The sequence below is a fragment of the Halichoerus grypus genome, chromosome 12 (assembly GCF_964656455.1).
Source record: "Halichoerus grypus chromosome 12, mHalGry1.hap1.1, whole genome shotgun sequence".
NCBI classification, from domain to species: Eukaryota; Metazoa; Chordata; class Mammalia; order Carnivora; family Phocidae; genus Halichoerus; species Halichoerus grypus.
The window spans coordinates 84,662,017-84,733,804 of NC_135723.1; the positions used below are offsets into that span (position 1 = coordinate 84,662,017).

The 71,788-nt window shown below is 39.7% G+C and overlaps 3 protein-coding genes and 1 non-coding gene across 6 annotated transcripts in view; 3 read left to right on the plus strand and 1 right to left on the minus strand.

Annotated features, from left to right (window-relative positions):
* Positions 1-7,713: 7,713 nt before the first annotated feature.
* TMEM209 (transmembrane protein 209) lies at positions 7,714-38,135 on the minus strand. Of its 3 annotated transcripts, none has more exons than XM_078059563.1 (15): positions 38,032-38,135; positions 36,939-37,075; positions 36,737-36,795; positions 35,632-35,763; positions 34,877-35,118; positions 29,228-29,429; positions 23,736-23,911; positions 22,596-22,667; positions 19,783-19,879; positions 17,170-17,295; positions 14,588-14,685; positions 12,851-12,965; positions 12,660-12,757; positions 11,353-11,426; positions 7,714-7,828 (listed from the first exon to the last, which is right to left on the minus strand). In XM_078059563.1, exons 1-15 carry the CDS (start codon positions 38,032-38,034, stop codon positions 7,774-7,776), a joined length of 1,686 nt encoding a protein of 561 aa, XP_077915689.1. In that variant the 5' UTR covers positions 38,035-38,135; the 3' UTR covers positions 7,714-7,773. The 3 variants fall into 3 exon arrangements, with proteins under 3 accessions (XP_077915689.1, XP_077915690.1, XP_077915691.1); XM_078059564.1 differs by lacking the exon at positions 38,032-38,135 and adding an exon at positions 37,869-37,953; XM_078059565.1 differs by lacking the exon at positions 17,170-17,295.
* A 2,185-nt stretch (positions 38,136-40,320) lies between these two features.
* Positions 40,321-46,402, plus strand: SSMEM1 (serine rich single-pass membrane protein 1). The gene is made up of 3 exons (XM_036078497.2): positions 40,321-40,503; positions 44,266-44,320; positions 45,909-46,402. The coding sequence occupies exons 1-3, from the start codon at positions 40,321-40,323 to the stop codon at positions 46,400-46,402; spliced, it is 732 nt and encodes a 243-aa protein (XP_035934390.1).
* Positions 46,403-47,508: 1,106 nt separating this feature from the next.
* Positions 47,509-47,610, plus strand: LOC118526985 (U6 spliceosomal RNA). The gene has a single exon (XR_004912917.1). It is a non-coding gene; the product is annotated as a U6 spliceosomal RNA (small nuclear RNA).
* A 19,371-nt stretch (positions 47,611-66,981) lies between these two features.
* CPA2 (carboxypeptidase A2) overlaps positions 66,982-71,788 on the plus strand; it is a 21,324-nt gene continuing 16,517 nt past the window's right edge. The window contains exons 1-5 of the mRNA XM_036078475.2: positions 66,982-67,014; positions 67,133-67,242; positions 69,097-69,178; positions 70,049-70,183; positions 70,772-70,867. Of these exons, the coding sequence (XP_035934368.2) occupies positions 66,982-67,014; positions 67,133-67,242; positions 69,097-69,178; positions 70,049-70,183; positions 70,772-70,867 (456 nt within the window). The remainder of the gene's footprint in view (positions 67,015-67,132; positions 67,243-69,096; positions 69,179-70,048; positions 70,184-70,771; positions 70,868-71,788) is intronic.

Consider the following 71,788-nt stretch of genomic DNA (forward strand, 5'->3'; position numbering starts at 1 on the left):
TTGGAGTTGTGTGTGCCCGGTGACCAAGTCGTGACCATTCTTCTTCCACAAACACTTTCCGATCTTTCCCGCCGCATCTGGAGCGCAGGCCTCCCCACAGGCCTCCCCACAGGCCTCCCGGCCTGCGGCAGCTCCAGCTTCTATCATCCTCAGCACTGTGCTCAGAGTCACTTTCCTTAAGCACACCTTTGACTTCATTCTCTGCTCAAAAAGTTTCAGAGTCTCTGCTATAAAGTCTGCACTCCTCAGCCCCGTAGCTCAGGTGCACCTTTCCTCCGAGCCATCTGCCCATGCTCCTCTAAACACATCTTGGTTTGGACTCTTTGCACTTTTCCAAAGGGAGCTCTTCCTCTCCTGTCCTCATGGTTTGATTCCTGCTGCTTTCCTCCTCCTACAGAAATTCAGTAGCCACCTCTCCCCGCTCAGCTTCTCACTCAGCAGAGCCTTCTCTTCCTTTGACCTGTAAAATTCTATTTGCACTGCTTCCCCCCTTCCCCCCGGCCCCCCGGACTTTTTCAGTTGTAAAAGCAACTGAAAATGGAAAAACAATCATCCACATTCCCATTTCAACAAGTGAGTTCACATTTGGATAATCTGTTCTAGTTGGCGATCTGCATGCATATTTTTACATAATTGTAATCACAGTAGACATACAACTTTGATTTGTTTTCACTTCTACCCAACATTTCCCCCATCTTTTTACATAGTCTTTTAAAAGTTGTAGGAATTTTTAAAGGGGGTCAAAAATAAGTCTATAGGTATCTCATTCAAGAATATATCTCAGAGAGTTGAGGTACTACAATGTATTAAACCGTTCTATCTTAAACATTTGGATGGGTTTTGTTTTTAGCTATTACAGACTAGAAACTATGTGAGGGGGAAAAAGGGTATGCTGAGTCTTCTCTGTATTCCTAGCACCTAGCAAATTACCTCAAACAGTATTTACTGGGTGGATGGATAAATCAATAAACAAATGCACACAATGAACATCTTAGGCATAACTTATTTTTTCCTGTTGAATATTTTCCTAGGATATATTTTCCGGGGACTGATGAGCCAGAGTATTAATATCATGGCGTGGGCATTGCACATTGTGGCAGATTATATTTTTCAAAACTGGCCACATCAATATGTGACCCATCCTACATGATGTGATGTAGGACATCTTTCCATTGAGAGGTGGGGTCTAGGCTCCCTCCCTTCGAAAATAGTTTTCCGCAGCTGCCTTGATCAACAGGATGCAGTGGAAGAAATGCAGAATTTTCAAGTCTAGGTTATAAAAAGTAATATGCTTCTGTCCCTATCTCCCCTTCCTTCTCAAGAGACTTGCACTTGGAATTCAGCCACCATATTATGAGGCAGCCCAGGCCACATGTGGAAGCCCTGTGTGGGCATTCTGCTCATATTCCCAGTTAGGCCCCAGTCAATAGCCAGCATTAACCACTAGACATGTGAATGAACACACCTTAAGATGATTCAGTCTTCCAGTTCCCCATGGAGAGAGATCCTAAGTGATTATTTTCGTTTGGGGATACTTTGTTATGCAGCAGGAGTGACTGAGACACACACACAGCCCCATGTTGTGTTCTCAAAGGGTTGTACCAATTTGTACCTGCACCGGAGGAGTGTGGCAGATGCCGGTGTGGCCAGGAGGCACAGACTCTCACCGTGGGATAGACTGAGGCTAGCTTGGTTTCCTCATCAGAGAAGCACATCCTCTAGTCTAATTAGACGCATACTTGGAGGAAACTCCGCAACGTGTCAGGAAACAGGATGATGGCATCCTGTGACCGATCATAGTGTTCCCAGCCCTCACACCTCGCATCTACCACAGTGCAGCTCCAGCCATGTGAGTTTGTAAGATGCCACCCATTTTGCATCCATCTAAGAAACTACGGGCAGATGTGCATCTAGACACCCCCCACCCCGGCCATATACGTACTCTTTACTATTGAATCAATTTGCATAGAGCCCAACAAAGAGGAATGCATGGCAATGTAGAGTGGGCCCTCTGGCCTTCCTTTCTACAAGTTTAGATCCAACTGCCAACTGCCAACTCCTTACTGCTTTTCTTCTCTGCCACCTTCTACTTACTAGCCAGAGAGGTCTCTATGGTCTTCAGCATGGAAAGCACGTTGAAAATTCCAGTCCAAAACAAGAAAAGGAGTGCTTTTCAAGTAAATTCTGTCTACTTAATCCAATTGTTAATCCAAAAATATTTCCTGAGCATGTCACATGCACCTGCCCTCAAGCACCTCAAGGAAGCCACAGTCTAACCGAAGCTCCATCATTTACCGGAGTTCCATCTGTCTGAGAGATCTGGTTTTCCTCGGGTATTTGTTCCAGCACTGCCCCACTGTCGTACCTACCAGGACAGGGTCAGGAGGGCAAGCCCGTGAGAGCTGCAGACCCCTCACCAACAGAAACTACTGGGGGTGAGTGAGTGAGGGGGGAGGGGGTATATGTGGGGAAATAGAGTTTTGAGGTAGGAAATAGTAGTATACAGTAGAAAGACAGTAGTTTCAATGAAAAATACTTTCTCTGGCTATGTAGAAAATACGTAGTGTCTCACTTAAGAGAATCCATAGTTCCAGGATGTAGACTTTACCTTCAAGTTTTATCCAAGGCACTTGATCTAAGTGCAGTCTATCCACAACATTAAGGTAGTTAGCTCCAGGAATTTTCAAGATGGCTTACAGAAAGACCTTAAAGAACTCATGTAGAACATTTAACTGGAAACAGAGCACTGTACTGAATTTACTTTTAGGAGTAGTTAACTTAAACTTGAGATGGAAGCCACATAACACCTTTTCCAACTCCCAGGTTTGGGGGCTGATGGCTTTAGTTCAGACTTCCTTCTGCCAAGTCCCGCATTCACGAGTTAGCTGGATGATGGCTCTGCCCCTCAGGCTGGCCAGGGGATGATAACCCTCCTCATTAGGAACACAAGGGGCCTTTCTGTGGAGCTGGAGCTCAGTAAGCTCCTGCCTGTAGTCTGGGCCAAAACTATCACAGAGCTGCCTGATTCCAGTCTACACACCATGTGTTTGAGGAAGAATCACGCCTGGCCGCTCCTCCTGAAAAAACAAGATTTGCCCCCAACAGAGCAGATCACCACCTTCTGACTTTCCTCCTGTGGGATGCAGGTCATGAAAGCAGAGTCTGATTCAGGGTTGTTATTTTTTCCTTCTGGTTTAGAAATGGAAAAGGAAGGAGAGGGTTTTGTGGGTAGACCAGAAAGCCCAGCTTTCAAGGGTACAAGGGCAGCACTGTCTATGCTGGGGAGTGGCCAAATCTGGGGTGGGGGCAGGAAAGTGGGAGCAGGGGGCAGCTCCAGCTGGGCAGGGGCTGGTTGGGGTGGGACGAGGGTGTGTCAAGGCCAGGAAGGTCTCATGGTCCGATGAATGAGATCTTTGCTCGACAATGCCAAAGGGGCCATTTCCTACTTTTACACCAGCGTGCTATTTTGAGACTTTTTTTTTTAAGATTTATTTATTTTAAAGAGAGAGCACGCATGCGTGCGAGTGAACACAAGCAGGAGGGGCAGAGGGAGAGGGAGAGAATCTCAAGTGGACTCTTCATTGAGCGTGGGGCTCAATCTTACCACCCAGAGATCACCACCTGAGCCGAGACCAGGAGTGGGACACCCAACGGACTGTACCACCCGGGTGCCTGTTTTGAGAGTTTTTAAAGCCGTTTTTTTTTCCTTACCCCAAACCAGTCATCCATTATTCTCAATTTAGCTTCTTCATGATCTCTGAATCAGAATCCATGGAAAAAGGAATTGCCCTGCCCGTCAGGGACAGAGCTCAGGCTTCCCAAGCCTCAGCCCATTCAGGTTAGTGGCTCCTCCCGCCAGACTGATTTTGGGAATATTCCTTCTGCTTTGGGAGCATGAAAGGATTTAACTATAGCTTTCAATGGAAATGCCAGCAGCCACAGCAGCGCCTGGGACTGTCTGCACGTGGCTGTGCTGTGAACTGTCCCGGGGTGGACAGGTTCCCCAGGTGCACGCCAGCCTGCTCCCCATACCAGGCCTGCTGGACTGGATTCTTCTTCCCGACCCTGACTGAGAACCCATCACCTGTTCCCCAGGTCAGGACAGCTGGGTCAGTGTGGAAATGGAATGCTGATGACCTTCCAGGGGTCAAATTAGAGATGTGGCTCCCAACTAATACCTAACAATCCTCTCGACTCAGCAGAAAACCACTGGCGTACCCAGGGACATGTGGCAATGTCACCAGGGCCCAGGAAGCACAGGGGCTGGTTGTGCAAACCCTCTCATTATAAGGGGGCAGACAAGGCCTCCACAGGCCCTTGTCCAAAGCCTTCTGGCCAGAGAGCCCAGCCCTCTGCTGCTACCCACAGTCCGGGGCAGCTGAGGTGGGAGCCGCCCCAGCCCGAGGGATGGTGGACCCTGTGGCGTTTGGAACAACGTGCTGCCCAGTGCAGCAGCCTCAGCCCAGCTCAGAAGGAAGACACCCCCAGGGGACAGGGAATTGGCCATGTCATTTCCCTCACACCCTCCTCAGGCAGTCCCCCTGCTGCTTCCTCCTCCTCAGGTCTCAGCACAGGATGAAAGCCAGTGCGCTTAGCTACTTGAAAGGCGTCCTTCGAAGAGAATGCAAGCCTTTTCCAGAAGGTAGCCGTAGCCAGTGTCACGTCCTCCCGAACGGCGGGACGGCTCGGACTGGTAAAAAACCCCGTTCTTTAGGAGGATGAGAGAAGATACGAGGACGCACCGTTAGACTAAAAGTCACTTCTGAATCTATTCACATGGCTGCTGAGTGCCAGCGAAGGGGCACAGATCCAATCACCCTGGGGGAGAAATGACTGCCAGCTGGAGTGGCCAGGACTAGCTCCAAAAAACAGCAGGTTTAATCAGAGTGGAGCCTCCAGGCAGGGCAGGCTGTGGAGGGGAGGAGAGCCCGGCAGGTGCCAAGGGTCTGGGTGGGTAAGGCCAGCCTGGGGCCAGACTGCGGAGGGCTTTACATGTCAGGCGAAGGAACTGATCAGGGGACTGAAATGATCAAACAGGTGTTTTAGGAAGATGAATTTGAAGAGAATGTGCGGGATGAATTGGAAAGTCTGGAAGCACGGCAACAATTAGGAAGCTGGGAGATTAATTCAGCTGTTGGAGTAGTCCTGTGTGAGTTGATAAGGGTGTAAATGAGCACAGTGGCAGCAGAAATGGAAGGGGACAGCTGCAAGAGACATTGTTAAGAAAGAATGGATGAGGTTTGCTGCCTGATTGGATTGGGGACCCGGGGAGCTCCAGGAATCAAAGATGACACCAGAGGTTTGAGCGTGGGCAACCGGTAGTACAATGAACAGAAAAAGGCAGGTTAGAAGAGCGAGCTGGATGCAGCAGATGTGAATTCAGTTCCAGCCACAGAGAGTCTGCAGGACATCCAAGTGGAAATGTCTGACAGGTCAAAGGAGACACACCACCGGAGCTCAGGAGAGACGTTACGGCTGCTGCTGAATTTGGGAATCAAATGGAGTGAATGAGATCTCTGAGGAAAAGCAGAGACGGTGAAACAGAGGACCAAGACTGACCTTTGAGGAATGTCCACATTTAAAGGATTTCTATTCCAAAGCCGAGTTTAGAAGTGCCCCCCATATGCCACTTGTCTTCACCCTTGAAATATCAGTGTAAAGTGTTCCATATATCAGTTTGAGAAAGCCGAGCAACCCAGCATTGTTATGTCTCAGTGGGGACTAAATTATAAACACCTAGGTATGCTCCTACAACCAATTTGGCTGAAGAAAAGGCTGATATTCACAGAGGAAAAAAAAAAAAGGATAAATGATACAGTGAACATAATCTAAAAGATTGGTGGATTTGATCCCACAAGGATGAGTTAAGCAATGAAAAAAAAAAAAAAAAACCTTGTGAAAAATATCCTATAAATAACATTTAATTAGAAAAAAGTAGATATTTACTCATTTTAACACAGAGACCAAAAAAAAATTTACCATATTTGCAATGCACTGTCTTCCTGAAGTGTGAATTCCAACTAATTCATCAAAGTATTTTTAATAAAGGCTACATTAAAATATAAGCTGGCTCAAACACATGTGAAGACTGGTCAATATAGGAAAGCCACCTAGACTATAGTAACCCACACTAGACTCACAGTAGGCAAACAAAACAGCTTTTCTTTTTTAGTCTGGATCTCTAGTCTTTTCACATGTATATTTCCCATACAGTCACTTGTAAAATAAAATATTATAGCTTTGAATTTTTGGACTAAAAGCTGTCTTAAGTCCCACAAAGAAAAAAATTTTGTCTTTTTTTTTTTTTTTAAAGATTTTTTATTTATTTGAGAGAGAGAATGAGAGAGAGCAAGCACATGAGAGGGGGGAGGGTCAGAGGGAGAAGCAGACTCCCTGCTGAGCAGGGAGCCCGATGCGGGACTCGATCCAGGGACTCCAGGATCATGACCTGAGCCGAAGGCAGTCGCTTAACCAACTGAGCCACCCAGGCGCCCGAAAAAAATTTTGTCTTATGTGTTATTAAAATTTTTCTCCTTATTCCCTTTAATAAAGAATATGCAACTGAGTAGTGTAACAGCATAACAAGTGTTCTTCCATGACACCTTCGGTAACTTCTGAAATAGTACTTAGATTTTGATAGGTTCTTATATTTAACATGTTTAATTTTTTCTTCTAAAATATCATAGCAAACATGTTTAACATACGTCAAAAACAGTTAAAAGAAACTTCCTTTCCTTTGGATATAAGACCTTTATAAAACAGGAACAACTTTTTGAAAAACAGAATTTACAAATTATTAAAAATGGGCTGCATATACAGGCCCAACAGGCAGTTACTCGGAAGATACTGGTTTTCGTTGTTTTCGGGTTTACATAATGTGACAGAACAGTCTCTAATAATATGTCAAACCAGAAAACAAAATGCAACTGCTAGCTAGCTTTAGAGATACTATATACAGATATATAAGAAAACAGAGTCCAGCAAAACTTACAAACTTCGTCACTTCTTACTCTCCAGATATTCGGAACATATCTAAAAATTTTCAACAGATATTGTATGGTCTTAGAGAACTCTTAAAATAATACAATATTATGGAATAGTCAAGTTATTAAAACCAAAGCAGCTGTTTCTTGATGTCTTCAGCCTTTTAACCTAAGACCCAAATAGTTTAACTCTATCAGTTAACATTTGATCCAAGAGTTGACTTTTTTAAATGCCAATAACTCTTAAACCTCTTTCAAAAATACTTAAAAATGCACGTAGACTAATATATTACTGAGAAGTTTATCTCATTTCTTTAAATATGGGCCATGGGCTGACTTGTAGAACAGTGGGTAAGCATAGAGATGAATTAGCAATTTCCTTGTTTCTTTTCAAGTATTTACACCAAACAATGCAACTGAAAGAACAATTTCTGCAGGGAAAAATTAGGTGCATGATTCTCATTTGTAGGTTACAATGAAAAAGGACTCAAATTGCTTAACGAAGGGGAAATTGCACTGTTTTGGGTCAACAAATATCTGAAGGGTTGCAGTTTTATAGGCAACTGAAAAATCTGAAAGGTAATAAAGTAAAAGTAATGTCTCTTGGTGTAGAAGATTTAGGACATACTTTTACAAGTAAGTTTCATAATAGCTGATTTTTCATTAAATCTAAAGAGTCTGTAATACACATATGTATCTTATTTCAAAAGAGGCAGTGACTCAGAGATGCTTAGATTCAACTTCCGGTTTAATCAAAGAAAAGTCCAAATGTTTGGAATTAAATGACCCACTACTCGCCAAAAATCCACAAAATATTCACACCGGACAGACCAAGATTAACTCTCCTATAAAAAGAAAAAAAAAAGGTTTTAGTGGAATTGACTGCCAAAGCATTTAGGGTCTTTTTTCAAATAATGAAAACAAGAGTCTTGACAAGGAATACATATTTCATCAATGACATTTAATGCTATTCTGTAATGAGTTAGGTTACATATGGTTTATCAGGTGAACCCTAGTAATAGTAACTGCTTTCTTAACTGTGCTTAAAACCCAAATTTAGAACAAATGGATTTATGGGGTGTGGAAAATTAATTTTTTAGTAGATCTCAGTAACTATTACACCAGATAGAGTTAACCAAATAATTTTAGCAAGTAAAAGTATCAATTAAAATTTTAAAATAGAGGATATAGGGATGCTAGGCCTCTTAGAGAATGTTACCTATTCAACTTGAATTAGGGATTTACCAATTATTACTGATGCTTTAGTGAATTTGTATATGGGGATTATTGATATAGCCTAAACTAAACCCTACTGTATATATAAGAAGAAGAAAAATCTACTTCTACTCCATAGAGTACTACACCATATTCAAAGTACAAAGGGAAGAGAGGGCTATAAGCTAAATTACTCATCTAACAAAATAAGAAATCAACCTCCAATGTCTCAAACTGAAGAATCAAGAGAGAGCTACATGCCTCTATTATGTGGAACCATGAGAGTAGTGTTAGAAGAAAAGACTACATCAGTTTCAAGTGGGCTTGGGAACACAGGGAACTGCTCATTTCTGTCATGAACTTATAGCACTACAGAACTTTAAAAATTATGAGTAGTTGTTAATTTTGATGAAAAAATTAAAAAATATATATATATTACAAAAATGCCCTTCAAAAAAGGTAATTTCTATATTAACTGGTTTTTCCCTTTCTTTAAGGAACTTCTTCACCAAAACTGCAAATGATAGGGGCACCTGGCTGGCTCAGTCAGTGGAGCGTGTGACTCTTGGATCTCGGGGTTGTGAGTGTGAGCCCCATGCTGGGTGCAGAGATTGCTTAAAAAAATAAAATAAAATCTTAAAAAAAAACCCTACAAATGATAAATCTCAATTTGATAGAAAGAAATGTTTTAATTTTGGCTTTTTCGTATATAAGGCTAAGTATCTTTTCATGTTTATTAGCCATTTACACAACACTTTTCTGTGAAAGTCTTTCAGTCTATGACCATTTTCTGTTTTTATTTTCTAATGAATTTTTTAATTTATTATTTTAAAAAATATTTTATGTATTCATTTGAGACAGAGAGAGAGAGCACAAGCAGGGGGAGCGGCAGAGGGAAGGGAGAAGCAGGCTCCCCATTGAGCAGGGAGCCCGATGTGGGGCTCAATCCCAGGACCCAGAGAGCACGACCTGAGCCGAAGGCAGACACTCAACCATCTGAGCCACCCAGGCACCCCTCTAATGAATTTATATATGCTCTTTATATATGATGGATATTAGCTTGGATTTGCTATATGTGTTCCAACCATAATATTTTGTCTCAGTTTGTCATTTAGCTTTAAGCTTTACTTATGGTTTATTTGCTGAACAGAGCCCTTAAATTACTGTGCAGTCAATTCTGTCTAGATTTTTTTTTTCCCTTTTGGAAGTAAAACATTCATCTCATTCCAGTAACTGTACAAATATCTGGCATTGAATTGATAATGTATTTGGATCAATCTGCTGCTTTATGGGCATGATTCCAAATGGACTATATTTGAGCTACTTGCTTATTTCCTTTAAGTTAGATGATAGTAGTTTTTAACCATTTGATTGTTTTAGAATGTATTAAAAAGATTAATCAATCATATTTAAAAAGGTAATTTCAAAGCTTCTTTTCCCTTGGTTAAGAAAAAAATCTCAAATAAATAAAACATGTATTAGTTTTAGTTTAAAATGTTTCTTTCCCAGTGTAAGTTGCTTATTAAGAGAAGATAAGCACTTCAAAAATTTTATCAGTTCTTTTTGGCTTCTGAGTAAGTTATTAACCCCACTAAGTACTTTTTTTTTTTTTTTTTTTTTAAGATTTACTGATTTATTTGAGAGAGAGAGGGAGAAAGAGAGCAGGGGGAGGGGCAGAGGGAATCTTCAAGCAGACTCCCCGCTGAGCATGGAGCCTGATGCAACATGCGGCTTGATACCACATCCATGAGATCATGAACTGAGCAGAAACCAAGAGTCGGATGCTTAACCGACTGAGCCACCCAGGCGCCCTCCCTAATAAGTACTTTTAGTTTATTTTAAGTAAGCTCTACGCCCAACGTGGGGCTTGAACTCACGACCCTGAGATCAAGAGTCAGATACTTGGGACGCCTGGGTGGCTCAGTCGGTTAAGTGCCTGCCTTCAGCTCAGGTCATGATCCCAGGGTCCTGGGACTGAGTCCTGCATTGGGCTCCTTGCTCAGTGGGGAGCCTGCTTCTCCCTCTGCCTCTGCCTGCCGCTTCCCCCTGCTTGTGCTCTCTGACAAGTAAATAAATGAAATCTATTAAAAAAAAAAGAGAAAGTCGCATGCTAACGACTGAGCCAGCCTGGCGCCCCCATAATTTTAAATTTTCTAACAGACACCTTAAAAATTTTATAAAAAGTAAAAAGAAACAGGTGAAATTAATTTTAGTAATATATTTCATTTAACCCAATACATCCAATGTATTAATTCAACATGTAGTCAATGTACCAAGTTATTAAAGAGATCTTTTACTTTTTTTTTGGTCTTAAAATTCTAGTCTATATATTTTACACTTACAACACATCTCATTTCAGGTGAGTCATGTTTCAAATGCTCAATGCCACATGTGGCTGGTGGCTGCTCTATCAGACAATGCAGTTCTAGAACATGTATAAAACAGGACGCCTAAACAAAAGTGAAAAGAGGCATGCATATCAAAACTGGAGTGGACCCTAGATGTTTTCCACTCCATGCCCTTCCCTTCACATTTTCTTAACCTCAGGTTTTTAGACTCTCAGACCTTGCATTATCAGATTTCCCCAGCTTTACCTGCAGTCCTGTTCCTTCAAAACATTATTTGATAACACTAAAATTTTGAATCACCAAAAGGACCATACAACAATTCTGAATTTATTGTTAATAGCATGTGAGCTTCATTACTACATATTTAGAATAACAAAGTAAACAATTTCAACTGACCATTTTTCCACCCCAGTTAACAATAATATGGAATGGCTGCTGACTCAGTCTTTCTGGAAATATAAAACATTTTGCAGAAGGCTTTGTGTCTGATATGGGATGGCTTTTGTTTTGTTTTTAAATTTTAAAGTGGCAAGAGCCTGATACGGATCTCAGAGTTGCTCCTCTGAGGGACACAACTGTAAAGCCAATGATGTGGTCCAATGTAATGGAGGTTGGTGAGGAATGAAGGGACTTGCCCAAGAGAGCAGAACTGGTTAGTGACAGGGCTGGGCTTACACTAGAAGCCCAATCTCTTGTTCAGTCCACAATCCTTTTAGTATATGATGCTGCCTTCTGCAGAATCTTTACAAAGGAAGAAAAACAGTAAATAAATTAAGTACTTGTGTTTTTAAAGCATCAATACTTACCCAAGCATTCCTGACTCTTTAGTCTTTATGATGTAGAGGAACATTAACAATGTATGAAACATATTATTTCGGCCCTGGAACAAAAAGACAGCAAGATTTAAACCAAGCCAAACAAAAAATTATGCGAACCAAACAAAAAGATAAACGCAGATCCTACCAGTTCACATTCTACTAACTCAGAATTCCGTGTAATTCAGACTTTCATTTGCATGGATTTGGACAGAAACTTCAATGGTCCAAAATATTAACACTTACAAAGCTGAAATGTTAAACTTGAAAAAAGGAAATTAGTATTTTTTAAAATTTTTTTATTGTTATGTTAATCCCCATACATTACATCATTAGTTTTAGATATAGTGTTCCATGATTCATTGTTTGTGCATAACACCCAGTGCTCCATGCAGAACGTCCCCTCTTTAATACCCATCACCAGGCTAACCCATCCTCCCACCCCCCTCCCCAGGAAATTAGTATTAATTAATAATAGGAATAGGAATTTGATGGAGAACACAATTTATGATTATAGTCAATGTAAAATTTCTTAGTAAAGAAGCTGGTAACAACACCAAGTGCAAAGATCATCAGCAGAAGTGATGTTTGCAGTCAAGAGTAAAATACCTGAATAGAAATGTAAACTGGTACAAGAATCTTTTGTAGAAAGTAGTTTTATAATGTATTTTAAAAGCCTTGAAAATATTCTGTAACCTAGAATTCCACTTTTGGACTTTAAGCTAACAAAATTACCCAAAATGCAGATAGCTATATCCATAAAAATGAATACTCAGCAGTGTTTATGATAATGAAGAATTAGAACATCCAAAATGTCCAACGATAGGGGAATGATTGAATAAATTATGTTATAATCTTATGATAAACTTTTTTACAGCCATTAAAAAGTGTTTCTATGGAAGCTTTTTAATGGGATGGAAAATTATGGTTTTTTAAGGTAATTAAATTAAGAAGTTAATTTTTTAAAAGGAAATAAAACTACATAAATATGATTTCAACCCATAAAATAGCACAGAGAAAGACCAAAATGAAATTTACCAAAGGCAACACACCAAAAATGTTAACAATAGCTGCCTTTAAGTAATGGAATAATGAATGATCTTTCTTCTTTTTCTTTATACTTCCCAAATTAAGCATATATTACTTTTATAGTTAAAAAAAAGGGGATATTCAATAAATGCATTTTTCCTAATTTAAAAAGTTTACCCATTCCCTACACAAGAGACTCTAATAAAAAATATTATCAAAGCAAGTCATCCGTGACACTCTGTAATAGCAATTTTTACATTTAGAAGTACCTTTGGAAGATTGTAGACATGACGCTGGTAGATTAGCTCATAATGGGGAGGGTTGATAGCACTCTGATAAATGCAAAAAACATTCTCATTTGTCACATCTGTAAAGAAAATATGCTACATTAACAAAACAAGCCAACCTCTCTATGTATCTCATGTGCAAACCTCAACCCATTCTTTTAGGAAGTTTATACCTGGTTTATTTGGTGTCTGAACAAAGTGCTGAGAAGTAAATGTTTTTCCGTCAGGGTACTTAGGATGTGGAGGTAATCTGGAATCGAGGTAGGTGCAAAATACATGCATGATGATCTGAAGATGAGGAAACAATTTTTCAAAATCAGCATGAAAATCTATCATGGCTTTAAGCCTTTGTTTATAATGACTCCAATTTTTAAATTTTTCCCTAAAGAGAGAACTAGCAAAAATGCTTTCAAGTGGTTACATTTATAAGATGAAATCTATAAAATGAAAAGAGAAAAGCAAGACATTCCCAGTTTTCTGTTAAGTGGATTGTTCATACCCATATAGTTAACAACAAAAAAAACAATGGGGCGCCTGGGTGGCTCAGTCGGTTAAGCGGCTGCCTTCGGCTCAGGTCATGATCCCAGGGTCCTGGGATTGAGTCCCGCATCGGGCTCCCTCCTCAGTGGAGAGTCTGCTTCTCCCTCTCCCTCTGCCTGCCTCTCTGCCTACTTGTGCTCTCTCTCTCTCTGTCAAATAAATAAATAAAATCTTAAAAAAAAAAAAAAAGATAAAAATACACATACATTCTCAATTTGAGTATCAGCATTTGAAACTTCATTTTTACATATAACGGTCATTATTAAAACAATAAAGAACATGATCTTGAAAAACTCTTAAATGCTCAAAAACATTATTTCATCAATCTTAATTCTAGGATTTTTTTTTTTTTAAGAGAGCGTTAGTGTGTGTGGGTGGGGAACAGAGGGAAAGGGAGAGAGAATTTTAAGCAGGCCCCACTCCCAGAATCTTATGGCTGATCTCACAACCCTGAGGAGATCATCACCTGAGCCAAAATCAGGAGTCAGAGACTTAACCAACTGAGCCACCCAGGCTCCTCTAGGAATCATTTTTTTTTTTAAAAAGATTTTATTTATTTATTTGACAGAGAGAGACACAGCGAGAGAGGGAACACAAGCAGGGGGAGTGGGAGAGGGAGAAGCAGGCTTCCCGCCGAGCAGGGAGCCCGATGCGGGGCTCGATCCCAGGACCCTGGGGATCATGACCTGAGCCGAAGGCAGACGCTTAACGACTGAGCCACCCAGGCGCTCCTAGGAATCATTCTTAAAGCCATAATCCCAAATAAGAAAAAAATATGCATCACGATATTCCTTGCAATCTTATTTAAAACAGAAACTAAATAATTCTCAAACTTTTAGCTCCAATATAAGAAAACAGTTAATTGAGAGTGTGTAGTAATGAAAAAATACTTAAACATTGCAAAAGTGAAAAAAGAATATAATATTTTACATGTGGGATGATTACAACTATGATAAAAACATTAAAAAATAGTGCAATCTAAGTAAAGGAAAAAAAGAAAATACACCAAAATATATATTTTTTTAATGTTTTATTTATTTATTCATGAGAGTCAGAGAGAGAGAGGCAGAGGCAGAGGGAGAAGCAGGCTCCCCACCTAGCAGGGAGCCCGATGCGGGACTTGATCCCGGAACCCTGGGATCATGACCTGAGCCGAAGGCAGACACTTAACCATCTGAGCCACCCAGGCGCCCCCATATACCAAGATATTAACAGTGGTTAAGATGCTGGTAAAATTTTAAATTTTTATTTCTACCTTAGTTTCTAAATTCTTTTTAATACTTACTTTTATAATGGAAAAATAAAAGTATATAAATATAATAACATGGAAAAATGTTAAACCAAAAAAAAAAAAAAAAGTAGGGACTTACAGCAGAATCAGTGGGCAGGTCTGTATCCCACTTGCGTCCTTTGAAGTCTCCACCTCTGTTCCATCGAAATGAACTCATACAGCCTCCCTGAGAAAGTTCTGGAGAAACAAAGATGAAATTTAAAAAGCCAAAAAAAAAAAAAAAAAAAAAAAAAAAAGGCCAAAGGGCTACAATAAGGGAAGCATATCTAAAAACCTGATGAAAACACCCAAATATAAAGAAATACAAGATATAAAAGATTAACTTACATATTACCATTCGGGGTTCTTAAAAAAGTCAGTGTCATGTGGAAAAAAAAGGTAGGGCAGAACTGTTCCTGAGAAAGTGACTAAAAAAAGATAAAACAACATGCGGTAATGTGTGAACCTACACTCTATTCTGGTTAGAAAAAAAGAGTATGTTTTGAACAATTGGAAAATTTGAATATGAACTGTGTATTAGATGATATTATAGAAATATCGCTAATTTTAAAGGTCTGTTAAGTGTATTGGGGTTATGTAGGAGAATGTTCTTATTTTTAGGAAATCGCGTGCTGAAAAGTAATGATGTCCGCAATGAATTTCAAATGGTAGAGCAAAAAAATAAAAGTGCATGTGCATATATGTAGAGAGAATCAATGACAGCGAAATGTCCAACCTAGAAGGCCTATATGTTCGTTGTACTTTTTAAGCTTTTTTGTATATTTGATTATTTTGCATACATGTGTACATACACATATTTTTTGGATACACAAATATCCTGCTATCAGGCAATCTTGCCAAAAATTGCAACCTGAATTTACAGGAAATACAGAGGACAGAGGATCACGTAAAATTACACCCCATGGGGACGTATTCAGTAAAATCCATACCATGGGCAACTCTATAGGACAAACAATCCAGTTTTTTCAACAAGTAAGTTGCAGAGGAAAAAAAAAAAGGATGGACAGGAAACCTATAACTTAAAAGGAACTTATAAGATTTTATTTATTTATTTGACAGAGAGAGAAAGAGAGAGAGAGAGTACAAGCAGGGGGAGTGGCAGGCAGAGGGAGAGGGAGAAGCAGGCTCTCCGCTGAGCAGTGAGCCCGATGCGGGGCTCGATCCCAGGACCCTGGGATCATGACCTGAGCCGAAGGCAGACGCTTAACCGACTGAGCCACCCAGGTGCCCAGGAACTTAAATGCTTGCTTTATCAACCAGTCATACCATGTGATTATATTTGAATCCCAATTCAAATAATACCAGAAAAAGTAATTACACATTTTATGAGTTGGTTGGAAATTCATACATAAGGTATATATTTCATGATATAAAGAAACTGTTAAAAAATATTAGGTGTGATAATTGTATTGAGGTAAAGGCCTTATCTTTGAGACACATACCGAGCTATATATAATACAGAAAGGGAGGAGATAGATGGGGCTATGGATAGGGCTTGGGATGCCCAGGGACTGAAGGCTGCAGGGACCAGGGGCTATGTACAAGAGGCTTCAGCATTCTGTTGTGTCTAGTTTTATGAAAATCTGAATTCTCCTTATAATAAAAAGTTTCTTAAAAGTCACGATAAATGATTATTCCTGAACCCAAGTCCAAACCCAGGGGAGAGAGGGGGCACCATAACGCTTTCAAATTAAAATTTATGAGAAATCTGAAGAGTGAAATACTATTTCTAAAACTTGTTTTAGTGATGAGAACATTTTACAGTTTATCCAAATAAAAGCAGGGAGGCATAAAGAGAGTGTGGAATATCAGGGAGGTTAAGTTTCCTGATTCTCACGCCAGTCTCCTCAGAAGATCACATTTCCCTCCCATAATCTGGACATAACAGAAATACAAAGAAGCAACATATTAAATATGAATTACAAGAATTGAGAGAAAGAAGGATCAGCATGTTGAAACTATGAAGAATGTCACAGTGGTATCCATTCTTGGTAGTTAAAAGAGTAGCAAATGAGTGAAATATTTACTTGAGCCCATGTAGCTCATACTTAAGTTTCCCTATATAGAATAAAATTAGTACTTTCAAGGCTAACGATATCATTTTGACAATTCCTTTATTTATTTGAGAGAGAGAGCACAAGCAGGGGGCGCGGCAGGCAGGGGCAGAGGGAGAAGCAGGCTCCCCACGGAGCAGGGAGCCTAACATTGGGACTCGATCCCAGGATACTGAGGATTATGACCTGAGCCAAAGGCAGATGCTTAACCAACTGAGCCACCCAGGTGTCCCGTTTTGACAATTCTTAAGCATATGAAATATAAAAACCAAAAGTTGTTCAAGACTTAATTAAGCCATAATTAAATATATATTTATAAAATATAAGATACTTAGTAATACTTAAATTTTTTTTCCTTGTTACTTTTTTTGAGAGAGTGTGTGTGAGTTGGAGTGGGGGGGGCAACGGAAGAGGGAGAGAGAGAATCTAAGCAGGCTCCAAACTCAGTGCAGAGCCCAATGAGGAACTTGATCTCAACGACCGTGAGATCTTGACCTGAACCGAAACTGAGCCGTCACCACTGAGCCCCCCAGGCAACCCTCCTTGTTACTTTTATTTACAAAATCTCAAAGCAGTGAAATTTTTTCCTCTTCAAATTACTAGTTACCTTTGATCCTTTCAAACAAGTATTCCTGATTTGGTGTAAGGTCTAGATACTGCACAATTGTATTCAAAGTTGGAATGAGAGGAGCTTTGACCAGCGCAGCTTGTTTCAAGCTAGTAATACTAGCCTCTGTTAAAAATAAAACACACCGGACAGATTATTCTTCATGTGGGTTCTAAAAGAACTTAAAATGCTCTTTCCTCCACAGATGTTGAAGGAATAAATGAAAGCAATAACAGTTTAACAATTTGCATTATCTACACTTTACTTACAATTTCTTTTTATCATTTCTGGCACGGTGGCCAGATTTATAAACACAGATACCACATGAACACACACTCCAAAAGCAGCAGCCAAATCCAGCCTGACAAATCTATAAACAGCTAATACACAAAATATTTTTGTGGGGTATGCATAAGAAGATACACGAGAGCTTTCAAAATCAGGTTGAGAAGAAGTTGCCTGTTACACCACTGATAAGCACAAACTTTTTATGACAGTGATTTCTCTTATCATGAAAGACAACTGTACAAAGCAATTAATAAACCAACAGAAATTTTCAGAATGTCTAACCTTACTAGTAATACTCAATGTTGGGAAAAAGGCATTCTTCTGTGTGACATGGTTGCTAGAGGATAAACTGGTATAAGCTTTTCAAAGGGTTATGTACGTCAAAAGCCTTAATGTATTTATTCCTACTGAACTAACTCCACTTCTAAGAAATTATCCCTAAGAAATAATTACAAATGTACACAAAGATTTAGATAAAAGGATATTTACTCAGAGCATTACTAATAACAGTAAAGGGCAAAAACCCTACATTTTAGATAATAAAGATCAGTTAAATACAACATATTACACATACAAAAAAGAAATACAATCTAGCCACCAAAAACAGTACTGGAGAATATTTAACAAAATAGAAAAAATGGGGGGTAAAAGTAGGCAACAAAACAGTATGACCCCAATTTAATTAGAAGTATGTACATATATGTACCATATTCCCTCAACTCCTAAATACATACTTTTAAATTTTAATGTTCTTAAATTATGGTATAACATACAATTGAGAGATATACATACACTAACATATATATTATATACATACTAAAATATATATTGTATATACCAATATTATATATAAGTATATGACTACATATATATTAGCATATATACTATATATATATATATATATGCACACACATACATACACTTATATAGTTACATATATATAGTTAGTATCATAACCAAAAATAATAACTGGTTGTGACTTAAAATTGATAGTGATTTATCTCTGGAAGCAGAATTTTGGGTAATATTTTTCTTTGTGTACTTCTGTCTCTACTTTCCAGCCTCTCTACAATGAACATAGTATATACTGCATTTGTAGTCACAAAGTAATGTCATTCTTTTTAAAAAGCACATCACACTGATATTCCTTACTTATTTTGAAATCTAATTACTTAACACTAAATAAGTTATGGTATTTTAGGCAAATTGTAATGGAACCTTAACAGTTTTATTTTTTTGCAGGTAAGAGAGTTGAAAACAGGTGATTTTAAATTAGCATTATTACACATTCTTTATGCTTTGTACAACTTGGAATTAGTATTTGATAAGGAACTTGTATCTAGAATATATAAAGAACACCTCAATGATAAAAAAGACAAATGATCCAATTTAAAAATGGTAAAGGATCTGAAAAGATATTTCTCCTAAGAAGATATATGAACGGCCAATAAGCACATGAAAAGATGCCCAACATCAGTAGTCATCAGGAAAATGCAAATCAAAACCACAATGAGAAACTATTTCACACCCATTAGGACAACTATAATAAAAAGGACAGATCAGTATTGGTGAAGATGTGAGAAACTGAAACCCTCATACATTCTTTGTGGGAATGTAAAATGGTACAGCTGCTTTAGAAAAGAGTCTGCTGTTCCTCAAAAAGTTAAACATGGAGTTACCATATGGCTCAGCCACTGTACTCCTAGAGAAAGTTAAAACATATGTCCACACAAACACCTGTATACAACTGTTCATAGCAGCATTATTCATAATAGCCAAAAAGTGAAAACAACCCAAATGTCAATCAACTGCTAAATGGGTAAACAAAATGCAATTGATCAATACAACAGGATATTATTTGGCAATAAAAAGAAACAAAGTACTGATAAATGTTGTAACACAGATGAACCTTGAAAACATGTGAAGTGAAAGAAGCCAGTCACAAATGACAACAGATTGTAAGATTCCATTTATGTGAAATATCCAGAACGCGTCTGTCTAAATTGGTAGTTGCCTTGGGCTGGGGAATGAGTGATGGGGGAAATGGGGTATATGGGGTTACTTTTCTGGGCGATGAGATACTCTAAAATTGATTGTGGTTGCACAACCCAAACCTCTGAACTGTAGACTTTAAATGGGTGAACTGTACGGTAAGTAAATTCTATTTCAATAAAACTTGTATTAGAAAATATATATATTAGAGACATTTAGTTTTGTCTTCACCTCAAGATAACAAAGTTGTTAAATAGCCCAGTACAAAAAGAAAATTTCTGCTTGGCAGATTCACTGATGGTAAATCAAATGTTGGGCTCTATTTTCACATACCTCCTATCTGAAGCTCAGGACAGCCCATTCGTCTCATCTGTGTGCTCACAGACTCGATCTCTTGTACCAATGGCACTAATATTGTCTCATTGATCCACTAGGAAGAAACAAGGCAAAGATTTTACATACATAATTCCAAAGCATTTCTCAAATAATTCTTTTCTTTTTTTTTTTTAAGATTTTATTTATTTATTTGACAGAGAGACACAGCGAGAGAGGGAACACAAGCAGGGGGAGTGGCAGAGGGAGAAGCAGGCTTCCCGCTGAGCAGGGAGCCCGATGCGGAACTCGATCCCAGGATGCTGGGATCATGACCTGAGCTGAAGGCAGACGCTTAATGACTGAGCCACCCAGGTGCCCCTCAAATAATTATTTTCATGAAATGCTAAGAATATTTACTGTCTTCTACTTGTATAGTGTGTATACATATAGTATAGTGAAAGAGAATGAAGTAGCAGCTGCTGAAGTCCAGAGAGTTAAGTAAGCAAGCTAGTAGAGTGTAAGTCAACTAAGTCATAGTCTTAAAGCACGTAGGCCTGCTTATTGCTGAAGAAAATATAAAAATTTCAGTTATATGTTAAGTTTATTTCTTTCTGTCCTTTTTTTTCCTTCCTTCTTCCTTCCTTCCTTCCCTTCTTTTCTTCTCTTTCTCTCTCTCTTCCTTTCTTTTCTTTCTCTCTTTTCTTTTTCTTTCTTTCTTTCTAGATTTATTTATTCATTTGACAGAGAGCACAAGCGGAGGGGCAGTGGGAGAGAGAGAGAGAATCCCAAGCTGAGCATGGAGCCCCATGTGCGGCTTGATCTCATGACCCTGAGATCACGACCTGAGCTGAAACCAAGAGTCAGACGCTCAACAGACTGCACCATAAGACGCCCCATGCTAAGTTTTTCTCAAGTTTTTATGATTATTATATTTAACTAAAAGGATAATTTCTGATTTACATTTCTACAGTAATTATCACACATTTTTTCATGTCATGTTTATATTTTGTAATTAATAAGACAGTTTTTCAAACGAACATAATTGATTAACTCAGAAGGCTTACCCAATTCCCGAGCTGTGTGGAAACAGATCTATTATACATATCAGATCTACTGGCTTATGAATATTACAATATTACTTTAGGACTAGAAACCTCAAATGCCACTTTGGATGGCTAATATCAAACTAATCCTGAGATGTGAAAAGATTGTCCAAGGAAATACCCCATTTGAATTGTCTGTGTGTTATGTGTTTTGTGTGTATGTTCATGGCAACTTCAACCACTACTTCTGTTTAACCATAAAATGGAACGACGAAAAAGTTTCAGATGAAATACAAGTCTACAATTTCTTATACAAATTTGTGAATTAAGAAACCTTTTATAAAAACACAAAGTTTTTTGGTAATCAATTTAGCAAGCAAACCAAATACATTGGCAAGATCTGAACTGAATTCCCATGAGGCTACAGTGTGACTATTCATATGCTTTGTTGCAAATATTAATGTGGCTGATTACTGAGTGCTAACCAGACTCTGCTAGTAGTTATTACAAAATATATGGTATATGCATACTGCTTTTTAAAAAAAAAATCCAAAAAAACTTGAAATTTCAAGCCCCTATATAAGTAGAAATAACAGAGTATAGTTCTAGGGCATCATTTCACTTATTCATTTTTCCAACATGTACTCAATGCATTCCACTTGCCAGCCACTCTTGGGCTGCAACAAAATTGCCTAAGGGGTTCAGGACTATATTCCCTACGCTGTACCTTTTATCCCCATGAGGGAATTTTTATGTTTAAAAAGCCATCCAGGCTTCTGGTTCAAGAAAATAGGCTGCTATTTTCATCACTCCCTCTCAATACCCTATTAAAATTATAGTAAAAAAATAAAAAGAGGAGCACAAGTGACTTCAACAGATTTCTAGAAGATGTAGAGTGGATGCATGAGAGCTGAAGGATGGGAGTGAAGTAGTGGCAGCCTCCACAGAATCTACACGGAGCCCGGAGTGGAGGAGGGCCCGTGTGCCCCTCAGAACTTGGGACCTTCGAGTACTTCCCAGAGCGGGAAAGAGGCAGGGTTGAAACAAGGGAACTCACTCGCTCTGGATGAGTCGGTCTTCCCAACCTCCAGGTCAAGGATGAGAGGGTTCTTCTCCAAAACAATCGAAGAAACTGAAATATTCTGAAGTAGCTTCTAGTATATATTATCTTCTCTAACTTAAAAGTTCTCTGAAGGTGAGGACCTCATTCATTTCCCTCGAACTTCTGGACATAGAATAGGTTCTCACAGAAAAGCTCTTTGGGGGGAAAAAAAATGAAAAAAAACCTGAAATAAAATAAAATAAAATAAAATAAAATAGGGGTGCCTGAATGGCTCAGATGGTTAAGCGTCTGCCTTTGGCTCAAGTCAATGGAGCCCCACATCAGGCTTCCTGCTCAGCGGGGAGCCTGCTTCTCTCTCTCCCCCTTGCTCGTGGCTCTCTCTCAAATAAATAAATAAATAAAATCTTTTTTAAAAAATGAAAAAAAAATAAAATAAAATTGAGCTGCTGGGAAAGGGAAGAAGATCTTAATAACTAAATATATTATCCCTTAATCCACTCAAAATAAACTGATTTACTAAATACGGAGAGAAAAAAATCTGATGAAAACAGACACCATAAGGTAAATGTCGTATTTATCCTTACATATGTGCCATCCATATTGTACTTTTAAATATTAATTCTGGTATTCTAATGAGTAATTAATAACTCTAAATTATATTCTAATAACATATTTTGCATATTAAGAGGCACTAGTATTGTCCAAAGAGTAATGTCAGAACTTACATTTCTGAACTTAGCTGTCCATGAATCCATATGATCAAGAAGTTGTCTATTCATAGTCACTCTTGCCCAAACCTATTAAAAAATGTTTAAAATGAACAATCAGTGAGGAAAAATCCTGCCAGAAATTAGTCATTTTCCTCCACTCTCAAAAATATGTGGAAAAAGATATCTGGAAAACATCACAAACAATGACATTGATCTAATTAATATATGATAATTTTCTTACTTCCCACTTGGTTGCTATTCATGCACAGATACATCTTTAGAATTCCTTACATCGGTATGTTTAAAGAACATTCTTGCTTTTATGAACAAAATAAAAATCTTTTTTTTTTTTTGAACAAAATAAAAATCTTATATTTGGTATTAAACTGATGAAGTTACAGTTGAATGTTCTAATACAAGTGTATTTTATATTTTTTTAAAGATTTATTTATTTGAAAGAGACAGTCAGCAGGGGGAGGGGCAAAGGGAGAGGGGACAGAGAGAGAGAAGCAGACTCCCCACTGAGTGCGGAGCCCGATGCAGGGCTCGATCGCAGGACCCTGAGATCATGACCTGAGCCAAAATCATCGGCTGGAGACTTAACTGACTGAGCCACCCAGGCACCCCAAATCCAGTGTATTTTAAAAGCAAGAGTCTTATATATTAAGTACAAATAGATACTTGAGATACCTTTTTATAAATGAATGCAGAAAAATGTTTTAGGCAGGATGGTAATGTCAACTATGTGTTATAAAGAATAAAACATACAATATAATTCACCTTTAGGTACACTAAGTTACATAGGAGCTTCTCCACTATTTAATGTGCGCCAGATTTATGTTTCTAGCCAGTAAAAGTGAAGATTACAGGGGTGCCTGGGTGTCTCAGTGGGTTAAGCATCTGCCTTTGGCTCAGGTCATGATCCCAGGGTCCTGCAATTGAGCCCCACGTTGGGCTCCCTGCTCAGTGGAGAGTCTGCCTCTCTCTCTCCCTCTGCCCTTCCCCCCTGCTTGTGCTTTCTCTCTTTCTCAAATAAATAAAATCTTAAAAAAAAAAAAAAAAAGTGAAGATTACAGAAAAAAAATGTTCCAGAAGTATTGGACTTTCTAACAATCTGCAATCAAAAATATTAAGGCATTTCTGTTTTCCACTTACCTCCTCTGCAGCTTGTTTAGAACTGAGATCAGCTTCATCTTTGTTAGCACAGGGGGCCTGAGACCTACAGGCAAGTTGATACTGAAACTTCTTTAAAGTTTGTGCATAATCTCCCATAGAACGATTGTAGTTCCAGAAAGTAGGACTGGTGGAAGGCGAGGTAGAGTCTGGACTCCCTACAATGATGAATTTAAAGAGCATCAGTGTGCGCTGTAATAATTTTGACATCCAGGTTTAGCTCACGAACGCTGGGTATCAGGGCACCTAGGTAAGGGCAATCAAGGAAGACAAAGCCCCAAGGGACTCTTCTCCTCCCTCCTCCCTGACATTGTCCTTTCTTTAGAGAACATATTTTAGCCTGTGCTAAAAATTAAAAAGAACATTTTCTGAGCAATATCATGTTAAGAATTCTAAATGGCTGAAAGTGTTTATTTTTGTTGTAAAATTAAGTTTGTTTCGTTCTCTAAGATTTTCGAATGATTCAGCAAGAAACAAAGACAAGACACATTTCTTCAGGAAAGAAATAGCCTAAGGAAGTTCCCTGCTTGAATTTTTAGTAGCTTTCTGAATGGGACAACTACAGTCTTCTATTAATAAACTACTCTTTGGGTCAGCAGCTACGCTCGCCATTCCCTGTACTACACTGCGTTCTCTTTACAGCCTGTAATAACTCCTGTGTTGTATTAAAAGAGATTGCCGATTACACCTCTAAATTTATACATTTACTCCCAGGAAATGTTAATAAATACATATGGGGACTTAATTCTCCAGAGGCTTCTACCAGACTACTTATCACACTTTAAGTTTATAGTTTGTCTTTTTACCCAAACAGAATTTGAGCTCCTTGAGGGCAGGAAGTATTATTTTCCCCTAGCATCCCTATGAAGGGCTGCTGTGGCTGCTCTGGAGAATTCTGTAGGCTTTGGGAAACCTATCAGCTTGGATTTCACTGCCCGAGTGGGAACTGGTAATGAGGATATAGGCCCAGGAGAGGTAGAGTTGGATTGAGACCCTTCTCCTACCTCTATCTCCTGTACCCAGCAGAGGGCCAGGAACTTCAAGGGCCACATTTTTGGTAGATAAGAAAAAAATCTGTCCACTGGCACCAGGATATAACAAGGAAATTTGTCTGTTTTAGGTGGTACAGGGATTTAAAAATTATCCATTTTTGTATGGGTTTAGAATACCCATTTATACTACCTGTGAAGTCCAGGAACCTCCTAGCCCAGAAATTACCTAAGTTAGTTCAAGGTCAGTGATACTCCTTAGACACTTGGCAGAGGCAAATATAAAACTGCTAGGAGGAGACAAGGCTTCTCTCCAGCTTTCACAGGATAGAAAAGCACAGATAAATAAAACCCTACTGCAGATGAGCTTACCAAAAACAAACAAAAAAACACATAAATCACAAGAGGAAACAGGGTTCCAAGCAAAGGAATCAACAAGACGAAAATGTCAGTATTTAATCTACAAGAACTTCAGATAACTGAACTACTGGACAGAAGCTTTTATTTTTATTTTTATTTTTTAAAGATTTTATTTATTTATTTGAGAGAGAGAGAATGAGAAACAGAGACCATGAGAGAGCGGAGGGTCAGAGGGAGAAGCAGACTCCCCGCCGAGCAGGGAGCCCGATGCGGGACTCGATCCCGGGACTCCAGGATCATGACCTGAGCCAAAGGCAGTTGCTTAACCAACTGAGCCACCCAGGCGCCCTGGACAGAAGCTTTTAAAAAGTTATGTTTAAAGTGATTGAGAGGGGAGCCTGGGTGGCTCAGTCGTTAAGCGTCTGCCTTCGGCTCAGGTCATGATCCTGGGATCGAGCCCCGCATCGGGCTCCCTGCATCGGGCTCCCTGCTTGGCAGGAAGCCTGCTTCTCCCTCTCCCACTCCCCCTGCTTGTGCTCCCTCTCTCGCTGTGTCTCTCTCTGTCAAATAAATAAATAAAATCTAAAAAAAAAAAAAAGTGATTGAGACAGGAAAAAGAACTGAAAACATAAGAACAAAACAGGATACTCCCAAAACAAATCATGCATATTTGAAAGAGAACCAAGTAAAACCTTGAAAACTAGAAGAAAAAAAAAACCACCCACAACAAAAACTCAGTGAGTTAAACAGCAAGTTAGACACTGCTTACTGAAGGAAGAACCAACCATCAGTGCAAACTGGCTAAAACAAACAAACTGTGGGGTGAGGGGTAAAACAGAAGAATGCCAAACTACTAAATGTGGAAGAAATGAAAGTATTAGAAAATCTCCACTTTGAGGGGCGCCTGGGTGGCTCAGTTGTTAGGCGTCTGCCTTTGGCCCAGGTCATGATCCCAGGGTCCTGGGATCAAGCCCCACATCGAGCCCCACATCGAGCCCCGCATCGAGCCCCGCATCGGGCTCCCTGCTCCGTGGGAAGCCTGCTTCTCCCTCTCCCACTCCCCCTGCTTGTGTTCCGTCTCTCGCTCTTGCTGTTTTTCAAATAAATTAATTAAAAAAAAAAATAGAAAGTCTCCACTTTGCAACCACCACTGCATTAACTCATTTGGGAGAGGACCATCAATGGATGCTAAAACCACTCGGTGAAAGGCGACTAGGGAAACAGGATTCACAAGTTGCAAAGTATCACACTACAGATTATTTATTAATTACAAAAGGGAAAGCCAAGGTTGCCATCATTTTGACCAAGTGATCCAATTTAATGTTACCAATAAAGGGACAAAATGGTACAGGGATGGGATGTGTTTCCTGATATATGGTGAAAGGAGCACACCACCACCTAAGTTGTATTCTTGCCAAAAAATTGTATTTAAACCAATTCTAATCTAATAATGAAAAATGACCACACAAATCCAAATTTGCAAAACAACTAGGCTGACCTCTTCCAAATGTAAATGTCATGATCCTGCATCAGTTAAAAAAAAAAAAAAGGCTACAAAGGCCATTATTGGGTCAACGGGAAGAAATGTGAATATGAATAATATTAGTATCTTAAATATGATAATTATGTTGTAGTTAGAAAGGAAAATGTTCACGTTCTTAGAAGATGTGTGCAAACTAATGAAGGATGAAGTGGCCAGTCAGCAAAAAGATGTGTGAGAAAAAGTAAATGTGAGTGCCTGGTTTCTTATTATTGGAGAAAGGAGTTACAAATATGAAAAGGAGGAGGCTGGAATAAACCCTGTATAGTTGGATTGGAATTGGAGGTATTAGTATGAACTCATGGTTTTTAATATATATAGATGGACAGATACAGAAATATATATAGGTGTGTGTGTGTGTGTGTGTGTGTGTGCATATACTCCTAGCTGTCCTTTGAGAGGACCCAGAGTAATGATGTCCCATCATCACTGACATATCCAGTGCCCGGACATTAATTTCTAAATATCATTCTCCACTAAAAGCAATCATGGCCCCTTGGAGAAACAGACTGACTCCAGAGTTAGTTAACCAGAGAAAGTACAAGAGGAGCCTGAAATATCTTTTGGTGCTAGAAAGTAAAACAAAACAACAACAAACAAACAAAACAGAAGCCAGAGGATCCCACTAGCCAAATCTGAGACCATCTAACCAACAAAATAAATGACATGACCGGGAAGAAAAAGTTCTATCTCACAACAGAATGCCAACAAATAAATGTAAAAGGTGGTTGCATGACAATGTGAATGTACTTAACACCACCGAATTATATACATTTAAGAATGGTTAAAATGGTAAATATTATGCATATTTTATCACAAAAGACATTTGAAAATGTTAAAGGGAATAATAAAGAAGGAATGCTGGAATTAGAAAGCCCCTATGAGAACCAACATAGTAACAATCAATTTTGAAAAGAAACTTAAAAGGATGTTAAAGCTACTAAGTCAAATATGATGAGGAAAAGGATATTTATACAGCCTCAAAGTAGCTCCTTACAAAAATAATTATTATTTACAAATTAATTTATACAAAATACTAAATTACCTAAAACCTACAGGTAATGAGTTAGAAGTATAGGGATGGACATAAATATACCAGGCAAACACTAACCAAAAGAAAATTAGTTCAGCTGTGTTAATATCAGAGAAAATAGACTCGAAGGCAAAAAGCTTAAGAGATAAAGATAAAAGGAATAATTGACCATAATGATATGAACAATCCTGAATTTATATGCACTTAGCATAATTTCCTACATATTTAGCAAATTTGACAGAATTACAAGAAGACATTTAATGGAAGACAATCAGTGGGAGCTTTTAATGGACTTTCTTACTAATAGATCAAGTGGATGAAGATTAGTAAGATAAAGACTAAGAACACCTTCAAGAAGTTTGGTTCAATGAACAAATATGGAGCCCAGGACTTAGAGACTATGCATTATTTTCAATATACTGAGAACCATTTATAAAAAGTGATCACACAGCAGCCCTAAATCCAAGTCTTAAGAAATACCAAAGAATTGACAGGGTACAGTTCACAATCTCTAGCTATAGCACAATTCACTTAGGGGAAAAATAAAAGCTAACCAAGCCTTCATTTCATATGTTGGAAATGAAAAGCAACACCAATCACTAATACTTCTTCTAAGCAATAATAACAACACTTCTAAATAACTCCAAAGGATCAAAGAAGAAAAAAAACTGAACCCAGAAAATATCTCAATAAGACAAAGATTTGTAGAGGGAACAACCTAGGTTGTTTTTTGCATTATACTCTATAATTTTCAGTAAACTTGAAATATTTCAAAATTTAACAAGAAGAAAAAGCATGCATCAACAAATAACAAGATAATATTGATTTGTTTCTTTGACGTTTCTGGCACTTTCAGGCAAAATTAAATTAAAAATCAATGGAGAGATTTCAAGTGACACAAAGAGCCATGGTCCAATAACTGACTTCCTCACTGTGGCCATGCTTTAGCACCTAATGTGCTTTCTGTGAAAGTTCCCGAGGGGAAAAAATCATTACTTGGCTCAATAACCTAATTTGGTTTCAAATAATTGACTTTGTTATAATCAAATCCACTCCAAATAGATTAAGATTTGCTAACACTGTTTCCCAAAGTAAACCAAAGACAAGTTCAAAAATGTTCTGAAAAACAGCAGCACTTCTAGAGTAAATCCGTTCTCTCTCCGCCACACCAATCTTTCCAAGGACCAAAAGGAGACAACTATCGCTTCAATAAGCTTTGCTATGCACTACTGTAAAAACATTTGATAGCCTCAACTTTTAAACAGAAAGTATAACTTACATTATATGAAAAAGCTTTCAATCTTAATGTGGATGAAAAGTTCAAGATCTCTCGGTTCAGCTATATTTTACTTCTTAAATTTGGTGAGCTTAATTCTAACTATACAAAATATAAAAACAAAATGTATTTCTCTCCTAGACTATACAAGGTATATTAGTAAAAAAGAAACATTTATGGACAGGTATCAAAATACTGAACATAGTGAGTTAGGGATAATGTAAAGTAACACCAAAAATATGTACATTAGATCTAACTAAAAATATATATACGTACCCAGCTTAACTCTATGCTGTTTCTCTTCTTCACTTCTAAGAAAAGTATCCAAAGTTCGTAGGTCTGTCATGTAGTCTTCTTTGTCAGTAGGGGAATTATAGACGGTGGGTGAAGAGCGGTAGCGAGACCTCAATCCACTGCTCTCGGCTGGTCCAACAGTAGCAGGGTACGGAGAAGCAGCAGAGGGACTACAGCTTGCCAACTATACAAAATAAAAGAACTTCTTCTTTATTGAAATTTATTTCTGTTTTGGTTTTTGACTTTCAAAAAGTAACACACAATTAGAATGGCCAAAATCCAGAACCATGACAATACTGAATGTTGGTGAGGATGTGGACCAACAGGAACCCTCATTCACGGCTGGCGGGAATGCAAAATGTATACGTAGCCACTTTGGAAGACAGTTGGCAGTTTCTTACAAAACTAAACTACACGTAACATATGATCTAGCAATTGTGCTCCTTGGTATTTACCCAAAGGAGTTGAAAACTTATGTCTACACAAAAACCCGCATACAGATGTTTACAGCAGCTTTACTTGTAATTGCCAAAACCTGGAACCAATGAAGACATCCTTCAGTAGGTGAATGGGTAAATAAACTGTGGTACAGCTGGACAAGGGAGTATTAATCAGCATAAAACGAAATGAAATATGGGGCATCTTGGTGGTTCAGTTGGTTAAGCATCCAACTCTTGATTTCGGCCCAGATCATGATCTCCGGGCCATGAGATCAAGTCCCACAGAGCCAAGTCAGCTCCAGCCTGGGCATGGAGTCTGCTTAAGAGTCTCTCTGTCCCTCACCCTCATCCCTTCGCTGCCCACTCCACCTCCCCACTCGTGCACGAGCGTTCTCTTTCAAAAAAGAAAAAAAAAAGAAAAAAAGAAGTGACCTATCAAAGCCATGAAAAGACATGGAGGAAACTTAAATGCACATAACTAACTGAAAGAAGCCGATCTGAAAATGCTACACATTGTATGATTCCAATTATATGATTTTCTGGAAAAGGCAAAACTATGGAGAAAGTAAAAAGATCAGTAGTTGCCAGGGCCTGGGGAGGATGAATAGGTAGGGCACAAAAGATTTTTAGGGCAATGTAATTACCCTGTTATGATACCATACAATAATGGTGGATATGCGTTACTATATATTTGTCCAAACCCACAGAATGCACACCACTGAGAGTGAGCCCTAAAGTAAACTATGGCCTCTGGGTGATAATGATGTTCCAATGTAGGTTCATCAATTGTAACAAATGTACCACTCTGGTGGGGGATTTTGATAGCTGGGGGGAGGCTATGCCTGTGTGGGGGCAAAAGGTATACAACATGTCTCTGTACCTTCCTCTCAGTTTTGCTACAAACCTGAAACTATTCTAAAAAAAAGTCTGTTTTTTAAAAAAGCAATATATGCATGTTTTAAAAAATGTAAAGTTTGAAGAAAGTAAGTCATACTCTTAACTCACAACCTAGAGATAATACAATCCCCTTTCATATTTTATGTTCAAATCTTTAAATGTACACAGCTATATCAGTATATTTTTCCTTTTACATAATTGAGATAATACTGTTTAGCTTTATAACCTCATTTTTTTTAATTTTAATTTTTTAAAGATTTATTTATTTTAGAGATGGAGAGAGAGAGAGCGTGTGAGCATGTGCATGCGGGAGCAGGGGTGGGTGGCAAAGGGCAGAGGAAGAGGGACAGGGAGAGAATCTCAAGCAGACTCCCAAGCAGAAACCAACTGAGCCCCCCAAGTGTCCCCTCGCTGTTTTTTTTAAAATTAAAATTTTCCTATAAAAATCCTTTATAAATATTCTTACTGGCTGTGTAATATTTCATTGTACAAATATACCATAATTTATTTTTATATTCTCTTATTCTAGACATTTGAGCTGTCTACATAATTTTTTTTTTTTTTAAGATTTTATTTATTTAGGGACGCCTGGGTGGCTCAGTTGGTTAAGCGACTGCCTTCGGCTCAGGTCATGATCCTGGAGTCCTGGGATCGAGTCCCGCATCAGGCTCCCTGCTCGGCAGGGAGTCTGCTTCTCCCTCTGACCCTCCTCCCTCTCATGCTCTCTGTCTCTCATTCTCTCTCTCTCAAATAAATAAATAAAATCTTTAAAAAAAAAAAAAAGATTTTATTTATTTATTTGCTAGAGAGAGAGAGCATAGGCGAGAGAGAGTGAGTGAGAGTACAAGCAGGGAGAGCTGCAGGCAGAGGGAGAAGCAGGCTCCCTGCTGAGCAAGGAGCCCAATGCGGGACTCGATCCCAGGACCCTGGGATCATGACCTGAGCTGAAGGCAGTCGCTTAACCGACTGAGCCACCCAGGCGTCCCTGAACTGTCTACATAATTTTTGGCCACTGTAAATAATGTTATGATTAACATCTTTGTACATAAATCTTAATTTCTGAGGATGCCCTTCAGGAGATTCCTAGAACATAAATGACTGGGTCAAAGCATATGAACATTTAAATACATATTCCCATTCTATTAAATGAAAATGTTATACTAAGTACAATTCAGAAGAAAGTTGACAGAAGGACCTATTTTGGTATATATCCATCAGCATTACTACTTTAAAATGTTTATTTGATATAGAAGAATTTTTAAAAATTTACATTTAGCTTGTGTTTCCTTATACTTACGAAGTTAAAACACTTTAAAAATACAACTACTGGTCACTGTATTACCTATTTTATTAAATATCTACTCCAGTACATCGATAATTATTTTTACTGGGGTTTCATTATCAATTTATATTAGCTTGCCTTAAATCAAGGATTAAAAAATCTTTTAGTTTAATGCTGATTTAAAATAAAAATGTTAATCCTCTTCCACATTGATTTCTCTTATGGGGGTGGAGCCTATTTAAAAAAAAATCCTTACATATGCTATGATGATATTTGGGCTAAATAAACCATATTGGGCTAATAAACCATTGACTGGTTTATTCTTACTCAAGGGGCATATTTTATGCACAATATATATTACCTTATTTGATTTTATTATTTTTATTTTTTTTATATTACCTTATTTTATCCTCTCAATAATAGGTAAATATTACTACTGTACTAATTGTGGACATGAGAGGTTAGGTTAACTCACTCAAGATCCTACCAGGATTTCAATCCAGTTTTCTGACTATAGAATTTAGGCTTTTAATATGTTTTACTGGATCAGAATTAGCTGTCCATACACTTGAAGAATGTGGGTAACTACTGAAGATGGGTAACAGGTATGTTTGAAAACTTCAATAATCAAAAGTTTAAAAGTAACTGGTTTCTTGAAAATTTAAAAGAACTCAAAAGCAAAATTTCAGGGCTCTAATATATTCTGCAGATATATTTGATTAAAATTTTTCTTCCGTATTTATTTAGGTTTTCTACTTAGTCAATCTTGGCATTTTTTCCCTAGAAAAATAATTATTCTATTTCATTAACTTTTCCAAGGTAGTAATTTGGTTCAACAAATACTTATATAGCATCTATATTCCATACACTGGGCTAAGAAAACAAAGATGAATAAAAAACACAATCCTGTACTTGAGGTTACAATCTAGTAGAAAAAGATAATTAAACAATGTTACCAACTTTATGTAAAGAGTTATTTAGTACAGATTAGTAATAATTTCTAAGAAATAAAAATAACTTACTTATTCAAGAGTAAACTATGGTATTTCCACGAGATGAGTATTAAGTAGCCATTAAACAGAAATTATGTTTGGGTGGTAAGACTATGAGTGATTTTTCTTTTCTCATGAAAATAAAAGCTATTTTTACAAGTCATATTTACCTATGGGTTATGAATTATCACTATATACACATTTCCTCATAATATTTAACTTGAACAAAATGTTCTAAATTCTATTACTTGCCAAAATTATTATCAGGTAACCAGTAGTATGGAATTTCATTACAAAGAAATACGATGTAAAGAGTAAGGGGCAGTGTGTTGATTTCATTTCCAGACATCCCTCATTTAACTAGCAGCTATAGAGATGTTAGTCTAACTAGAGAGAGCATCTGAAAATGTGACCATCCCCCCCCCGCCTTTTAAATGATTTTTTTTTTTTAAAGATTTTTATTTATTTATTTGACAGAGAGAGACACAGCAAGAGAGGGAACACAAGCAGGGGGAGTGGGAGAGGGAGAAGCAGGCTTCCTGCTGAGCAGAGAGCCCGATGCGGGGCTCGATCCCAGGGCCCTGGGATCATGACCTGAGCCGAAGGCAGACGCTTAACGACTGAGCCACCCAGGCGCCCTTAAATGATTTTTTAAAAAGATTTTATTTATTTGACACAGAGAGAGAGAGAGAGAGCACAAGCAGGCGGAGTGGCAGGCAGAGGGAGAGGGAGAAGCAGACTCCCCGCTGAACAGGGAGCCCTATGTGGGGCTTGATCCCAGGATCCCGGGATCATGACCTGAGCCAAAGGCAGACACTTAACCAACTGAGCCACTCAGGCACCCCTGATTTTTTTTAAGTAACTCTACACACAACATGGGGCTCGCACACACAACTGCAAGATGAAGAGCTGCACGCTCTACTGACTGAGTCAGCCAGGCGCCCCTGACCATCTCTTTAATGCTCCTTTTATGTTCTTATGCTTCAGGCAGGAGTCATACTTTCAAATTTGTCAATGTTGCTTCTATCAAGTCCAAAAATGAGAACTATATCCCACTTTACTGTGGGAGTTGGAATGAAGGTTTCTCATCATCCGTTTTGAAAGGGGTGTCCATCCTCAAGAGTCCAACTACACAACTCTTTTTAGCTTAGGAGGTAATCCAACATGATGAAAGCATTAAAATTTTATTTATTTATTTAATTTAGTTTTTTTTTAAAGATTTTATTTATTTGTAAGAGAGAGCGAGTGAGCACACGCACAAGCAGGGGGACCGGAAGGCAGAGGGAGAAGCAGGATCCCCGCCAAGCAAGGAGCCCAATGCTGGACTCGATCCCAGAGCCCTGGGATCACGACCTGAACGAAGGCAGACACTTAACCGACTGAGCCACCCACGTGTCCCAGAAAGCATTAAAACTGTATAAGGATATACAAAAGTTTCACATAAACAAGCAAAGAAAGAGGGCAAACATGAATTTAAAAACTAAAGGAAAAAATTATCATAGTCTCAACTGGTCTGAAAAACCCTGCAGAAAGATCCTAGATGGTGGGGCCCCTGGGTGGCTCAGTTGTTAAGCGTCTGCCTTCGGCTCAGGTCATGATCCCAGGGCCCTGGGATCGAGCCCCGCATCGGGCTCCCTGCTCGGCGGGAAGCCTGCTTCTCCCTCTCCCACTCCCCCTGCTTGTGTTCCCTCTCTCGCTGTGTCTCTCTCTGTCAAATAAATAAATAAAATCTTAAAAAAAAAAAAAGAAAGATCCTAGATGGTGACCCTCAGAGTCCATTATCTTTGCGAAAGCTCATTTTTTTTCTTTCATTTTAGGATGTAGTATAAAGAACTTCTGACTAGGTATCAGGATCTGGGTTCTGTTCTTGGCTCTTAAACGGGCAATTTGGGCAAGTCAATGATCCACTGTTCCTCAGTTCTCTCAGGGAGAAGATGAGGAGTTTTGACTCATTAGCTGATTTTCAAGGTAGCTCTCCATACTAAAATAATGTGACTGGCCAAGAGAAAGGATTCGTTACCTTATTATAACCAGTGACGGGAGAGTAAGTCACTCCAGGGCTATAGGAACCGCTGCCCCCTGACGACAGACCCTGCAGCTGAGGGCTGTATCCAGTGATACAGCCGGTGGTGAACTTGGGGCTCGTACTGGGTGAACGAGATGGGCTGTAACTCAACACACTCTGACCCTGAATTGAAGGAGAAGGTGGAGAGGGAGGGATCTGGGTTGCTGCCAGATCATGTGGAGGAGTAGTCTGTACAACTAGAAGGAAGGGGGGAAAAAAAAAAAAAAAATAAATAAATAAGTGAGTGAGTGAATAAAAGATGTGTGTGCATGTATAAATAAAATTTCTACAAAAACAGACTTAATGAACTGAATCTTTTTCAAGAAAAGAGAAAGAAATAGGGTGACTGGGTTGTTAAATTACATAACGTATTATAACCTAAGGACACAAAATAGTTGTTTACCATTTCCACAGATTTTAAAGTAAGAGATTAGCTTCAATGCCGTAAGAGTTAGTCATTTAATTTTAATTGTAATTAAGCAAAGGAACAAACTTTCATGAGGCTGTTGAATATTATTTCCATTCAGTTTATACAAATAGGAATGATAATCATTGGTCTTAAGACAATTTATTATACACTTGCTTAATATAGTTGAACCAGATGGCCTTAGAAGTCCCTTCCAGCTCAGTCTATAAAAAGGGCAAATTAAATTGAGAAAGATTTATTGCCAACCTTTCCCCCACCTTTGCAAAAGATATAAAACACTTACCAGCTGTTTTCAACCCTAAAAGTGTTTGCTGTCCAGGGCTAACAACCAGACTTGTTGGTGCCACAGTGTATTTGAAATATCTCCAAAAATCAAATAAGGCGTTTAGGCTGAAGAGGGATGCAAGGGCAAGCTCTGGAAGAGAACAATATTTTTATTTTTTTAAAAGGGGGTTAGACCATCTAAAGGGGGGAACAAAAGCTCTTCATATTTCAGCAAGTTAACAACAAAATTGAAAACTATCTTCTTATTCCTCATAACAGTTACCATTTAATGAATGTCTACTATATACAATGTTTATTACATAAATGTTTATTATAGGACATTTACTAGTGAATTTCAAAGTATTATCGGGGCACCTGGCTGGCCCAGTTGGTAGGTAGAGAATGTGACTCAATCTCAGGGTTGTGAGTTCGAGTCCCACGTTGGGTATAGAGATTACTTAAAAACAAAAAATCTTAAAAAAAAAATATCATCACTAATCCTTACAACCTTGTACAATAAACATTTTCACCTTCACTTGACTAGAGAAGTCAAGTGACTTTTGCAAGAACACACAGCTAGTTATTGAACCCATGATTACACCTCAGGTATGCAGATTCCAAAACTCCTCGCCACACCACCTCCCTATCACAGACTCCAGGTTAATGTGTATATTAGACTATGGAATTCACTCCAATGGCCATAAAGACTCTTCATACCCCAGGACTACTGAAGAGCAGAGTGAAGCAGACAGAGGAAGTAACAAGGAAACTGAGGAAGGCATCAATGGAATAGAAATCTGGTTGTTCTTGAAAGGAGCAATGGTAGGGAAGTAGGGAAGGCATTTCAGAGAGAATAACAAATACAAATCACCACCACCAAACATTGTTTTACATCACAGAACTCCAATGATTACCTGGAATTGTACTGTTTGTTTCCTCTACTAGAAAGTTCCTTCCACAAGGGCAGGGACCTTGTTCCCTTCCTGCTGTATTCCCAGTTTTTGGAACATAGTACAACACTCGAATATTTATGGAATGCAGGAATGAACACTAAATTGAATTAAATATGAATGCAGTTTTTCATTGGTAGTAAATCTAAATCAGAATAAAAATTAATTACTTACCAATATACCAGAGGGGCCAGTATGTCACATTATAATATGAACTAATCAATTTTCCAGTCCTGAAAAAATTAGACAGGCTTTTCAAAATCTTAAAAAAACACGAAAAAGAAACAACAACAACAAACACCCCAAATCCAAATACCAAAACCTGTGGAACCGACCATTGGCTTAAGTTTCACTTTTTTTTGGCTAATTAACTTACATTTCAGTATATATCATTCCAGCCATAGATACATTTAGGAGTCCCCAGGCTAAAACTACTTTCTTAGCTTCTGTTTCTTTTCTCATCTTGATGGTTCTGTCAATGAGGGAAGCACTAGGATTTGTGTCCCCTTGCATCTATTAAAAAATAAAAAGCACGGGAATTAATGAAAGCAAAAACAAAAACAAAAACACTTCTCCATTTAAGAAACTTGTGTCCTTTATAACAGTAACTAAAAACTGCACATTTCCCCTTATCTTTAAAATGTCTTTCCCAAACTCTTTACATTTTACTATTATTATATGAAAAGGGAACGCTAAATTATAAGTTTATTGGCACCATACTGTAATCAACGGAGAACTGGCTCAGCACTTCAGAGAACAATACTTCCAATGAATAAAAATGTCTTATTTTGTATTTAAAGGATGGTGATTATATCTACAATTATTCTGTATTGTGCTTTTGGAATATGTCACAAGGATTAGCCCAAGGGCTAATTTAAGAAACTCAAAATACCAAGCTTTGGGAGAAAATATTCCGTATTAGTTATAAGCCATTAAAGACTCTCCTCTTACATCTTCACGCAGAAGCCATTAACTGCCTACCATCGTAAACAACTCTGCACTCGGGACTGTCACACGCCAGAGACCCCTCTTTTGTGTTGCTGATTAAGTGTAAGATTTTAAGTTTTATAAGGGTGAACACTCATGGTGTGAAGGGGACGAGACGGACTGGGGAGTGTGCAGTTTGGGTCCTCATGGGATTTATATTTCCTTTGTTTCGTTAGGCCTCATCTCAGACAAACTAAGACTCTCCCGTATCTAGAGTCGTATTCAGACAGTACAGAGCAGCACCCTTCGCGCCTCCCAGTCCGCGAGTCAAAACTTCCCAGTCCCCAGAGCTTCCCTCCCTGGGTCTCCCAGCACAAACTTTGGCAACCCCTATTGCTTCTTTCGTCCTTCCACTAAAGGTGTTGGGACGCCTGGCCACACCCCCCTTTGGCTGAACCCTCGGCAGATCCACAGTCACGGAAATCCCACGGCCCGCGTGGACCCCACGTCCAGGAAGCACAAAGATGACCCCCGAAACGCACCATGTTCTTCGGCCGGAAGCCGCTGGCTCGCGCCACTCTCTACTGCACATGCGCGAAGCCAAGAGCGAAGGAGAAGGCAACCGGCTTGCGGGACTACAGTTACCGGAAGAACGAACCTTCTCGCGAGAAGAGGAGGGTGGGGGAGGGACGAGAGCTCTGAGCGTTACCCGGGAAACAGCTTTAGTGTTTGTGGCTCCCCCTCTTCTGCGGGGAGAAAGCTGAGCAGCAAAAATTCAGACCAAGTTCTGAACCCGCAGTAAAAAGTAATAATTGTAACAAGCTGAATTTCTATATATTAATATAATTTTAGCTTCCTTAGGGTATTCACATTTTTAAGCAGGTTTTATTAAGCAGGGTAGCTAATTGTAGGGTAGAGTATGTGGTAACTTGTCCAGACACCCATCAGCGACAACAAAGCATCTCTCACAAAAACAAGTGTTCTGACCCGATGTAAATTCTTAAATACCCTTGGAATAAGGGTGCAGCAGTAGGAAGAAAGCCCCAAATGTGTTAAAGTTGCTAGTGGTTTTGAGGTTTAAAAAAATGCAGTCGTTACTTTTCTTGCATATTCTTCGGAAGAACTACTAACCCTGAGAAAAAGGCTCATCAGGGAGTTCAGTCTGGTTTTTTTTTTAACAAATACAAACGCCTACACTGTGCCACTGAGCCACGCGCGGGGCTGTAAAAGTGGAGTTCCCTGGTTAGTGTCTGGAGGAGTTCAGCCGACCTGTGCACTAGAGGGGCAGGAGAGGGGGGGCACGATGAGCCTGGAGGGGGTGAGACTGGCAGGCTCCTGGCGAGCTTCCTGGACGAGACGATGCAGGCCTAAGGCACGGGCCAACAGCCACGAGGAGCAGGGCGTGGGGACCCGCCATTGGGGTGTGGAGAAATGGTACCCTAATGAAAACATCACGCCTTTTCACAATAAGCTAGTGTATTGTTACATCATGTACGTGTCAATGACCAAAATTTTTCCTAAGGTGCTCCTAAGGTCAAATAGAAGAAAATTAAGTTTCCTCATGGTATTGTATATTAATGGAATCGGCAGGTATGCTATGCTCTTAAAGATCTAACAGATTTTTTACTACTGTGATTTTAATAATTTTTAAGAATGCCTTAGCAGCAATGGTGTTTTGCTCTAGTTTTAGATTCAGAGATGAACTAACTCGAAAATTGTTCAAAGTGAAGGGCTTCAGTGTACAGTCAAAATTAGAATACCAGATTCCTCCCCACCTCATAGCTCTTTCCTAAGAAATTGACACATCTTTTTTTTTTTTTTTTCTCTTTATTTTAAGTAGGCTCCGTGCTTAGCATGGAGCCCAAGCTGGGCCTGAACTCACAACCTGAGATCAAGACCTGAGCTGGGATAAAGAATCGGAGGCTTAACAGACTGGGCCACCTAGGCACCCCTACAACAGACACATCTTTATTTCCTCTTAATGTCCTTAAGTTACTGTGCACTTATTGAAGGCTTAAGAAGGAACACTGTTATATATAGTGTTTTGCTAACTGGCATTATGTATTAGTTTGCAAGGGTTACCATAAAAAATACCACGGACTGGGTGGCTTAAACAAAAAAAATTTATTTTTTCACAGTTTTGCAGGTTGAAAGTCCAAGACCAAGGCACCAGCAAAATTGGTTTCTCCTGAGGCCTCTTCCTTGGCTTGAAGATGGCGGCCTTCTGTGTCCTCACATGGCCTTTTTTTCCTCTGTCCACACACCCCTGGGGTGTCTCTTTCTCTTATTATAAGGACATCAGTCATATTGGATTAGGGCCCTATCTGTATGACCTCTTTAACCTTAATTATCTCTTTAAAGACCTTATCTCTGGTTATCGTCAAATTGGGGGTTGAATTCATTCAACATATGAATTTGGGGGAACGCAGTTCAGTCTATAACATGTTAGATGGTATGCATGTCAATTTACAGTGATATGATACATACGAAGAGACTGAAAAAAAAAAGAATGGATACCTCAGAGTCTTAGATTTTACAGACATTAAAATTTAAAGAAAATACAGTATGTACAAGTTTCAGGAAAATAAAAAAAGAGTAAGGTAGAGTGCACCCTTTTGATGTATGAGGGAAATACCATAAACTTTCATAGAAATAATTTAGGTAAATCTTCCAAAAACTTAGAAATCCAAGAAGTGTTTGTCAGTTCCTGTCACAGTTACTGAAGTGTATGTCACAATAGGTTGCCAAGGAAATTGTCATATACATGGAGTGAAGTACTCGGTCATCTTCATTCTTTTGAGCATGCTTTATTTTCAAAGCAAGAAGCCATCATGGGAGACCTTTTTTCCTTATTTTGGGAGGTGGATCCTCCCCCCATACCTTTAAGTTTTACCATCCCAAGTCAGGAATATGAATGCCGGAAGGATGACTCTTGCGGGGCAATAGGGAACTTCCTGCTTTGGTATTTTGTCATTATATTGGTCCTGATGTTCTTCTCTCGGGCTTCTGTCTGGGTAGGATATCCTATTTCATTTAAAATAATATGTTTACTCTATCATAGGGGATTTTCCATAAAATAAATTCACTTTACTTCGAGCAAACTACTTTTTTAAAAGTTTGTTTTCTAGTTTTAAAAATAATGCAATCTCGTTCTAGAGCATCCAAGAATACAGAAAAGGATGAAGAAGAAAATTTAAACTACTGTAATCCTATTTCCTAGAGATAGCCGTTGTTAATATTTTGGAGTAATATTCTAGTTTTTTTGTCTTTTTCTCTATCTCCGTATATTTCTCTCAATCTCTCTTTGATCTTACATGGTTGGTATTGCATTGTATATATTTTCATATCCTGCTTTTTAAAAACTTAATATTATATTGTAACACTTCCTCAAATCATATTCACACAGCAGCACTCTTAATGACTGCATAATTTTGCCTTGTGGTTGCACCATAACAAATCTGCAATTCTGAGACATTTAGGTTGTTTGCAGTTTGTCCATAGCCTGTGTAATGCTGGGATAAACTTCCCTACTGGTAAATGACCTCCAAATTCCTTTTGTAGCCACGTAATTCTAATCAAAGATACAAAAGTTGTCATATTTATAGAATACATGTTGTAGGATTTGGGAGCTTTTAGAATGAAGCAATGTACTCTCCTGAAAGATAAGATGCAGAACTAAACTAAACTAAACAGAACAAAAGTCACCACTTTAGACCACCTACTAGCAGAAGAAAATGCCATCCTCTTAGGAATGAGATAGCCCAGTTTTTCAGGACTGTGAATCTCCAACATATTATGAGTAACTGAGCTCTTATAAATTGCTGACATGGAGTCCTTGCTGGCCATTAATACCAGGCTGATGATTAATCAAACCACCATCATTTGGCATTATAGCCAGAGCGCTGGCCTGGCAATGGTCAGCTAGACTTGAGTGCTGTATCAACTCTAGATGGAAAGGAGGAGTTTTGTTATGTCTATGCCAGCTGGGTTCCATTATAATAATCAAAGACTCTTCCCCTCACCATGTCTTCCCCCTAAGAAGAAGTTCCATCTAAAGTCTAAATGCTTCTTAAAGTAGATACTTTGCCAAAAGGAGATTTAGAATAGTGATCCCTTATATGTGTCCTAGACTCCCTAGCTAAGTATATTGAATTTGTCTGGATTGGCCAGAAAAGCTATTTTAGAAAATTAACAAAAAAATTGAAATTGATTCCTGGCAATTTCATCATGAAGACCACTTAAGAGGTCTAAGTTATTCTTCTGCTCCTTTGCTTGCATCAGCTCTTTGGAATCATAGAGTCTGAGCTTCAAGAACCTAAGACAGCATGCAGTCCAGCCTCCTTTTTGTAGGCAAGTAAGATACCAGTATCCCTCCTTTTTTTTTTTTAAATAAGACCCAAAGAAATTAAGTGACTTGTCCAATGTCACACAAGTGGTTAGTGATGGAGGAGAAATAGACCCAGGTTTCCTGCCATGTAATTCATTTGCTTCAAAGCATAGCTGAAATGTTGAATTAAATCTATTCAGTGCTGATTAAAACCTTAATTATCTTAGAGGTTTCGTCTTTCACTTTGTACCCCTATGGCAGTTACAATCGGCTGAACCGCTTCTTGTGAAGGGTCCCAGATTTGAAATCTGAGAACCATATGAGAGCTAGTCAAGGAGGATGGAATTTTTCTTTCACTTTGAACTTCATTTTCTCTGCTAAACTATGAGCCTTTATTTACAAACCTTGAAGTAATGGTAAAAGCGTGATGGAAATGTGGTGGTAATTATCCTCAAACGTGAAGCACACTGATTTCCTCTGGATTTGCCACTCTTTAAGATGCATTCACCCTTTTGCTTTCAGACACTATAAATACTATATTTAGCTTATATGTTTGTTTAGTGTTTTTTCAGACTTCTAGTGCTGGTATTTTTCCAAACAATACTGGTCCAAGCTTCTCATTTTGCATATGTGGAAACTGAGCTTTAGGAGGTGTCAAGTGAATTGTTAAAACTGCAGACCTGTGCCATGGCTCAAGGCAGAGCCATACCTAGATCTCTCCACTGTTCTCGCCTACTCCTCAGGGCAGGCCCTGCTGATGTTTTCACTCACTGAGTCACACACAGATAGTTAATAAAATGCTTTTGGTAACCACAGTTCATGCGATTCCACTTAGCTTGATGCAAAATCTTTTGATTTGGGGATTATATTTTGATTTGACATCAAGTCAAATATGGAAGCTTTCCGTAAAAATGATGTAAACCTAATAAATGTTTTTAAACATTTCTCCCTGCCCATTACAAAAGTATGCATTATAGAAAACGTCGAAATTATAGGAAAGTACAAAAAATGAGAAAAAACCGCTCCAGATTACATGGAAATAACCAACTACTATGAACTTTTGTGGATAAACTTCTAATCATTTAATAATTAACTCTATAAGTATTAAATTTAAAATAAGCCCCCCCCCCATCATTGTTAAAGGAAAGATATCTCAAAAGAGGATTCTACTCTTAAGGTTTTCAGAGAACGTTTGCAGTAACCCAAAAAGCAGAGAGGTACCTCATTAAAGATACTTACCTGCTGTTGTAGAGATCAGATATTAAGAAAAGAATGGGCCAAGGATCCTCGATTGTAGTTATGAATACCCACGTATGGCATTTTCAACCCAAAGGGAGTTTGACTTTCTATAAAAATTCATTTTTTCCCCAATTGTAGACAACCTGAAAAGTTAAAAGGAAAAATATCACTGTTTCACTCACAGTCAACCATTGCTAACACTTGTCTACATTGTTTAAAGTCTTTTCATATTTTTAGCTAGCTAGTGATTATACTGCATATACAAATTTGCATCTTGATTTTTAACTTAATAGTATAACGTGTATTTCCTCATGTTGAGACGTGCTTTTCTTATAATAATTTTTACAACTATATATTATGATTGTACCATAATTTATTTAACCATTGCCTACTTTGATTTTTGAATTTTATATTATCCTAATTACACTGAGATTATTTTTGTGCACAAAGTTTTCTCTCTTTGAGGGGTTATTTCCTGGTGATAGATTCCTAGTAAGAATTATTATGTGTCAAAAGTGTTACGAGTATTTCTAAAGTTTTGATGTATTTTGAAAGAGTTGCTTTATATTTATATTTTAGCAAAATCATGTTCAGCATCAAAAAATGGGACACTGATCTGAACAATGGGACAAATTTATTTATGGAGTATTGGGCTAGGATATTTGAAATTGGAACTGTTCAAAGAAATCCATTTCTTTTTTGTTGCCAAACTCACAGATAATATGTTATGGTTGCATTTTGGAGGAAAGTTTCTGAAAGACTTAGGAGATATTAAGTTTATGAACTCTGGTAAAGATTTCAAGGGTTACAAAAAAGGTGACCTGATAAAATGTCCTTTACAAAGTAATTAAAAATGAATCCCAGTACTATAAAATCTGTTTTTAAATGATGTTTAAATGATATTTCTTTACATTGTGAGTACGGGAAAACTTTATAACCCGTAGATCCTCATCAGTGTTTTTTTTCTCTCAAGTCTTTGTTCCATATGGTTTGGTTCAAAACGTTTTGGCAGACTCTGCTATCAAAGCCTGGTCTTCCAGTGGGCAGCAGACGAGAGGATCACTATAATAGGAACTCAATAAGAATTTATTGAATTGTACTGAGTGTTTAAAATTAGACATTGTCCAAGAATCTAGGGCAACAGTGTTTTATGTAAGTGAAAAACAACCAACTGAGATTGCTATTACTGATCTGTGTATTTCTGAAACAGATGTCGGAGAAGAAAAAGGATGAAGACAGTGGGACCAGCACCTCAGTCAGTAAAGGTGAGAGCTGGTGCATATTTGGTATTGGAGTATGATGAGAGAAATATGTGCGGAATGTGGAAATCAGACAACCGAGTGTGGTTAAAGGGCCTCCCCAGAGCTGTGGCGGCCCCTTGGATGGGCTCCTTGTTTTAGCGCAAGACAGCTTAGCTACCTTTAGTAGAGCTCAAGCTCTCTTTTCATTCCTCAAGTATTCTCCCTTCATACAGCTTGCCTTTCATATAACTTTATTGTTAGTGTTGCTACAGGACTGTGAGCTTTATATGACACTTTTTAATAACCTATAAGCAGTGGTGTGCTGGTAAATGTTTAACAACTGGCTCTCCAAAAATGGGTATGTGTATATACGTGTTTTTTTAAAAAAATGTTGCTGATATGAAGGATGTATATCACACAATTTACAAGTAACAAAATGTATAATACACTTTATGGTAAATTCCATCTTGACCGCCAATTTTGGCAAAACACTTTTCCATGACTTCTGCCAGACCCTTGCATCTTTAGCCAACTGATGGTTGCAATGGATGAACAAGTGTAGTCTGATATGAATGTTATTTTCCTGTAAGTTAAGGAGTAAGATGAAGGAAGCAGGAAGACGTATGTTACAACTTACCTTGGTTGTCACTGATATGACTTCTCTGCTGAATTGGATAATCGTTTTAGAATACTCTGGAAGGATATTTCCTCGTTTTTGGGTGTGATTCACAATGTAGTGGCTACAGGATGACACTTTTAAGTGTAATCTATGTTCGTAACATGTTTTTTATCACGTTAAGCCTAGATGATCCACAAAACCATGAACAAGACCTGAAAAAAAAAAAAAAAGACCTGATTTTTGGTGCTCATTGATTTTTATCCCGCCCACACTGATTTCAAATTACCAACATGATGTTGTTACTGGAGTGGAGTTGGGAGTAGACGCACAGTCACACGCCATTACATAGTATTTCCAATATCCAGATACGACAGAAATAAATAGCTTCGAGAGCTATTTCTTAATAAAATGTCATAAAATAATTAGGAAGTGATTAGTTTCAAATATTTATTACATTTTGTGTAATATGTGGATTTAATGGTAAGTTTGTATAATTTAATTTTGACTTATGGGCTGTGTTTTAACAACCATCTCAGAATTCCTTAAAGTGTAACCCTCTGTTCTTGTGAGCTAGCTGGTAGAAGACAACTATAGCACAGCACTGTGTAAAGAAAAGATCCTCTTTAGTTTCCTGCTACCCAAATCATATTCACATACATACTTGAATCTTTAAGACTTCAAGGCAAGGGAAAAAAGGGTCCTTCTCTGGAAAATCTTGGTGACCTTTCCCCCCTGATCTTATATCAGGGGTCCACAAAGCTTCAAAAGCAATGTGTCAAGCATCTATTTGACCCTTCTGGTCTCTAGGAGACTTGGTATCGTACTGGAAAATGCAGGCAGCTGCCAACACTTGCAAATGAGTGAAGACAAGTGGTGGCTTGCCAAATGGCAACCGAGAGTGAGTCTGCACATGCCATAGGCTTCCTTAGGTAATATGAAGTTACAGTAACCAATGACATGCCTAACATCTTGATTTGTTTCATTGGTTGTTAGCGAGCAAAGACACTTCCTATAAGCGGCAAAGCAAAGATGGTGACTGGGACTCTTTACAAATGATGAAAAAACCAAAGCAGAGCCAACTTACCCCTGTAACTGACTCAGAAATGGCTTTGGTCAATGCCTATCTTGAACAAAGACGAGCCCTGCGCCATTCTCAGTTCAGCCAGGTGAATCAGATCCAACACGATAGTGATACTACTGAGTGTGACAGTGAAGAATCTAACTCGGGAGCCTCCTCGTGGAAGGAGAGTGAAAGTGAACACCATCCATCACCAGCTAGTATTAAGAAGAGAAAATTAGCTCAGAGGCAAAGGAATGTGGGAAGTTACCAAATCAGGGAAAGGCCCTGCCTCCACTGCAAAGCCATGAGAACGAATGAATGGTTGACCCGCCATTTCCTTCAAAGTACTTCAGTAACCCACATGAAGGCAGATATTCAAGAGGAAAATTGTGTACCTGACGTTAATACAAAATTCAGTAAATTTTGAATTTTATCAAGTCCTTACCTTACTTGGAGCCAGATGAAAGAGATGAATAAAACACAAAAAATCACCAGAACTCTAGGTGCGGAGGCTTTTACAATAAAGTCTCTCTAACAACAAAAACATACTTGAAACCCAAGAGGTAAAATTTCAGATAATCCTTTGTCCAAAAACAGGCCAGTGAATTTGTTTATGGCACCATTGGAACATCAAAGATCTGCTTCTACTATGATTTTTTAATTCAAAAGAGCACAAGACATATTTTATTCCTTGAGTGTATGTATTTTGTTTATGTCTGTAATACAAATAAGGAAGCTCTTTGAAAATATATTTATGTTCAGAAACCATTTAAATTTATTTGTATGTTTTGATTGACTGACTGAGTGAATTAGGTGACAGTGGTTGGTGTGGAATGGACCATATTCTCCAGGTCCGTATTTTCTGGTGACTCTATTTGAGCTGTATTGCTGCATATGTGTCAGCTACAGTTGGTGAGGAGGAAGAACTCAAGAGCCTGGAAAAATACCTGATTCCCAGAGTAGAGCAAGGAGGGAAGGGAGCATGGCCCAGAGGGTGGCTGGGCTGTGGGCTGTCCACCTGGTTATTGTCCAAAGGTAATGGCAAATGTTAAAGAAAAAATCATTCTGACACCTGTTTTTTGTTTTTGTTTTGTTTTGTTTTATGTTTTTTTAATTTGTTTTTAAAGATTTTATTTATTTATTTGACAGAGAGAGAGCACAAGCAGGGGGAGCAGGAGAGGGAGAAGCAGGCTCCCCACCGAGCAGGGAGCCCAATGCCGGGCTTGATCCCAGGAGCTTGGGATCATGACCTGAGCCGAAGGCAGACGCCCAACTGACTGAGCCACCCAGGCACCCCTTTGTTTTTTGTTTTTAGATTTTATTTATTTGAGAGAGAAAGAGAAAGGAAGAGAGCACCAGAGGGGAGAGGGAGAAGCAGACTCCCCCCTGAGCAGGGAGCCCGGCACGGGGCTCGATCCCAGGACCCTGGGATCATGACCTGAGCCGAAGGCAGATGCTTAACCGACTGAGCCACCCAGGTGCCTCTGACACTTGTTAAATATGGTAGGGAAGACTTTATTCAAGACAACTATAGTCCCCCCTTGGCAGTACGTATACTAAAATTGGAACAATGGAAGATTAGCGTGGTTCCTGTGCAAGGCTGACATACAAATTGGTAGAGCATTCCGTATTTTTAAATAAGTCAGATAAAGACAAATACTGTATCATCTCACTTATATGTGTCATCTAAACGAGCCAGACTCACATAAACAGAGAATACAATGGTGGTTGCCAGGGGCTGGGGCTGGGGAAAATGAGGAAATGTTGGTCAAAGTGTCCAAACTTTCAGCTGTCAGATTAGTAAGTTTTGGGTCATCTAATGTACAGCTTGGTGACTCTAGCTAACAATGCTGTTACAATTACTTAGTTGAAAGTTGCTAAGAGTAAGCCTAAAATGTTCTCACCACACACAACAAAATGGCAGTCATGTGAGATGGTGCATGTGGTAACTAATCTTATTGTGGTAATCTTTCACAATATATATGTGTATCAAATCATCATGTTGTACACCTTAAACTTATACAATAAAGTTGGGATTATAACTCAATAAGGTTAAGATTGAAGAGTTAAAAAAATAATGATGCCACAAAGTGCTATAAAGGAAAATAAGTCTATCAACCATACCTTAAAAAGAAAAAGACTATTGTAATAGGGGTCGTGATTGATAGCCAAGGAGCAGGGTAAGGGGTAAAATGGAAAACTACTAGGAGAGACATCAAGGGAAGCGGGATTCCTGTTAAACCGACCTAACAGGATTCTTGCTAAAGGCAGCCAAGGACTCAGACATCAAAGACAGAGGATGAAAAACTTGATCAGATATCAAGGGTGGGGGTGCTCCCAATAAACTCACTTAGCAGGATCCTGGCTAAAACTGGGCCAGACACCAAAGTTGAGATCTGGTCTTAAAGAGGGCTCAGAGGAGCCTGACTAAAGTTGGGTCAGAGTCTTTATCAAAAGTTAGCCGTAATCTAGACATACATGGGGTTGGGCTTTTCAGGTAAATGGGAAGCCCAGCAATGGGGTATTCAGGCAGGACTTACTAGATGGGTGGCCATTCTGGAGACCCTTCTCCAGATGGATAGCAGAACCCCAGCTGGGATGTAAAAGAAGGCCCCGATTCCAGAGAAGAGGGCTGGCTGGCAAGGAGAAGGGACTGTAGTCACAGGGCTAGAGTTCAAAGAAGGGCTTAAGTCTTGGGGAAGGACTTAGGTATTACAAATATGATAAAGACTGCAGCCTGATAATAAGGACTAAGACTTTCATGACTCGCTGGCAGAGAGACCACAAGCTATGACTTTGGTTACTCCTGCTAATAGTAGCTTTCTTAACTGATTGCAACACAGGGAACTGGGTGGGGTGGGGGCAATGTGGGAGCTCTGACCACTGGAACTAGGCCACTAGAATCCAGGACATGGGGTGACATTTTTGAGCTTATTTGTGGAGTCTGTCTGACTGTTCAGATTACCTGAGTATTGGAACAGGTCTGAGGCCATGAGCAAAAAGCAGGACTTCAAGAGATACCTCAAGCATCAAACTTTTCTGTGAACTTCCCTTACTCCTTGTCATCCTCCCTGACTTTGTTCTCTCAGGCAGAAGGCCCCCCCCACCCCCCCCAAAAACCCCAAGCTCAAGCTATAATAGCAAGTTGCAGGGACAGGATTTAGACCCATGATGTCCGGCTTCAGAGTTTGGGCTCTTAATTACCATGATCTTAGTCATTATTCTCTGAAGATGAAAGATCCTGATTTCAAGGTAAGTCACTCACCACCTCTCACACAGCCATAAGTGATGTCCAAGCAGATATAATCTCACCAGGAAAAGGAGGGTGAGGACTATTTTCCAGATAACAGAGCAAGGACCCATGCCCCAAATGTTTTGCTTATGGATCTAGAATATGAACCAATGACATTATTATCTGAAGAGTCATATCACAGACTGCTACTTTTCTTGTCCATGGAGCTAGAACAGATTGAGGGGGTAGGAGATAGCCAGGGGGTAGAAGAAGGAATCGGGATTGAGTTAAACCAGGGGCTATCGATGTGAGGAGATTAGGATAATCTGTGAGTACATTAAAGCAAAACAGAGGCCAAACACAGGTGGGAGGACATCCAAAGCCAAAGAGAGAAATCATGGAATCAATGGAATAAGGCAAGGACATCATAGGGGAAGAGCAAAAGCGTAGCCAGGCACGTTGGAACTGGATTACTGAGCGAGGAACAATACCCGTGAGGTGGCAGATGGTTCATGAATCCAGGGCTGCAAACACTAGTCGTGGCCGGGTGTTGCTTGTACGCAGAGCCTGGGCTGAGCTGTCAGGATGGGGTCCCTGGGCTGCTACACATTCCCTTCGTCAGTCCCCCCTTGCTGCATGGGATAAAGTAGGCTGCCTCTGGTTTTCATGGTAGAAGGTTGTAACCTGTTGGGGTAGCTTGCTTGAGGGGAGGCATGGAATTCTGGGGCTCGCCTCCTCTCTGTGGTCCCTTCATGCAGCTAAATGATAAGAACTGACCCCTTTCCGCTTACATCAAGCATCACAATTCTTGTCACAAACTGCGATGCAGAGAACTATGGAATGGAAGCAAGGGTCTAACTGAGATGGATATGGGGAGGAATAAGAGTATCACACAGAAGGTATTTGGAGATGGGGTGGGGAATGGGGAACGGGGACTGTGTCTATAGGGTGCACAGTCTCAAACTCTGAACCAGCATCTGCCCTCCAGGAGTGGTGTGGTTTTGGTGGGAGAAGCCAATAATAACAGCAACAATAATACAGGTAATAGGCAACATTTAGAGAACGCTTGTTATGTGCCAGGCACCGAAGTAAGCATTTTATAAGGATTATTATCCTTCACAAGCCTGCAAAATAGATATTTTCCCAATTTTATAGATGATTAAACTGAGGTTCAGGAAAATAAAATGACCCACCCAAGGTCACACAGCCGATGAGTGTGGGGGAGCTGGGTCTTGGGTTTTGTCTGGCCACAAAGATGTTGTTTTTACCGTGATGATAATACGTTATCCATGTTCTTAATGGAGAGCAATTAGATAAGAACTTGGGAGATACAAATACCAAACTGAGTCCAGAGACCAGAGAAGGACTGTTAGTGGAAAATGGGGCCAAGAATCAGAGATGGGAGCCGTTAAGCTGGGGAGGGTGCCCACTGTTGAGTGGAGACGCCTTACAGCATCAGCTCACTTCGTCTGCCGTGGTGAGCTTGGCCAGCTTATCCACAGATCAGGCGGAAACTCAGGGTGGTCTTCTAAAGAAAAGGGGGGGGTGGGAACTGGGGGGACTGGAAACTTGGCTGGAAGCTGGTGAGGGTAGAAATGAGCTCTGCAGTGTCCAGGAACAAGAGGCAGTAGTGACTCGAGCAGTGAGGTTGGTGGCCAAGGATGTGAGTGGAGAGCTAGAGAGGACTGCCAAGGAAACCAGGAGCAACCACAGCTCTTCCCCAGCCCCACCCCTTTCTCTCAGGATGGAGAACTATCTCCCCGCAGATCCCAGTGTTTCCGAAACAGCAACCCGTTCATGGATTGCGGAATCAATTTAGACGGTTGCAACTAGCATTTATTAAAAAATAAATAGAAAATAACAGTGCATTGTACATAATAAAGGTAAGTATTGTTTCGATTTCAGGGTGTGCGGACTGAGTTGCAATGCAAAATGTGTTTCTTACTATGGTTAAGATACAAAATAAAAGCCACCGCTCTGGAGTGGCTTTCTTTGGAGATTTTCTGTATCAGCCAACTCTTCCACTAAGTTAGTGAAGGCACTTGTCACTCCGTGCATTCCTGACTGTCGTATGCGAAGACTTGGTAAATCTTCACCCACACTGTAGGATGGGCCACCTGTCTAGATTAGTGAGAAGCTTGAATTAAATTATACTACTTTAAAAGAACTTTAGGTTTATTATTTTCAAATAGAGTAAGTGGAAGCCAGCTAACCAACTGTTGCCTGGTACACAGGGCTAGGTTTTGCCTTGATGAATAAACAAGTGTAATTTGTAATTGACATTTCAAAGAAGGCTTAGAAACAGGCCAGCCTTTGTTTAAATCATAATTACCCTGTTTGTATGTAAAAGGATACTTCTAAAGCTTTTCAAAACAACTGGCTCTTTTAAGTAGATAATTATGCCCTTTCCAATCTTGTTTACACTATTCAGAACTTCAGTGAACTCTTTTTTTTTTTTCCCATAGATAGTACAAAGGTTAACTTCAGCCAGCCTTTCCTCAAATTATCACAAATTCCCAATTAGTAAAGTCTAAACAGCGTTTCCCTGTAACAATATACCAAAGACTTGTATGATGTGTTCTTTATTGCTTTGAATAACATCTGACAAGTTTCCAAGGACCAGGCCACCTGGATATTCTCTATCTGTCAGGAACATGTGGTCACAGAGGTGCAGGGGAGGGTAAGAGGAAACACAAATTATGCACAAACATGCAGGGATGGTGAAGGAGACAAAGGGAGAAAATGCCTTTTATTTATTTATTTTTTTAGTCTCTGTTACATATCAACTGAACTGCACATTTATAGGCACTTTTTAGTGTAAAGAAGAGCCACACCTTATATCTAAATTTCACAAAGCTACAGATAAAAACAGAAGACTGAGCTTTTTTTTTTTTTTTTTTTTTTTGTATGTAGACTGGAAGTTATTAGAGAGACCTCGAGGGGTTGGCAGAGGATAGATGTATTGTGAAAAAAATTATACTTGTCCTGTTTTGAATAACTTATTTCTCATTGCAGATTTCAACTCAGTGCACAAAAGGACATGCATGAAATGCTTTTTTAAAAAAACAAAACTGTTATAATCCCAGGCCATGCTCCTTTCTAGTTCTTACCTTTTATCTTGGGAGTTTGGCTTCTTTTATAGATGGTTCCTCAGGCTGCCTTATTACTGGGGCCTGTTGTCTATTATTGTCTTCGTTTATTAGGGCTTTCTGTCACCATGAAGTTTCGTGTGTTCAAAATCTTGATTTAGCAGTGAGAATATCAGGCGGGGAGCCAACTCTGCTGCTAATTAGTATAAATCAAGAGAGGGAAGCAGGGAGATAAAAACCAGGTCCCAGAGGAAGGGTCTGCAGCCAGAGTTAGGAAGACTGACTAACAGGTCAGAGAGTTGAGTGCAGGACAGAGGGACTTGGAGAAATGCCGCCTTGGGCCAGGGGCTTCTTATCTCTTCTCCAATTGCACCTCTTCAGGGGCATTCTTCCCCTCACTCCTTTGTCCACGGGTGGTTCATGAAGGGGCATGGGAGCTAATTCTGGAGAGGGAAGTTTGCTGGTTGGGGGCATTCTGGGAAAAGCTGCTTCAGTCTTATAAAGACCTGCACAGGAAAGAAATGGTCCCTTTTCGTTTGGTGATTGATGTCTAGTCTGCACATGAGGGCTGCAACGGTGACCGCCATCTGTGTCCCTAAGTGTATGGGTCTGAACACATCCCAGCGAGAATACGGAAGAGATGGAAGAGAATAGGTCCTGAGCTGCTGAATTAACAAATTCTGGAAACATCCTTCTTTTGGACTTCTTTTTGGGCAAGAAAATTACCCCATTGACCATTTGAAATTGGTTTTTCTGTGACTTGCAGCTGATACAGGGTCTTGGCCACCTTCTTGTCCTTTATGATTCTTACAACAGCTCCTTTTTTTTTTTTTTTTTTTTTGTGAGAGTGAGAGAGTGCATGCGGGAGGGAGGGACAGAGGGAGAGGGAGAGAGAGAATCTCAAGCAGGCTCCATGCCCCAGTGCGGAGCCCGACACAGGGCTCGATCTCACAACCCTGAGAGAATGATCTGAGCCAAAATGAGGAGTCGGACACTTAACCGAGTGAGCCACCCAGGTGCCCCTTACAGCAGTTCCTGGCAGAGAAATAACTTCAAATAGGGTGCATGTGCTCCTTTGATGGGACCTGGGCTTGGCCTGTAATGATGGTGAGAGCTATTAATCACTGAGAAATTCCAGTTTCTTTTCCCCATGATTCTCATGTGTGTGGTATGGTGTGATCCTGCCTGTTCCCATTCCACTTTCACACCATCCAGGCATGGATTCAGTAGGATTTCCTTCCTATCAGAGTCCCTTCCTGAGAATTTGGAATTGGGACCAGGAAAAAGATCAGTCTCTGGTGACTGGACTTACAGCTTATATTCAGGGTTGACATTTCCCCTCATGTACTTTGGGAACCAGAGAAAGTAGGTTGTCACTAAAGGATAAGAGTCAAACCAACAGAGAAGGGTGGAGAGATGTGATGGAAAATTCTGATGGTTTTCAAGTCCCTGGTTCCAGTTAATTCCTAAGGCCCATTTGTTTACACACTCAGGCATCATCCACTTCACTAGCAGATTCTTATAATAATTTCCCCTCTTTGCTTAGTCTAGCTCAAGTGGGTTTCTATTACTGGAAACCAAAAGAATCATTAAAACAGTGGTGTGCTGGTAAATGTTTAACAATCGGCTCTGATTGTTAAAAGCCCTGATTTTGTAGCACTTGCTGATTTGCATGATATAAATACTCCCACTATTGCTTATTTCAGCTACCAAAGTGGCATGAGTGAACGTGGAGTTGGGAAGTGATGAGCACGTTGGCTCTGGTGAACCGGTCTGAGACGGCTTCAGCACATCACTGCCTAAAGAATAACACACGTAACACACTTTGCAGAAAATCCATGTCATATAGAAGGTTCAGGAGTATATACTGATGATTGCTAAGTTGGGAATACTGGAATTAAAAGTTTTTAATTAATTTCCAATGTGCAGAGTCTTGGGGCTCAGGGAGTAGAGCAAGTAGGATTAAATTTTTAAATAACATTGAAAAAAATTCTTTTTTCAGTATAATCATGATTTGGGTGTATTGGGACTCAGTGGGAGGTAGGGGGCTTGGACCAAGAAAGGGAAAAAGGCTGGGAGTTCAAGGGGAAGGATGTGGAAGAAGATGACCTGTGTGAGGGCAGGATCCAGGCCTTGACAAAAAGGAGAATGTCACCTTCTGCAGGCGAGGAGTGGCATTCTGGGGGTGAGACGCCAAGGCCACCTGGTATCCCAGGTCCCCACACCAACAAAAGACTCAGTTAGGTCATTTGGCTATCTCCTGTAAAATCTCCCAATCTGCTTTGTTTCTGACTGAAAGCCTTTTATTAAACAGTGAAAGATAAGAAGGTATAAAATGCATATGCAGGGGTGGAGCAGTACTTTTATTATGAGCGAGGTCAAATAATCAGTAAGAATAAGTATGACATTAGATCCTTCCCTCCTTTGGTGAGGGGAGGTTGTGGGGTGTGGAGAAAGATGGCCTCGGGACTTTAAGAAGCCCCTTCCAGCCTATCTTCCCACACTTGCCTCCTCTACCTGAAAGGCCAGTCACCAAATCTTCAAATGTTGAACTCCTCCTCAGTGTTGAGACCAGTCTCAAAGATCACCGCTTCAGTAACATTTTCTGTGGCTCTTCCAGGAAGGTTGGGTTCCCACAGTTGAGACCCCTGTCATAGCCCCAATCCTATCTGACTATAATGAACCCCCAACCTTCCTCTTATGTTTCATGGTCAGATAACTGGATTTTTTGGACATTATGCATTGATATGCCTAAACTCCCAGAACTTGGATTTTTGTACTTGAGGTCATGAATGAACATTTCAAACAACTGCATTTGTTTACTTTCAAGGGCATTGATATCTTTGTGCATCAGTGTTTATACATCTATTCAAATATTTAGTCCTTGACATTTATACATGGTAAAGTGAATGTGTTGATGTTAGTGATAAGAAGGGTAGATTTTATAAGGTTAATTCAGTGGAGACAAAGCTGGAAATCATTAGACATCCTGGAAGTGGTGGATTTTAGTATCAATTACATATTTGGACGTAAGCCTGTTGACTCTGTTCATTTGTGGGAAAAGAGAGATAAAAATTAAAGAACACGTATAAAATGCTGAAAAACATATTCCTGAAGAATATATCTGAAAGGTGATGTGAACTAATTCTTTACATAAAAATTAATTCCAGATGGAACAAAATTAAAAGATAAAACAAGGAAACCACAAAAGTACTAGAAAAAAACACTAGTAAAGAATTTCCTAATCTCAAAGTTGGGAAGACTTTTCCAAGCATAATATAAATAAAATCCAGAAGCCTTAAAAGAAAAGACTTTACTTGGACTGCATACAAATATTTAAACTTCTGGAGAGAGAGCGAGGGGGAGAAAGAGAGAGAGAGAGAAAATGTCAGTAAATAAAGTGAAAAGGCAAAGGCAAACTGGGAAAATTTTTGGAACACAAAATTAGGGCAAGCCCTAATATCCCCAGTATATAAAGAGTTTTTAAAATAAGATAAAGCCAAATAAGTTAGTACCAAAATGGTCAGCAGAATATATGAATAGAAAGTTCACAGAAGAGGAACTCTAAATGATTCTAAATGATACACAAAAGGATGATCAACTTCACAAATAATTAAATAAAAAAGAAAACAAAGTATTTTTCTTATTTTAGACCGGCATAGGTCCAGTGTTTGATGATACCAGTATTGGGACGAAGGCCCTTTCAAAACACTGTTGGTGGGAAAGAAAATTGGTATAATTTCTTTAGAGGACAACCTGGGAATATAAAAAATGCTCATGCTCTGTGACCTAGCAATCTACTGTTAAGACTGGTCCAACAGAAATATCCTTTCAGATGTGCACACACACACAAAATAGGTACATACTTATGGATATTCATTGAAATATTGTATCTGCTTAGATTTCCAGGTTCCCAGGATCTGCTTTTTATTTATTTATTTGTTTATTTTAATTTTTTTAAGTAGGCTCCATGCCCAGCATAGGACTTGAACTCATGACCCTGAGATCAAGAGTTGCATGCTCTACCGACTGAGGCAGCCAGGCGCCTCCTGGAATCTTCTTTTTAAAAATGACATTTTTATTGTGTTGTTTTCTGATTAGAAGTACTTGGGTACATTGTAAGAAACTCACAGAACACAGTTATGTTAAAATAGAAAGAAAATTCTGCCCCAAAGATAATTACTGCTAACAGTTCAGTGCATATTATTTCCAGACCATTTTTGTACGTAAACGTATGTAATAAGCTTGACTCTTGCTTTCCAAACCTAACAACTGAATAGATTCAGATAAATATTTTGAGATCTATTTCTCCTCATCCCAACTCTTACTATTTGCTCTCTGAAATTCAGGAGCTGAATACATTCAGAAAACTTAGTATCCTTTACTATCTGAATTCACTACCCATCATTTAACTCTTGCTCTCTGAATTTAGAAATAAATAAGTTTGGATAGCCAGGGATAATTGCACAAATATTTTTTCTCTTACAAAAGTTGAATTGTAATACACACTATTCAACAACTTGCCTTTTCTGCTTATACATATATTTTTTACACCATTCCATGTTAGTTCATAAAAATCGATCCTTTTTTTTTAATATGCCTAGCTACTAAGATCTTTTTTCTTTTTTAGATTTTTTTAAAATTTATCTTTTGACAGAGAGAGAGACAGCGAGAGAGGGAACACAAACAGGGGGAGTGGAAGGAGGAGAAGCAGGCTTCCCCTGGAGCAGGGAGCCCGATGCAGGGCTCTGTCCCAGGACCCTGGGATCATGATCAGAGCCGAAGGCAGATGCTTAACGATTGAGCCACCCAGGTGCCCCTCGATCTTATTTTTTTAATGTCCACATAGTATTCCACTGTACAGTTATATCATAATTTATTGAGTTTCTTATTGATGAGTATTTACTGGTAACCTAAGTATATGCACTAACATGGAAAGGCATCCCAATAGTACATATTTTTTTTTCTCTGCCCTTCCCACTCTAAGAGTGTCTGACTGTGGATCCACTTTTAATTTAGAGCTACATGGTTTGTCTCTTAATTATAAGCTAGATTATAATTATACTTTTAATGATGCATGTTTATTTCATCTCCCCATATATTGTAAACTGTGAGCTCTTTGGAACGAGGAATTATCTTCAATTCTGTGTCTTCCAAAATGCCTATAAAAATGTCGGGCACACGCTTTGGCAGATCCTCAAAAAAGTTACACATAGGGCGCCTGGGTGGCTCAGTTGGTTAAGCGACTGCTTTCGGCTCAGGTCATGATCCTGGAGTCCCTGGATCGAGTCCCGCATCGGGCTCCCTGCTCAGCGGAGAGTCTGCTTCTCCCTCTTACCCTCCCCCCTCTCATGTGCTCTCTCTCTCATTCTCTCTCTCTCAAATAAAAAAAAAAAAAGTTACACATAGTGTTACCCTCTGACCCAGCAATACACTCTTTTTAAAAACAATTTTTGAATATGATTTAAAATTTCTGTTTTATATCAACTGCATTTTTTCTTTTTACCTTTTGACCTGCTTCACCCAAACAATATTTTTATGTTAAAAAGTAAGTTGGACAGTATGTATGGTCTGTCTAAAATTCTGTAAAAGAAAAAAATAAGCTGGTTAATATAGATACAGAAAAAAATTTTGGTGGAATATACACCACCTGGTAACAGTCTAGAGATTGGGACAAGGGAGGGTGGGCAACATGAGAGGTAGTTACTTTTTTGTTATAGTTTTTAATAATGTTTGAATGTTTTTACTATGCAAATATTATTTTAGAAGCAGAAAAAGTAAATATAAAAAGTATACAAAAGTACTACAAGAATGTTCCTTGTAATACGCTTTGAAATAGTGAAAAATTGGATGCTGTAAATAAGAATTGGTTGAATAAGGGGCGCCTGGGTGGCTCAGTCGTTAAGCGTCTGCCTTCGGCTCAGGTCATGATCCCGAGGTCCTGGGATGGAGCCCCACATCGGGCTCCCTGCTCCGTGGGAAGCCTGCTTCTCCCTCCCCCACTCCCCCTGCTTGTGTTCCCTCTCTCTGTCAAATAAATAAATAAAACATTTGAAAAAAAAAAAAGAATTGGTTGAATAAGTTATAATACATCCTTATAGTGGAATACAATTCAGTTCTCCCCAGAATACGGTTACCAAGTCACACTCACAAAAATAAGGGACATCTGGGTGGTTCAGTGGGTTAAGTGTCTGCCTTCGGCTCAGGTCGTGATCCCAGGGTCCTGGAATGGAGCCCCACGTTGGGATCCTTGCTCAGTGGGGAGGCTCTTTTTCTCTCTCCCTCTGCCCCCCCCACTTGTGCCTCCGTGTGCTCGCTCTCAAATAAATAAATAAATAAAAAATAACCAATAATGATATGTTTTTATGTAGCTAAAACTTAATTATTTCTAGGAATAATTTAGCTTTCAGAGTTATTTCTATAATGTTTCAATTTTTAATAAGAAGCATGAATTACTTTTTCAATTAGGGTAAAAGGCCATTACCTAATACCTGTTGAAATTAAGGATCTTATGATTTTTTTTACCTCTTTAACTATTCTATTCTGTTATATCAGGTAAGTCTAGTGTTTAACTTTTATGCATTAGACTTTTGTGTAAGTTTCAGGAAACTATAGTTTTAGTAGGAGACTGTTTAGATGTCACTTTTTTTTGTCTAGACAGTGCTATCCAGTAGAAATTTAAAAGCAAGCTACATATTTAAAATTTTCTAGTAACTGGGGGTGTCTGACTGGCTCAGTTGGTGGAACATGCAACTCTTGATCTTGGGGTCGTGAGTTTGAGCCCCATGTTGGAGGTAGAGATTACTTAAATAAACAAAACTTAAAAAAATGGTAAAAGGAAACAGGTGTAATTAATTTTAATATAAATGTTCTATTAACCTAATATAGCTATAGTATCTAATCTATACTAGTTATATTATCCAATAAATATCATTTGACATGTAATGAATATAAAATTATTAATGAGATATTTTATATTCTAATTTTCATACTAAGTCCTTGAAATCACACGTGTATTTTATACTTACATCATATCTCAATTTGGGTGCTGAATTTTCAATAGTTAAAATGTCCTACCAGAACATTAAAGTGTGTTTATTTTTATTTTTATTTTTTTAAAAGATTTATTTATTTATTTGAGAGAGCGAGAATGAGAGAGTGTATATGAGAGGGGGGAGGGTCAGAGGGAGAAGCAGGCTCCTCACTGAGCAGGGAGCCCGATGCGGGACTCAATCCAGGGACTCCAGGATCATGACCTGAGCCGAAGGCGGTTGCTTAACCAACTGAGCCACCCAGGCGCCCCTAAAGTGTGTTTAAAGGAAAAATATTTTACACTGCTTAGTTCTTAAATTTAAGTTAAAATTAATTAAAATTTAAACATTCAGTTCCTCAGTCATACTAGTCACATATCAAGTGGTCATTAGCTACATGTAGCTGGTGGCTGCATTATTGGACAGTGCAGATAAAGAACATTTCCATCATTATAGAAGTTCTATTGGACAGTGCTGGTCTAGACATCGAGCTCTTGGCTGATAAAATCTTATTCATCTTTGGAACCCTTTTACTTAACAGTGCTGGTCATTCAGGATATATTCCATAAATGAGGGATTCATTCATGGATCCTGAACTGGGGTAACCATTAATGGGAACCTAATGCAGAAAGAGAAGGATGAGAAGACAAATCTTCACAGTTTGGCCTTGGGTGGCTCTGAGGAAGGACAAATAGTTATTGTAGCGGAGGTCTTTTGAGCTTGGTGTTGCAAACAGTTAATGATCTATGGAGTCTGTTTGTTCTCCCCAACTGACTTAATATAAAAAAGAATTTGTGTAATGGACTTTTAGACCTAAGCGAGTGCAAAGACTGTCTTTGGAAGAAGGTGGGGGGGCCCAGTGTAAACTGGATCCCACTGGATCCACACAATGGTTGTCTGCTGGTGGCAGGAGGGGGCAGCAGAGAGCTGCTAGGGTGGTGCGCTCTGGGGAGCCCCAAAGTACCCATAGGTGGGAAAATGGAGTATTAGGGTGAACTCAAATCAGGATCTCAAGACCAAAAGGAAAGCCAGCCTAGTAAGCACACTATCAAGAGGGATGCCAAACCAAGTTGAGACCAAGGTATAAGAAAAGACGCTGGGGTCTGTAGTTGCCCATCCCACCTCAGAGGGAGATTTGGTCTTTTCTTTCTTTCTTTTATTTAAATTTTTTTAAAAAATATTTTATTTATTTATTTGACAGAGAGAGACACAGCCAGAGAGGGAACACAAGCAGGGGGAGAGGGAGAAGCAGGCTTCCCCAGGAGCAGGGAGCCCGATGCGGGGCTCGATCCCAGAACCCTGGGATCATGACCTGAGCCGAAGGCAGACACTTAACAACTGAGCCACCCAGGCACCCCTCTTTTATTTAAATTTTAAGCAAAATGAAGAAAATTAAAATTACTGTTAACCAGATAGAACTTTTGGCAATTTCTGTAGCCAAATCACTAGGTTAACTTTTGGGGGTATTTCCTTCCTATATCTTTTTCCCCTATATAATTTGAATGTGTGTTTTGTTTTGTAAGTGGCATGCATGTATTTATTTATTTGTAAGTGGTTTTTATTTTTTTATTTTTTAAAAAATTTAAAAAGATTTTACTTATTAATTTTTGTGAGAGAGAGTGAGATCGCGAGCATGAGAGGTGGGGAGGGGCAGAGGGAGAAGCAGACTCCCGGCTGAGCAGGGAGCCTGATGTGGGACTCAATCCCAGGACCCTGGGATCATGACCTGAGCCAAAGGCAGACGCTTAACTGACTGAGCCACCCAGGTGCCCTGTAAGTGGTTTTTTAAAAAAACTTAATATTCTGTGAATATCTTTCCATACTTTTACATATTCTTAGTATTCTTATACAACATCATTTTAAAAATTAATTTAAATTAAAATTTATTTTTAAATTTTTATTATTGAAGTATAGTTGATGTACAATGTTATATTAGTTTCAGGTATACAACATAGTGCTTCGACAATTCTATACATTCTATGTTCACCATAAGTATAGTCACCATCTATCACCGTACAATGTTATTACAATATTATTATTATTATTATTTTTAAAGATTTTATTTATTTGACAGAGAAATAGCACAAGTAGGCAGAGCAGCAGGCAGAGGGAGAGGGAGAACCAGGCTCCCCACTGAGCAGGGAGCCCGATGTGGGGCTTGATCCCAGGACCCCAGGATCACGACCTGAGCCGAAGGCAGATGCCCAACCTACTAAGCCACCCAGGCACCCCTGTTATTACAATATTATTGATCATATTCTCGGGGGGCCTGGCTGGCTCAGTCAGAAGAGCATGAGACTCTTGATCTCAAGGTCATAAGTTTGAGCCCCACATTGGGTATAGAGATTACTTAAAATAAATAAATAAAATTTAAAGAATACAGTATTATTATTATTATTATTTTTAAAGATTTTATTTATTTGACAGAGAGAGAGAACACAAGCAGGGGGAGTGGGAGAGGGAGAAGCAGGCTTCCCGCAGAGTAGGGAGCCCGATGCGGGGCTCGATCCCAGGACCCTGGGATCATGACCTGAGCCGAAGGCAGACGCTTAACGACTGAGCCACCCAGGCGCCCCAAGAATACAGTATTATTGACTATATTCTTTATGCTATACTTTTCATCTCTGTGACCTATTTATTTTATAATTGGAAGTTTGTACCTCTTAATCTCCTTCACCTACAACATCATTTTTAATGGTCCCCTCATCTTTGGTTGGTGTGGATTTGCTCTGCCTCATTTAACCAATTGCCAATTAGAAGACATTAGGATTTTTCCAATTTTTCACCATTTGAAATAACATAAATACTAGGTAAATCTTTGTGCCTACCCATAATGATCTTCTTAGAATAAATGTCGAAAAGTAAAATTGTTAAGAGTTAGTTGGACAGTTAGGTAGTCAGGGCCAGGGTCCCCAACAAGAAAATATGGAGTCAGGATAGCTAAAATAAAACAGCGCAGACATCCTGTTTTGCAGCTTAGACAGGACTGCACTAACATTCTGCTCTGCAGCCTTTGCAGAAATGACTTCTGCAAAACGTTCTAAAATAAGACAGTGAACCACAAAGCATTTGTCAATATCACGGGCAAGGGGCAGTTAAGACATAAGCCCCCGGATGTCAGCAAAAAAAGACCAGCGGCACGTGGACATTAACCTAAGAGGTAGACAGATATGTGACCAAAGCCCTGATCGGCACGACTCAGCACACCCTGATTACTTAAGATAGATCTGCAAAAGAGCTCATAAAAACCCCTAAACTTCGAAACTCGGGGGCAACCCTCTCGGGCCCCCCTCCCTCTCGGGGAGCTTTATAGTTTTGCTCAATAAACTTTGCTTTGCTGCCCACCCCTCTCTTCATCTGATCTCCCTCTTCGTTCTTCTTTGAAGCAGTGTGACCAAGAACCATGGGCACTAAAGGCAGGGAAATCCTGCAACAGAATGCTAGGTGCAGAGCTACATATCTGTATGTTTTTGGATTTCAATTGCCAAATCCCTCTCTTGGAAGGCTGTAACAGTGTACACTCTTCCACCAGTACCCATTTTCCCAAACCCTCACCAATTCTGGGTAGTATTAAAGATAAGCAAGCAAACAAACATCTACCGCACCAAAAAACCCAACAACTTTGCCAACTGGATAGGTGAAAAAAAAAACAACAAAAAAATGGCATGTCATTTTTAAAAATAGCATTTCTTTGGTTACTAGAGATATTGAACATTTTTAAAAATTGGTCATATATTTGTGTGTGTGTGCCTATTTTTGTTATTGTCCGTTTTCTTTTCTTTTCTTTTCTTTTTTTAAGATTTTGGTTTTAAGTAATCTCCACACCCAGTATGGGGCTCAAACTCACATCCCCGAGATCAAGAGTTGCACCCTTGCCTAAGTGAACCAGCCAGATGCCCGGTGTTACTGTCAATTTTCTAAAAGATACTTTCCTGTAGAGTTTTCTAAGTGTTGTCTACACAGTGAGGATATTAATCCTTTAAAATACATGCTGCAACAAACAAACAAACAAAGAAATAGTTGCAAATATTTCCCACTGTAGATCGCCTCTTCATTATTTTTGCATGTGGCTTCCCAGAGGGTTTTTTTTTTTTTTTTTTAATAAACTTGTTATCTTGGAGTAATTTTTGGAACAATTTTATGTTTATGGAAAAGTGGCTGCAACAGTGTGGAGAGTTCCTACCTACCTTTCATCCAGTCTGCCCTAGTGTTCCCTTCTACATAACCGTGGTGTATTTGTCCAAACAAAGCAATACCATAAGGGTTTAAAGTTATCTGTTCATGGGTGCCAGAGAACCAAGCAACTCATATCATCTTCATCTTTCTCTGATGGAAAATCTAGTTGAAAGTTTGGTTGATGGACATTTGGAGCACATTTTTTTCAGACAGTATGATTTTGTGTATTTTCTGGTCAGAGCACAGAAATCTATGTAATTTCAGAATGTTCTGAAATTCATCATTAATAGTTTACTAACAGAGATGTGGGACTCTTTACTATGAATAATAATGTTTCTACATGCCAAGGCACTCAGAGTTTTGATTTTGAAGGGCTCTGGAGCTTGGAAACTCTGCTGGAGGATTTAATCTCCCGTGGTTCCGTTTAATCCCTCACTCTCCCCACTATCAGCCTGCTCGCTTCCTGGGGTTAGAGGGCAAAAGTGGGAAGAGTGCCTAACATCATCCTTAATAGGAAGTAACATGCCATTAGAGCCTTTTCTAAAGAGAGCTATCATCTTTCTCTTTCTAAATTACAGCTTCCCCACTGATAGATTGATAAAGAAGCATTTGGTCTAAAACGGTCTTTTCCTAGAGCAGAGTGGAATTACCTGGGCTAACAGGACAGGACAGTGTCAGAGCAGTGACCCGTGGTCTGAGCATGGAGCTCCTTGTGCCTGCTCCACGTCTGATCAGCCCTGATCAGGGGCTTTGAGTCCAGTCACCTCCCGTCTGGCGCCTCGTTTCCTCATCTGCAAAGCAAGGGGGCTTCAATGATCTCTTTCCGGTTGGAGATTTTCTCAGTGATTTTCAAAAACAGATTTTATTGGGGTTGATGGATATGTTTATGATGTGGATTGCAGTCATGGTTTCTTGGGTGTATACATACGTCAAAACTTATCAAAGGGCATATTTCAAATATAGGCAGTTTATTGTTTGTCATGTATATCTCAATACGGCTATCTAAAAGGAGATTTTATCCAGCTTCTAGAATGATGAGGCAGTAGAAAGGACAGTGCTCTGTTCTGATAAAAATCTGTTTCCATCGTCAGTAATAGAGAGAAATAAACAGTGCTTTCTGGAGTTTTCCCCACAGCCTCCTACTAAGGGTTGTGCTTTCTCCTCCGATTTCTATTTGTTTTTTAAAATGACTATTGGCATCCATTCCAGGGAATGTTCATTCTGCTCATCCCAGGCATCATCCTCGATGCAGACTGCCCAAGGCTCAGGAGTGTGGGGTCCAAGCTTCTCTTGGATGCCCACTGCGGCTCTAGGTTCATTTCCAATATCCCTTTCGGGAAGAGAAGAGAACTATCATGTTTCTAACACTTACAGTGAATGCGATTCATTGGGTAGGACTCCTCCGAGAAAATTCCTCTTTGATTGAAAGCGTGCCATAAGGGCGGAACCCCTCTCATGCATTCCCTCTGCTACCACCTAGTCTAGATGCACCACTTTATTTATTTTTTATTTATTTTTCAAATTTTTAAAAAGATTTTATTTATTTGACAGAGAGAGAGAGAGAGCACAAGCAGGGAGAGTGGCAGAGGGAGAGGGAGAAGCAGACTCCCCGCTGAACAGAGAGCCCGATGTGGGTCTCGATCCCAGGACCCTGGGATCATGACCCAAGCCGAAGGCAGTTGCTTAACCAACTGAGCCACCCAGGTGCCCCTAGATGCTCCACTTTAAATCCAGATTTCTTCAGAAGCTCCTTATCTGCCTCTCTGCTTCCAGTGTCCCTGCCCTGCAGCCCACCGTGCCAGATTCATCATTCTCAATACTGCCTTCCTCAATCACTTGCCAGCTCAGCAACCTTCTGAGGCTCTCCATTTCCACCTTTCATCAGGGGTAAACTCTGCTTGGACTGTGAGGCCTTCACTATCAGCCCTTCTCATATCTTCTCCTATTTCCCCTTGCTCGCCATGCCCAGGGGCATGTCTGCCCAAGTGGGGCAAGTTTCCTCCTGGACCCAATCCTGTGCCATGTGTCTCTCAGTTCTGGACCTTTCTCACCTTTCCCTACCACCAGGTTGTCCTCAGCGAATCCTACCTGCCTTAGGACTCATTCCGCTCAGACCCCATCTTTTCCCAGAAGCTTTTACTGATTCTCTAAGTACATTCATCCCAAGTCCTATGACTACTGTTTACTCGCTAGGAGCTGGGCACATGAGGATGAATTACAGCCTCTGTCTTTTGGTTTCTGTCTTCTCCCTGACACCCAAGAGAATGAAAAACCAAGTTAGTCCAGGAGTTTCTTAAACCAGAAACACCATACATGTATACCTTTCCCCTTCAAGTATGTACTTGAGAATTCTACCCCCTGGTTTTAAAGTGTATGCAGAGGAAGAATTTGACACACAGAGGACAGAAGAAAATCTCCTTGTGTCTGTTTGTGGTTGATTCTTGCTGGGCTGAACATAATGTGTGTGAATGATTAAGTGCAATAAAGTATGATTCCTAAAAATAGGTAGTTTGATCTTTCTCTTTTGCAATGAAGAACAAAGTCAGATTAATGTAGATTTATGTTTAAATCATAGGAAAGATCACTTTTGTTTTTTTTTAAGATTTTTAAAAATTTATTTGACAGAAAGAGACACAGCGAGAGAGGGAACACAAGCAGGGGGAGTGGGAGAGGGAGAGCAGGGAGCTGAGCAGGGAGCCTGATGCGGGGCTCGATCCCAGGACCCTGGGATCATGACCTGAGCCGAAGGCAGACGCTTAACGACTGACCACCCAGGCATCCCAAGATCACCTTTGTTTAAAAAACCCTTTGCTTAAAAATCAGAATACATGGTATCATCTAATCTTCAAGAAAAAGCTCTAAAACATAGAGAGAAATTTGGAAAGATATGCACCAAATGATTTTCTTTGGGTGGAGGAACTATTGGTGGTGAAATAAAATATTCCTTTTTATCCAAACCTTCTATAACAAGCAATTTCATTGTCATAATCAGAAAGACATTTTCATTTTGGGAAAAAAACACAGAAACAAGGACATCAATTTGGTACAAATGCAGATGGATCACTTTAGAAACAGTCCAAAATTGAATATTAAAAGGCCTTCTGTTTTGTTTTAATATAGAGTGAGGACAGGAATGGGCCACCTCTACAGGGAGATTCAGCAGATGTGGACTGAGTGATTGTAGTGTTTCAGGGTAAACATTATAAAAATAAACAAATGAGCAAACTAATGGAATGTGATAGGATGCTCGCATAATTACTAGACATGCTGTACCCTTTTTGTTTTTTTGTTTTTGTTTTTGTTTTTGTTTGGTTAAAGACCCAGAAAGGACTTTAACCTCAGGTCTATTAATCTGGCTTCTATCACTGGTCAGAGTTAGTGGCACTTTATGTTCTAAATCATAAATACATGATTTGCCCTTGGTATGCTCTAGCAATTCTGTTTTCTTTCCATCGAAGTTTGTTATCTCATTGCAGGAATGGAAAATGTACGGATTGGTGATATCACACAGGTGAGTGTTTACAGCCTTGAGAATCTGACATGCAGGTGGGAATTTTACCATGTGGGCATTCACTTGAGTTCTTACACCACCTCCAGATCGGCCTCAGCCGTGGGCCCTATAAATAAAGTTCAGGAGTGACCGTGAATTCTGGACTCTGGGAACACCCTTGACCATGAAGTTGATCCTGGTTTTTGGTGCCCTTCTGGGGCATATCCACTGTCGAGAAACATTTGTGGGGTAAGTTATGCTTTCTGGTGCCTGTTTGAACTTTTTTTTACCTGATTCACAGGGTCTCACTGGATTGTCACAGAATAATGGGTGCAAGTATTCAGCATTTTCAGAGAGGTTCTCTTAGATTTAGAGAGGGAATAGTGGGAATAACAGAAATGAGTGACCCAAGAAAGAGATGAATGACATCTAAAGGAAAAAACAAAGTGAAGTCTGAACACATATACCTTATATCTCTCTCCCCCGATGATCTGAATGTAGGGATGGTGGGCGTCAGTGAAAATAAAGCAGCTTGGCCGATTGTCTCAGCGCATCTCAGTAAGTGATGGGTTACTCTCCCACCACCTCCTCCTGGCCATTCTGGGCTTCGCCCTCCATGTCAGCCCTTGTCCTCCCCATCTCCAGATCTAGCGCCCAGGCCACAGAACCTCATGAGGTGGGAGGACCAGGGTGTAGATTTCAGCCCAAATCCAACTCTCGTGGCATCATAGGATTCACCTTTGCTCTAAAGTACTTTGTTTTCAAGATTCTATGAAAGGCTTCAGGCAGCATTTCTTGAAGAGTGTTCCAGGGAATTAAGGAAGTTGTCAAATAAGTTTGGCCTTAAGAAGTGGGTGGTCAAATAAATTTGGAAATCAGCGGGTTTAACAAACTATAGGCTTTCTAGTGACTTTTACTAAATTTGTGTGCATTGTAAATCTATAAGAAGGGATCTAGGTTGCTGCATTTACCCATTTTTTGGATCATCAAACTCCTCCCCACTTTTTTTTAATGTCCTGAGCAACTCAAAGGGCAACTATTCCTTAGAACACACACCAGGAAATATTAGCCCAAAGCAGTACTTTTCTCAGTGCCTTCGCATTGCAAAGGAGGGCTCCTGGGCTCTCTGTGCCAAAAGGACTGAGACTCAAACGGAAGAATTTTCAGATCATGGGGCAGGTGGATACTTGTAGGTAGAAGAGCCTTGAAGATATTTTACTAACGTTCCTTGGAAGTTGCATGGCACTTGGTTTCAGAAGGTCTGGTTTCTGGTCCTTGTATATGGGTCTTTGTACCAATCCTTTCCCCACCGCACAAATGCTCAGGACAGTGACACAGGAAGTCAGCCTACTTGGAGAAAGGACAGAGGAGAAGAAATCTCTATTGTTAAGGAAGGGCTCTACGAATCCAGATCTACTCCCCAACTTTTTTCTAAGGATATATGTTTGCTTGTTTTGCAACTTCTCTTTCCTGCCAAGGTGTCCTTGATATCCTTTATTCCTCATTATGCGTGTGTGTGGTTGTGTGTGTGTGGAGAGCACACCCTGATTTTTCAGGGTCCTAGTTGTCTTTGGCATACCCCAAGCTTGGGCCACATGAATGGGGTTTGGAGATGGAATCTAATACATTTCAGTTAACAACAACAACAAAACATCCTAGGTCTACCCAGATTTGAATTCAATTTCCTCTTACAAGCACCAACCTAATTATTCCACTTAAAAAAAAAACAAAACCCACCTCATTTCTGAAAAGCAGGAAGAGACAAGTTTTAAAAGCTATTGCTTTATGACCAGCAGGTGTTATTTTATAAATAATCATTAGCTAGAGGAAAGGTAACTTTAATGGCAAGCTTCCTGCTAGGTGTAGGTACACCTCTTAATTATTATCTAGATACCATTTCCTTGGGGGGAAGTAAAGCCATTCTACCAAGTCCTCATTCTGGGGAAGTGGGTCAGTATACAATTTATTAGTTTCTCAATTGTCAAAGAGATTATTAACTGCTCCATTAACCTCCTACATGCAGAGAGTAACAGGAGCAGAAAGCAATAGGAAAGAGTGTCCAGGCTTTGCTTTTAAGATCATGTCTGTGGTTAATATTCTTAGGGACCAGGTTCTTGAGATCTCACCAAGGAATGAAGAACAAGTAAAACATCTGGTGGAATTGGAAGCTGAAGAACATCTTCAGGTATCTATCCTAGAGGGAGCTTCTGTTTCCCAAAGAGACTACTCCACAGTTAGACACGATGATTGGGATCTCTCACTTTGGATTGGATCTCATCTTCTCTGACATAGTGTGGAACGCTAACTCATGGAGCTGGGATACAGAAAGCTTGGGCTCTAGTTTTGAGTCTGTGACACTGGGGAAGTCACCTACCTTCCCTGTGTCTCATTATCCCATTCAGTATAATGAGGATAAATATACCATTCTTCTATCTCACAGGTTTATCATAAGAGTGAAAAGAGAGATCAATTGTGAAAGTTACTTTGAAAAATTGCTGAACAGGGGCGCCTGGGTGGCTCAGTTGGTTAAGTGTCTGCCTTCGGCTTGGGTTGTGATCCCAGGGTCCTGGGTTTGAGCTCTACGTCGGGCTCCCTGCTCAGCGGGGAGCCTGCTTCTCCCTTTGCTTCTGCCTGCCGCTCACCCTGCTTGTGCTCTCTCTCGCTATCTCTGTCACTGTCTCTATCAAATAAATAAATAAAATCTTGAAAAAAAAAGAAAAATTGCTGAACAGCTATAATGCATTATTTCCATCCTAAAATAATTTACAGTATTAATGTTGTTATGAAATGAATTGGATTGCTTGAATGTCAACTGTTAAAAAAAAAAACTGCCATAGTTTTAAATAATCTTTGCCTTCTGCCAGTTTTAATATCTAACCATAGGGGGGACAAACAATATGACACATAGGCCCCTGCTTGGATATTTAAAAACCCTCTTGCAATATCAGTGATTCTAGTCTTGCGGGCTGGTAAAATAGATACAAATTGATTTCTGGAAACCTGTCCATTTCCCTGGAATGACCCACTTATTGCCTCGGCCTTTTACCCCTTCCAGCTTGATTTTTGGAAATCACCCACGATCCCAGGGGAGACAGCCCACGTCCGAGTTCCTTTTGTGAACGTCCAGGCAGTCAAAGTTTTCTTGGAGTCCCAGGGAATTGCTTATTCCATCATGATTGAAGATGTTCAGGTAATTATCCCATTGACCATCCTTCCAGAGTCTTGCTGGTCTACTTGAACTGACAATCCATCCTTTTTTCTCCTTGGGTACCCTCTGCCAGGGAAAAGGACCTGTGGGTGCCACTGGGGCCTTCCTGCAATCTGGGCTCCCCCTGACACTGACCCTCTCCCTTTTCATTTGGCATAAGTGGAATATGGTAATAAAAATCTTAAGGGAAAGGGCAAAACAGAATCTCTGGCAGAAATATAAAGTACAAACTGAAGGGTGTTCGTTTAAGTAAAAGTGAAACCTTATTCATTTAGTTTTTAATTGGGGGTTAGCTCGGGCCCTGGGTTCCCAGAAAGGTAGGAGAGCTGTAACACCACCACGGGACTAACTGTCATCCTATATTTGCCGCGTCTGGCTGGCCAGAAGTCCTGTTAGCGCCTCATCCCCTTTCAGGATGCTGCCAGAATAAGGGAAAGGCATGACCCCAGAGCCCGTATGACAGGAAGAGGATGCTTGGGACTGGGGACCTGAGTGTTGGCATTTCCCTCACAATTGTAGATGCAAATGGATTGCTATGAACTGATCATAGGTGTAACTGGTTCATCCTAGGTTCTGTTGGACAAAGAGAATGAAGAAATGTTACTTAATCAGAGAAGACAACGGGATGGTAACTTCAACTTTGAGGCTTATCATACTTTGCAAGAGGTAGGTGTTTCCAAATGAACATTGGAGGAATGGGCCGTTTTCTCCTCCGATGACAAGGCTTTCACTTCTCCCTGGTGATTTAATGAGGAGTATTCTCCTATGATTTCCTAGCTTCTCCGATTTTCTCTAGGATCTCACAGCCAGCATCAGTGTCAAAGCTTTAAGGCAGGACCCTGAAGCCCACTTGCCCATCCCAGGAGCCATTCCATTATTTGAAATTGTCTAGGAGTGTCTTTTTTTTTTTTTTTAAAGATCTTATTTATTTATTTGACAGAGAGAGAGACACAGCAAGAGAGGGAACACAAGCAGGGGGAGTGGGAGAGGGAGAAGCAGACTTCCCACCGAGCAGGGAGCCCGATGCGGGGCTCGATCCCAGGACCCCAGGATCACGACCCGAGCTGAAGGCAGATGCCCAACGACTGAGCCACCCAGGCGCCCCTGTCTAGGAGTGTCTTAAGTGAACACAAACAGCCTCTCCTGCTCATGAGCCTCTCCCCTCAAGGCCCTTCTGCCCATTTCTGACCTGTGATGCCCCCGAAGCCACTTGAGAACTGTGCTTCCTGGCTGCCATTGATGATGGGATCGGGGGAGACCCTGACACCTCTGACTTTCTGCTGAGGGTTGGGTCTCCCAACCTGACCAACACTCCCAGACCTAGTAGTAGCAAAGTCTTGTGAGGTCTCTGCTGTTTCTCTGGAGTTTTGTTGGTGTGAAGACTGCCCCCTTCCTCCAGCTGGGTCACACACTGCCACCCGCACATCTGGGCAGGGCTGTACTTGCCTCTTTGTAACACAGAGCTTTTCTTGGGGTTCACAGGGGTCCATTTGCCTAAATGATTTGGAGTGGGCGAATGGAGGGGAGAGGATGAAGAGATGGGGGTTGGAGGGTAACAGGGAGAGGTGGGGGAGTAACACAGAGCCA

What these genes read in the sequence shown, in the direction of transcription:
- TMEM209 (XM_078059563.1), bottom strand. An exon ending in GGAATGATATATACTGAAAT is followed by an intron (nt 36,796 to 36,938) that starts GTAAGTTAATTA and finishes TAATTTTTTCAG; the next exon opens with GACTGGAAAATTGATTAGTT. An exon ending in ATGTCTACAATCTTCCAAAG is followed by an intron (nt 11,427 to 12,659) that starts GTACTTCTAAAT and finishes TTTTTGTTCCAG; the next exon opens with GGCCGAAATAATATGTTTCA.
- SSMEM1 (XM_036078497.2), top strand. Translation starts at nt 40,321, where the DNA reads ATGGGAGACCTTTTTTCCTTATTTTGGGAGGTGGATCCTCCCCCCATA. An exon ending in TCTCTCGGGCTTCTGTCTGG is followed by an intron (nt 40,504 to 44,265) that starts GTAGGATATCCT and finishes TTTCTGAAACAG; the next exon opens with ATGTCGGAGAAGAAAAAGGA. An exon ending in CAGCACCTCAGTCAGTAAAG is followed by an intron (nt 44,321 to 45,908) that starts GTGAGAGCTGGT and finishes ATTGGTTGTTAG; the next exon opens with CGAGCAAAGACACTTCCTAT.